Source organism: Dermochelys coriacea, chromosome 1 (assembly GCF_009764565.3).
Source record: "Dermochelys coriacea isolate rDerCor1 chromosome 1, rDerCor1.pri.v4, whole genome shotgun sequence".
Lineage (NCBI taxonomy): Eukaryota > Metazoa > Chordata > Testudines > Dermochelyidae > Dermochelys > Dermochelys coriacea.
Genome location: NC_050068.2, coordinates 65,309,635 through 65,381,723, shown reverse-complemented (window position 1 = coordinate 65,381,723; position 72,089 = coordinate 65,309,635). Strand labels below are relative to the sequence as shown.

General features: G+C 40.8%; 1 long non-coding RNA gene across 1 annotated transcript; it reads right to left on the bottom strand.

Moving 5' to 3' along the window:
* Window positions 1-23,442: 23,442 nt before the first annotated feature.
* Window positions 23,443-42,632, bottom strand: LOC122457602. Its single transcript, XR_006277232.1, has 3 exons — window positions 42,622-42,632; window positions 35,789-35,798; window positions 23,443-23,627 (listed from the first exon to the last, which is right to left on the bottom strand). It is a non-coding gene; the product is annotated as an uncharacterized LOC122457602 (long non-coding RNA).
* Window positions 42,633-72,089: the final 29,457 nt, after the last annotated feature.

Sequence of the window (72,089 nt, the reverse complement as noted above, 5' to 3'; positions counted from 1 at the left end):
GATAAGTTCATGGAGTGACACTATTTTCACACCAGCTGAGAATCTGGCCCCAACACTACAGAAAATTTTAGAAAAGGACATTATTTAAATTAGTAATGCAGCACAGACAATTATTCACTCCCCAAAATTATTATAATTCAAGATCAGACTGATCACAAACCCTTGAGTCTGAATTCCTTGAACTTTGAGAAAGATCGGATCAAGACCTGAACTTTGTGTTTAGTCCTATATATGAGACCTGAACTAAAACCATAGATTCCCTTCCTTGATCACCAAGAGCTGGAATTTTGCTTAGCACTTATATGGGCTATGTGAGAGGTATTCTAACTCCCTCTTCCACTGAATACTGATATAAGAGCTAGGCTGAATCCAACACCAGATTAAAAGAATATAGCCTACAGTTTCTATTTCACCTGTGTTTGTGGTATGCAGATGAGCCACTGGAACGTCTTGCCAAGCCCAAGTAACTGTAGATCTATTGACTACTTTCAGATTCTCCAAAGTAGAGGAAGAGGTTAGGGAGAAGGGCAACAAAGGTTTACTCTATGCAATTTGCCTCCCTTGTGCAAGCTGAAAAGGAGGCAATAATGCCTTCCTATTGATCCACTATGTTTGAATTCCCACCTCCTGCGATGAAGTCCCAAACACCTACAGATTCTGGAAAGCCAATAGGTGGTTTGGGGGGAAAACAAGATATTGAAACAACAATTAAAATGTAAAAGACACAGTAGCACACTGTCTGCTCCAAATCCAACTGGTCCTAGGGTGAGAAATAACTTTATGAAATGTGCTGTAAGAGGGCTATTATGTTTTTCATTTTGAGTATTGAATCACTCAGAGGGCAATGAAGCCCAGTTAGTAATAATGCTTGCTAAAATCTCTGAGTACAAAGCAGACTTTTGAAAGGACTTTGTATGGTAGGTCATGTGCCGAGTGAGAGAAAGGGCTGCAGAATTATCCAGGGTATGTTCTGAATCATCAGGCAGAAAGTGTCCAGAGTTTAGCAAGCTGTTGTGTCTAAGTGGGAAGAGGGGAGCGATGCAGGCCATTCATCTACTGTGTTTGGCTTCTGAAGTGCTGACTTCAAAGGAACATAGTGGAAGCTCAAGAGAGTGAAGGAACTGAGGGACTGTATCTATCTTGCTACCTTTTGGTGTTTTTACAAAGTATGGCCGGGAATTTCAAATGCATAGAGAATGGAACCTGGACTGAAAATGTCACAACTGAAAAACAAGTCTTTGTTACATAATCTGCAGAGAGTTTAATGACAATCACTCAACTTTTTCCAACAAATTAAAAATTTCATACTGAGGAAAATATTAAATCATTATCTTGGATGCTGCAAAGATCATCCTATATAATTCAAGAGCACCTTCAATTAATTAATTAAAATAAGGATTCAATAGATCTGCCACATTCATCTATCTGTCAGTGCTGGTAGTAAATTGTTGCATCATTCAGCCACAGTGTGTGTGTATTGTATGCTTGACCCACATTACCACAATTGCTAGCTACTTTCCCCCAAAATGTTGCAGCCCTACAATTTATACAAAGTTGTAGAATAATATAAACATAGAGAATTGTGGGATTGACATGCCTGATATATTATTCAGCATTTATATAATCTGAGGCCAATATCTTCAAACTTAGGTCCCTACAGTAAGGCTCCTAAATCCATATTTAGTCATCTACATTTATAAGGGTTGCATAATAGGGCACTTCTGCAATAATTCTTCGGTATTCCTACAAGGATTCTCCAAAAGCAGCATTATCTGCTGTCACACTGTCTTATACTCGTGTGCCAAAAACAATGATTTTGGGGGGTTTTATGAGATTATACATATCTACACCATTGCCTGTCAGTTAAAGTGGCATTTAACTTCTCCAGTTTATTTTGTGGTTTATTAGAAAGGTGCTGGTCAAACCTCCATAGTTCAGATTACAGTTATTTATCCATCATTAGCATTATTGATTATGTAAGGTAAAGATATCATGCTGTGAAGTTTTGTGGCAGAAAAATAAATCATTCATAAAATGATTGGAAAAATATGAAAATATATCCATTTCACCCACACTGCTAGTTTCATCAGCAGAACTGACAGTGTACAAGTCCTCAGTGTTTTGTGTATAGCTTTTACAAAAACAATATTTATATTATATATAGATCTATATGGTTTTTGTAAAAGCTATAGACAAAACAATATATAAAAACAAATACTGATTGAGATGACTGAGTCATGTGAGACAAGGAAATGTGTGATATGTTGGCCAAAGAGCACAGGAATAGTAGTCACGGGTCAAAGACCATGTGGAAGACCTAGAAAAGGTGGTTTGAGATGCAGAAGGAGGACATGAAGAAGACAGATGTCAGCTTTGAATATTTGACTCGAGTGCTTGGAGATGAACAAGAACCACCGACCTTAAATGATGGGACAAGGTGAAGATGATGCATACGATAGGACTTCTCCCAGACAATGAATATAGTGTGTGTTCATTAAAGAGACACAGAGAGAGTGCCACTGTCTGGAGAAGTCAAATAATTTATACATACACAACTTCTGCTATCAACAAGGGAAAAATTCCAGTGATTGGTATTGTTCTGTCATTTAGAGTTACATAAATATTGTTGGCCTTTTTTTCCCCTTAAATCTGTCTAATCAAGTTTTTTTCCCAGCTATACTTCAGTAACTATGACACTGGATAAGCTCATCATGATTATGATTCAAAAGCTGTAAAGGTGAGAAACTGTATTTCTATTTGTTTTAGGATTATGTCTATGCAAATTGACTAAAAAAGCTAAACTTTAATTGGAAACGTTAATTCTTTAATGAAATAGTAGATGAGTTATTTCCTTTTGTGTCCATTAACAGTGTAAGTATCGAATTCAGTTGAGCTGATATTAAAACTTTTAAACTTTGGGAGAATAAAATATGCAGCCCCGGTCCTGGGTCCTATTGTCCCTTTAGTTGCGAACCATGGTGACTCACAAAAAAAGTGTAGAAAGTAAGTGCTTTCTTAGGTTGTAATCTGCACTAAGGGCTCAATCCTGAAATGGACTATGGATTTAAGTGCATGCTTAACTTTAAACACACAAGTAGTGCCATTGCCTTCAGAGTGTAGAGCATCTTCCAAACCCAAACTCCAATACTGGCAAACTGTTACTTTCACCCAAGGAAACGTGGGGTACAGGCAATTGTTTATTACTTCTTTCTGTATAGGAGCGCACACTGAAAAGGAAGCATTATAAACAAAAATTGTGTGGCCTGGAGCGAGGATGATTTTTGGTTACACCTCAGCACCCTTGGCTCATGTCTTGCTTAGGCTGACAGATAAGCGTAAAGCAGTGTTGTAGCCGTGTCGGTCCCAGGATATTAGAGAGACATGGTGGGTGAGGTAATATTTTTTATCGGACAACTCACCCACCTTGTCTCTCAGATAAGTGTCATGTAAAGCAGCTTGCTAAGTGCAATAAACCTCCCCGCCGCTGTGAAGCATGCACAGGTGAATATAGGGAATGACTGTACTAATCAACATGACATTGAAAAAGTCGATGTTGCAGAGAAGCGAGCAGGGCTAAAAAAGAGAGAAGGGTAAGTGGCCATCCAACAGGATACAACATTTTTTAGCTTAACCCTTGTCACTGTGTTGTGCCTTTAGCCCTGTTCTTTTGTGCGATCTTCACAAGTCTCTTCTGTGTGTTCTGTGGTACTTCTTATGGTTGGCATTAAGGTCCACTGATAACTCTTTCTCTACATAACTTTAAATTTAAATGGGAATTTATGTGAAGATTTTTAGAAGTGCTCACTGTTGGCTTAGCTCTGTTCCCATTGACTTTAGGAAGAACAGAATTAGACAGGGCTGAAATATCTTAGAAATCCCCCTTAGTTTTCCAACAAGGGGGAAAAATCTTAGAAGGGCACAATTTAAACTTTAAACAGACTTAGCAAGAGTATAAAGGGAACTTTAAAGAAAGTATAAATACACACTCACACACATATAGGCACACACAAAAACAAAGCTTTCCTCTATCTGATCTTTCCTTATAACTCCCACTTAACACAGAGCTGTGCCTGTTTGAATAAGAACTTCCTCAAGCACACTCACAGGCTTCATTTGTATAGTGTCACCTCTATCAGCATGGACACCTGGGCTTCCTAGGTGTATCCCATAAAAGAGGCAATAAGCAGCCATCCTGGCCCTTAGAGAATCAATTCCGGTCATACAAGTGATAGTCTCTCAAGGCAAACCCCTTACTCTAAAATCTATTTTTTTTAAAAGCTCCCCAAATCTCATTTTAAATTATTAAGCCATAGGTTTCAGAGTAGCAACCATGTTAGTCTGTATCAGGAACAAAAAAAAAATGAGGATGACTTATGGCACCTTAGAGACTAACAAATGTATTTGGGCATAAGTTTTCATGGGCTAAAACCCACTTCATTGGATGCATGCAGTGGAAAATACAGTAGGAAGATATATATACACAGAGAATATGAAAAAATGTGTGTTGCCATACCAACTGTAATGAGACCAATTAATTAAGGTGGGCCAGGCAGGAGAAAAAAAATGTTTTGTAGTGATAATCAGGATAGGCCATTTCAAACAGTTGACAAGAAGGTGTGAGTAACAGTAGGGGGGAATATCTATTCAAGGGACACCATCATAGGACCTAATCACATCAGCCACACCATAAGAGGCTCGTTCACCTGCACATCTACCAATATGCCATCATGTGCCAACAATGCCCCTCTGCCATGTACATTGACCAAACTGGACAATCTCTATGCAAAAGAATAAATGGACACAAATTGGACATCAAGAATTATAACATTCAAAAACCAGACAGAGAACATTTCAACCTCCCTGGTCACTCAATTTCAGACCTAAAAGTGGCAATTCTCCAACAAAAAAACTTCAAAAACAGACTCCAACGAGAAAGTGCAGAATTTGAATTAATTTGCAAACTGGACATCATTAAATTAGGCTTGAATAAAGACTGGGAGTGGATGGGTCATTACACAAAGTAAAAACTATTTCCCCATGCTAATTTTCCCCCCTACTATTACTCACGCCTTCTTATCAACTGTTTGAAATGGGCCATCCTGATTATCACTACAAATGTTTTTTTCTCCTACTGATAATAGCCCACCTTAATTAATTGGTCTCGTTACAGTTGGTATGGCAACACCCATTTTTTCATATATATATATATATATATATATATATATATATATATATATATATATATATATCTTTCTACAGTATTTCCCACTGCATGCATCCAATGAAGTGGGTTTTAGCCCACGAAAGCCTATGCCCAAATAAATGTGTTAGTCTCTAAGGTGCCACAAGTACGCCTCATTTTTTTTATTAAGCCATAGTGACTCTCACACCTGCTCCTATGCTTTATATTTCCCTACCAGTCCTATCAACTGTCCTCTATTTAAATAATTTTAAATTATTTGTATTGTATGAGTGAGTATGGAGAAGGTGAGATGAATCGATGATTACTACCACCCAGTACCATTTGCAACACTGACATCCCTGTCTTTATGTGAGTGTTTTGTGCCCACCCTGACCATTTTCCCTCCTTCTTGCTGCAACTCTTTTAGACAATAGACTGCATGCTGCTTTAATTCATACTAGAGGTTTCAATAGGCCCCAGATTATAATAGAATCTTATAGTGCAGAGCTTTGCTGCAGCTCAGATCTGACCCCCAACTGCTGATAGCCATGCACCCGTGATTTAATAGAGAGACACAATGTTCCAACTTTCCAAGTTGATGTATGATGCATCTGAAGAAGTGGGGTTTTTATCCATGAAAGCTTATGGCCAAATAAATCTGTTAGCCTTTAAGGTGCCACTGGACTCCTTGTTGGTTTTGTGGATACAGACTAACATGGCTATCCCCTGATACTTGACAACTCACCAAGTGTCACCTTTCCAAGGCCTTTCATTTCATGTTTTGTTCAATTCAACAGAAAGCAATGGATTGAAGATGTGCTGCAAAGTAGACGTTGTGGCTGAGTATATGTTCCACCAAATTACACTAAAAAAGGGAGAGAGTGTTTTTCCAGGCACTTGTGCATGGTTTCTTTTACTATGATGCAAAGTTTATAGAATCCTGGAGGCTGTGACTTGGGAATGGTGGATTGGCCCCAGCTTGCAATACCAGCCTTACTTTTCCTTAGGCAGCTCATTATTATTATTCAAGGTCACCTCATTATTATTATTTTATGTCTGTGTTATAGTAGCACCTAACAAGACAAGACAAGGACAAGGACAAGATTAGGGCCCTATTGTGCTACACACAATACAAACTTAGTGTGAGACAGTCCCTTCCCTGAAGAGCTTAAGTTCTAAATAAACAAGATAGATAAAGGGTGGGAGAGGAAAAAGAAATGTGAAGTGAGTTTCTAAGGTCACACAGCAAGTTAGTGGCCCAGCTAGCACTAAAACCCAAGTCTCTCGAGTCCTAATCTAGAACATTGGGCATTAAACTACAAAAAAGAGTCTGTGTAAACAATCCTTTGAAAATGTACAAAGCTAAGAACAGGAATATGTCAAAGTAACAGATAACAGCAACAGAGGGTGGGGAGAGAGGACAAAAATCAAAAGACCCAAGGAAAACAAGTATTCTAAAGATTCCTTGTCAGTGGGCAGAAGCAACCGCTATTATCTGCTTGCCAACTCAACTTTCCTTGGCAATAGTTTTTTCTTGTCCAGATTTATGTCAATATTAATACCCATTAATTGGATAAGCCTTCTATTTCCAGGCTGTTAGAGCCAGATTGCACTGAAATATCATGTACCAGCCAACACAAGAATTCTAGCAAAGCAGTGAATTGATTAATTGGCTTCTGTTGCCTTATACTCATGTGATTTTCCCACCTACTTCTCCAACTGCTCCTTCAGAATATGTGTTAGCAGTTCCTTTTCTCTCCTACTTGCCTGTGTTTGTGGCTCACAGCTCTATTCTATGTTACCTTCTCCTTTTCTCTGTACAGCTTATCACTGGGTGGCCAGATTCACTCATTTGGTTTCAACTACCATTTTTGTGATGATGACTCATATATCTACTTCTCCAACCTTGATGACTTCTCTTCCATCCACTGCTTTCTGACATATTATCTTGAATGTACTACCATCAGCCAAAGCTCAATATGCAAAAAACCAAGCTCCTTCTCTTTCCTCCCAAGCCTTCTCTTTTTCCTTCAGCTCTACTGATGTTAACAAGCTACCACTCTTCCTGTCGCTAAGGCTCACAATGTTAGCCTGATTATTGTCCACTTTACTCTACTCTTCTCCTTGCACAATTAGGGAATCATGAAAACTTATTGGCTCTTTCTCCACAACATATTGAAATCTACCCCTCCTTCTATGTGCTTACAGGTAAAATGCTGATCTATAGCTTGGTTATCTCCCTCCTTGACTACTGCAACTTTCTTTCTCGTCCTATCAAAAAGACCAAGAGAAATTAATAAAAAATTATGTGGATTCATTAGAGCTTTAAAAGAAACCTATCCCTATAGCATTTAATAGAATAATAATTCTCTGATAGTCATATTATGAAATGGTCAAAAATGTCGGGAGGATATACATTTTTATGAAACTCTATAGGTTTTCAGACTGTCTAAAGAATCCTATTGGTTAAATCCCTGTTCAGTTCTATGTGTCATTTCCCTAAGAGTGGCTGCTTCATTCTCATCTTACTCCCCTCCAGTCCATTCACAACTGTGGTTAAAAACATCTTACTTGCTCACAATTCATACCTTTTTCCTCCTTCAAATACTATCACTATTTCTTTTTGCCTTCTGTTCCAAGGTCAAGCAGTAGATTTATACCAAGTATGGACTGAGCCAAACAGATTCAGTGCTGGTCAACAGGACAGTAGGAAAATAACCCTAAAGTGTTCAAGAGTCTATTATAATTTGATCAGCATATTTGTTTTAAAAGGTATTCTATGTTGTAATAATCCTGGGCAAACAGATTTTCAGATTTCTAGTCTGAAATTAGACCTGTAATTTTCAGATTTCCAAGTCTGCAATTACACCTGCATGTGTATTCCCGTGTTTTCAGGCATTCCCTTATTCTCTGTTGACTCAAATGGGACCCCTAACAAGCATACAAGTTTTCAGGATTCAGAGCGACATATTACAGATTAATGCAAACATATGTAGATATAGTTGGCCAAATTAATCTCTGGTGAAATTCTAAGAACTTTAATGGAGTTACACCACCATCATCCCTGCCATCAGTCCTGTTATCTGGGTACCAATTCGCTAGGCCCTCTCTCTAGATCTTCACATTCAGGCTATGTCTAAATCTTGCTTATTCTTCCTGCATATCATCTCTAAAATATGGCCTTTCCTGTGCATTCACTCATCTAAAACTCTCATTGAGTCCCCCATCTCACATCTCAACTACTGCTACATCCTATTTCTGACCTTGGGGGAAAAAAGCAAACTTGCCCCACTTATATCCATTCAAAATACTGCAGCAAAGATAATTTTTCTAACTCATCAATTTGACCATGTCTCGCCAATGTTTGCATCCCTCCACTGGCTTCCTCTTCTCCATTACACCAACTACAAATGTTTTGTTTTCACTTTTCAGGTCTTTCATGACTCATTCCCGCTTACCTATCATCTCGCATTATATTAAGAAGCTGGCTGCTGTCTCCACTCTGCCAATGACATCAAGATTCATTGCCCACTTATTAAATTTTCAAAAAAAACCTTTCATATTTCTCCAATGCTACCCTTCATGCATGGGAGGAAATTTCTGTGTAAAACCCCAAAATTATCTTAGGTACTTGTTCTATGTTTGTACAACGTCTTACACAATGGGGCCCTGGTCCATGACAGGAGCTCCTAGGTGGTACTGCAGTACAAATACTAAAGAATAATAATACACCAAAAAAAAGGAATTTAGTGCATTGTCCCATGGTATTCATTATATAAAATAAAAATATGATTTTCCAGATGTAATCAACAGTTATGTCATATCTATATTTATTGAGAAGAAGCTCTAGTATCTATCATGTAGCTCTAATTGGAAAATGGAATTTCTGTTCTTTGGGAAATTCTGACATTTCAAAATTTGTTTTAGTTCCAAATTGGAATAAAAAGTGGTTCATTTCCATGTTAATAAATATAATATAATATAATACAATATAATATAATATAATACTATTAATAAAATGAAATGATAGTCAAAACATATTTTACGTTATCAGAATGAATCATTATGACATTATCAAAATGAAATGAGAATGTTGAAACAATTCATTCTGACATATTTCTGTCAAAAATCTAGTCAAGTTGACATATGTCAATGATTTGGATTGTGACAAACTGCATTTTCCAGTGGAGAACTGTTATGTCAAAAAAAATTGACCAGCTCTGCTATGCAGAAAAAATAATCCAAACATTAATAAGATAAATTTGGATAAATCCATCAGCCTAGAACTCTTGTCCTTGACATACTTGAGCACAGTACCTTAATACAAAGGCCTCTCAAGAATGAATATCCAAAATGCATCTTTTAGCTAGAAGTTTACATAGCAATTGGTGTGAAATGACATTCTTTCATAAATTCTGCAGTGATGTTATAGGAAAGATCATGGGGTCATAGCCTAGAGTTGTCCATCAGTTTCTAAATGAGTTCTCATAATTAGAGGTTTGACATTGCTGAAATTACTGTCTTGAGTTAGCAATTGGTAACACTGTAGAACTGTGCTGTGGAGCAAACTAATTTCATTCTTTTATGTGATCATTGTGCACACTCTGCCATCTATTTCATAAAAGTCACTGTGAGATAGATATGTCTGCTATGTCTTGTGGGGAAAAAAATTAGATATTCTTTTGAGTGCCATCAAAGAACTATACAATAAAAAGAGATTGGTGAATTTCCCAGTCATTCATGCTTATTACAAAGTTGCTACCTCAGACTCTTTTCAGAGTTCTTAGGAGTGTTTAGGAGCTTAGCAGAGGCACACTCATCTGATTCTTTCTTATTAAGTTGTGCAGCAAAGTGTGATGAAAAAAAAAAGCTAAGAGACCAGGACTAGATACTGAAGAAAGAAGAAGAAGAAAGAGAGAGAGGCTACATTAGTCAGAACTAGTAGTTTACTTTCACAGTATATTACATGCATTCAGAGCCTAAAATATTTCTCAAGAGATTATCACCTCTGTAAACAGTGCAATTCAGGCTGCTAGGATTCATATTAAGTTACATTCTATGAAGTCATACGCCAAAAATAAATCATGCCCAGTTAGTCCAGTGCTTTGTAGATACAGTAATTTGGAAATGCTTCGGATAACAGCCACTGGCCAAAGGAATCAGAAAAAAAAGTTTTGATCAGCGCGGCTTGCAGTACTTGACCCAAACACTGGGCTGGAGGCTGACATTTGACCAAATGAAATTTTGACTGGTGACCTTGAGTCTGTTTTTCGCCTTGCCCCTGTATAGTAATTTCCATTAGTGCAAAGTGGGTGTAATTTGATTTGGTAGCATTTTACACCCATTTAGCACTCACTCTACACAGGTATAAATGACTATATGAGTTAGAGTTATGAATCAGGTTTCATGCTACTGAGAAAGATGCTTTTCTTGATTATGTAGAGTTGAATAACTACAAAAGAAACCGTGTTCCAGACAAATTAAAATCCATGACAATAATTATATATTGGCTTACTATGAACTATGCAGAAATGAAAGAGGGTTCCATTCTGCATATGCCATTTTATTCCAGAAAAGCATACTGTAGCAGAATTTTAACAATCGTTAGCCCATCACTAAGAAAACAGAATCCTGAACTTTTTGGTATGATTTTGACTGTCACATGCAAGGAGTCCTGTTCAGAGTACAGCATGTCTGAAAAGCAAAAGGAGGGGGATGTGTCATAAAAACAATCTCCATGGAACCGACTTTTTTTTTTTTTGCTAATTCACGTTAATTAACACCACTGCTCACTGAGAATGCAAATTACTATAATTTTGCTCATACAAAAATATGCTGCTTTGTACATGGACTGTAAACCTCTGACTGTTTTGCTTTCTGTTATACATCCACTCCTACTTGCAACAAACAAACCTTCATTCTGTCAGAGTTCTATTTAATATAATACCTCCCTTTGCCTTTTGCTCTTGGAGTTAGGCACTTGAAAGGAATGTGGAATTACATCACTTGCTCTGTTGTACACTATGCAAGAATACCTGTCTTGCCAAGAAAAAAAAAGTAGTCGAGGGCAATTTTGAGAATGATGGGAGCTTGGCCAATTAGAATAAATTGCAAACACTTTAAGCTTCACAAACTGTTTTTAGCCATTTTAAAGAGATCTTCATATGAAATTGTATTTTAAATGAACCACACTGCATTTGTCATTTCAGAATTTTATATTGTTCCAGCAAAGCATAGTTCCAACCCTGTTAATGAAGCAGATTTCGTTACATTATATTACAGTCCCCTCATTCACTTCCCCACTCTCTTGGAGAGTACTGAAAAAACTGACTGGGAGCTTGCAGGATTATAAAGCAACTGTGATAGCTGGATTCAAGGTATGGCTTCACATCCTCCATTTTGTAAGGTGATGTTCTGGACTAAGAGGGGTGCAGTCAATATCAGGCTTAAAAAGAAAAAAAAACTGAGTGTGGGACTAGAAATGAGAGATCATAGATTTAATTAAAGAAGATAAAAAACTATGAAGAATTATGTAGGTGCCAGAATAGGTGAAGGGATATATATATAACACACAATTTTTGGCACTGGTCTGGGACATAGGAGACCTGGGTTAATTCATTTCTGCTACAAGCATATGGTGTGACCTTGAACAAATCAATCACCCTGTGCTTTCATTCCCCATCTGTAAAAATGGGAATCAAAATATCCTCTTGCAGGTGTGCTGGGAAGATACATTTATTAATGTGTGCCGAGTGCTTAGATATAGGGGTTATGATGACTATATATACTTATATGGACTGTAAGTTACCTGAGAATAACGCATACTGTGGCTCATCTGGATTGGAATCCAGGATATTTCTTGTTCCCAGCCTATTGCTCCAACTATTAAAACCCAGGCACTTCATGTCTGGAGAGAAAAAGAATCAGGTAGAAAATGTTCCAAAAGAAGATGAAAATTGCCTGAAGAAGTATAGAGCCAATCGCATTGACTAGGAAGGAAAGAGTATTTTATGTCTCAGGGCTAGGAAGAGGTGACTGGGAGTTTGTAGTCAGAAAGAGAAGCACAGCACGCTGCTTACATGGACAGCCAGCTCGAATTAACACTTCTCAGACTTTCGGAAATATCTAGTGCACACTGGACTGGCTAAAAGATTTCATACAGACATTAGTACCCATACTTTTAAAAGAATATTTCTCCTTACAGAAAAGGGATGAAAATGTGTAAAGAAGGTCAAATTTAATATGTGGAGATGAAATAGAAGGCTGGAGTGACTGAGAAGGAGATGAGAAAGAACAATTAATGAGAGATTTTTACTTAGATATCAAGGTGATAGGAACTCTAGGAAAAAAATTGAAATAGAAATTAAGAGTCCAAGGGTGTCGGAAAATAACTGAAAGATAATTTGACTGCTATAGAGCTCTCAACCAGAACCATAGTCCAGAACCATTTTCAAGCATATTCCTAGCTGCTTTTCTCTTTCACATAGTCTTGGAGATAAGGCAGGCCTTAGAATGGGACCTCTTAACCTAGGAACCATTTCTAGGCTCCACTGACTCTCATGAAGAGAAGCTTCCCAAAGTGGAAGGATGACGTGGGTCTACCTGCTGAAAGAAGTTGTAAGGATGTATGAAAGCTTCAGATGTCACTGAGAGAAGACATCTGAGGTTACACAGAAGGCATATACATAGAATTCTGATTTTCCAGTGCTTTGCACCTTGTGAATTATATAGAGGTGTGCAAAGAGTGTGTAAAAGCTACCAAACTGGAATGGTAGCTCATTGGAAAATCAGGCACATATATTGGTTAATCCTGATTATACTTCCCATGACTGCTGCTTGCCTGTCCAGGGCTGTGCCCCCAAGTTTCAAAAAGATGCTCCCTGAACAGTATGCAGTTCACTTTGTCCTAGGTTAGTCTGGGGCAGTGGAGACTTAACAATAAGCAATCATTGTTTTGTATGATAAAGTAAGGAAGCACTGCAGCAAATGCAACTGGCAGGGTAAAACAATGTGTTTCTCCAACAATAGAAAAAGATTACTGTGGGGAATTCATCTGCTCTCAGAAAAGTAAAGGGTAAGGAAAGAAAGAAAAGGGAAGAGGCATTTTCCTTGAAGGAAAGAAAAGAAAAATCTTTCCCTCCCAATCAATGAGAGGTTGATAAGAAAGACCAGAGCTCTTCCTTTCTTAGGCGCATGAAAGAAGATGTCCCCGGGGAGAAATGAGACCTCCTCACCCAATACAAACTGAGGGTATGTCTATACTACGAAATTAGGTTGATATTATAGAAGTAAATTTTTAGAAATCGATTTTATACAGTTGATTGCATATGTCCACACTAAGCACATTAAGTCGGCGGCGTGTGTCCTCAGTACTGTGGCTAGCATCGACTTACAGAGTGGTGCACTTTGGGTAGCTATCCCACAGTTCCTGCAGTCTCCGCCACAAATTGGAATTCTGGGTTAAGCTCCCAATGCCTGATGGGACAAAAGCATTGTCACGGATGGTTTGGGTACATGTCGTCAGTCACCCCTCCCTCTGTGAAAGCAATGGCAGACAATCGTTTTGTGCCTTTTTTCTGTGCAGACACCATACTGCTTTCAGCAGATGGTACAGTAGGACTGCTAACCATCATCATCCACTGTTTCCGCTGAAACTCTGCTCTGCTGCTATTGTCTTAATAGTGAATTTCTCTGTGTTGTCTGTCATGGGCTCCTGGGTACGTGTATTCTTCCTCGGGAAATCTGAACAGTGCTAACCGTTGTCCTCCACCGCTTTCGCTGCAACTCTGCTCTCATGAATCCACCTGACATGTCCTCTCGTCGTTCTCTATAAATATCTATTCTCGTGGCATCCGTCGTCAGCCACCACTTCTGCTGCAACTCTGTTCTCCTGCAGACGCCATACCATGGCAAGGATGGAGCCCGCTCAGATCACCGGGGCAGTTAGGAGCATTGTAAACACTTCTTGCATTATCCAGCAGTATGTTCAGTCCCAGAACCCTGCAAAAGCAGGCGAGGAGGCAATGGCAGCGCAGTGATGAGAGTGATGAGGACATGGACACAGACTTCTCTCAAAGTACGGACCCCAGAAATTTGGACATCTTAGTGTCAATGGGGAAGGCTCATGCCATGGAACAACAATTCTGGGCCTGGGAAACAAACATAGACTGGTGGGACTGCATAGTATTGCAGGTCTGGGATGATTTCCAGTAGCTGCAAAACTTTCACATGCATAAAGGCACTTTCATGGTACTTTGTGACTTGCTTTCCCCTGCCCTGAAGCACAAGAATACTAAGACGAGAGAAGCCCTCACAGTTCACAAGCGAGTGATGATAGCCCTCTGGAAGCTTGCAACTCCAGACAGCTACTGGTCAGTTGGGAATCAATTTGGAGTGGGCAAATCTACTGTGGGGCCTGCTGTGATCCAAGTAGCCAATATAATCACTGAACCGCTGCTATCAAGGGTAGTGACTCTGGGAAATGTGCAGGTCATAGTGGATGGCTTTGCTGCAATGGGATTCCTTAACTCTTGTGGGGCGATAGACGGAACTCATATCTCTATCTTGGGAATGGACCACCTTGGCAGCCAGTACACAAAACTGCAAGGGGTACTTTTCAATGGTGCTGCAAGCACTGGTGGATCACAAGAGATGTTTCACCAACATCAATGTGCGATGGTCGGGAAAGGTACATGACGCTCGCATCTTCAGGAACTCTGGTCTGTTTGAACAGCTGTGGGAAGGGACTTACTTCCCAGACCAGAAAATAACTGTTGGGGATGTTGAAATGCCTATAGTTATCCTTGGGGACCCAGACAACCCCTTAATGCCATGACTCATGAAGCCATACACAGGCACCCTGGACGGTAGCTGTTCAACTATAGGCTGAGCAAGTGCAGAATGGTGGTAGAATGTGAATTTTGATGTTTAAAAGCACGCTGGTGCAGTTTACTGACTTGGTTAGACCTCAGCAAAACCAATATTCCCATTGTTATTGCTGCTTGCTGTGTGTTCCACAATATCTGTGAGTGTAAGCGGGAGACGTTTCTGGTGAGGTGGGAGGTTGAGGCAAATCACTTGGCTGCTGATTACGCGCAGCCAGACACCAGAGTGATTAGAAGAGCACAGCAGGGTGCGCTGTGCATCAGAGAAGCTTTGAAAAGCAGTTTCATAACTGGCCAGGCTACGGTGTGACCGTTCTGTTTGTTGCTCCTTAATGAAAACCCGCCCCCCTTTCTTGACTGTAATTGCCTGTAAGCCAAACACCCTTCCCCCTTCGATCACCACTTGCAAAGGCAATAAAGTCATTGTTGTTTCAAAATCATGCATTCTTTATTAATTCATCACACAAATTGGGGGATAACTGCCAAAGTAGTCCGGGAGGGGTGGGGGAAGAGGGAAGCATCAGGTGGGGTGGTGGATGAGGGGAGGAGGGGAGGAGGGAAGGACAAGGCCACACTGCACTTCAAAATTTATTGAATGTCAGTCTTCTGTTGCTTGGGCAGTCCTCTGGGGAGGAGTGGTTGGGTGCCTGGACCCCCTCCCCCACATTCTTGGGCACTGGGAGAGGAGGCTATGGAACTTGGGGAGGAGGGCAGGCAGTTACACAGGGGCTGCAGCGGCTATCTGTGCTCCTGCTGCCTTTCCTGCAGCTCCACTGTATGCCAGAGCATATCAGTTTGATCCCCCAGTAGCCTCAGCATTGCATCCTGCCTCCTCTCATCACGCTGCCGCCACCTCTCCTCTTGCTCCTGCAACCTCTCATCTTGCTCGTCCCTCCTGTCCTTGTGTTCATTTTCGGCTTTCCTGGACTCTGCCATTGTTTGCCTCCACACATTCTGCTGAGCTCTTTCAGTACGGGAGGACTGCATGAGCTCAGAGAACATTTCATCACGAGTGAGGTTTTTTTACCTTCTTATCTACACTAGCCTCTGGGACGGAGATGATACAGGGAGCATTGAAACATTTGCAGCTGTGGGAGGAAAAAAAGGGAGAGTAGTATTTAAAAAGACATTTTAGAGAACAAAGGGTAGCCAAGCTGTTAACATTACATAGCACATGTGCTTTTGGTACAAAGTCGCATTTTGCCTCTTATATTGAGGGCCTGTTGGTTTGGTGTGAGAGATCACACATGCAGGGCCGGGCAACAGAATTCGGTTTGCAGGCAGCTATGGTAAGCCACAGTCTTTCAGCTTCTTCAACCTTCATAACATGTGGGAATGGTTTCAAACAGCAGCGCCCTCCTTTCTCATACCAAGCACCCATTGGGTTGGCCATTTAAAAGGAGGGGCTGCGGTTTTTGAGTTAATGTGCAACACAAACCCAACTAACCCCCACCCCACCCAATTCTCTGGGATGATCACTTCACCCCTCCACCCTCTGTGTGGCTAAAAGTGGGGATGATTTCTTTTCAGCCACAGGCAAACAGCCCAGCACGAATGGCCACCTCTGAATATCCCCTTAATAATGTCCTTGGAGGACATTAAACTCCATCCCTAGACACGTTAACAGACTTTTCCAGTAGCTGTATTGGCAGTGAATGCATCCCAAGTCTTCAGGGAAAATTAATCATTTAACACGTTTGCTTTTAAACCATGTATTATATTTACAAAGGTACACTCACCAGAGGTGTCTTCTCTGGCTTCATGGTCCGGGAGCCTGCCTTGGGAGGATTTGGATGGTATTGGCTCCAGAGTGATAAACAGTTCCTGGCTGTCGGGGAGAATGGTTTCTCTGCTTGCCTGTTGTGTGCGATCCTCCTCCTCCTCATCATCATCATTTTCCTTGTCCCCAAAATCCTCATACATGAGACTGTTGCTTGAGACTCCCCCTTGCAGATGTCCACGGGCAGGGGTGTTGTAGTGGTAGGGGCACCCCCTAGAATTGCCTGCAGCTCATCATAGAAGCAGCATGTCTGGGGCTCTGACCCGGAGCGGCCGTTTGCCTCTTTGTTCTTTTGGTAGGCTTGCCTGAGCTCCTTAATTTTCATGTGGCACTGCTGTGGGTCCCTGTTATAGTCTCTGTCCATCATGCCCTTGGAGATTTTTTCAAATATTTTGGCATTTCATCTTTTGGAACAGAGTTTTGATAGCACGGATTCATCTCCCCATACAGCGATCAGATCCAGTACCTCCCATTTGGTCCATGCTGAAGCTCTTTTGCAATTCTGGGACTGCATGGTCACCTGTGCTGATGAGAGCTCTGTATGGTCACCTCTGCTGATAAGCTCGCCACACTAGCCAAACAGGAAAGTTCAAAAGTTCCTGGTGCTTTTCTTGTCTACCTGACTAGTGCATCTGAGTTGAAAGTGCTGTCCAGAGTGGTCACAATGGAGCACTCTGGGATAGCTCCCGGAGGCCAATATCATCGAATTGCATCCACACGACCCCAAATTCGACCCGGTGATGTCGATTTCAGCTCTAATCCCGTCATCGGGGAGAAGTACAGAAATTGATTTTAAGAGCCCTTTAAGTCGACAAAAATGGTTTCGTCATGTGGACAGGTGCAGGGTTAAATCGATCTAACGCTGCTAAATTCGACCTAAACTCATAGTGTAGACCAGGGCTAAGAGAGGGGAGAGCAACCACATTCTATAGAATGAGGAAAATGTGAATATTGAGATTCTATGGCAGATGCAGGGGGAGCTAGAGGCACAGTGAAGCAACGGCATAACAAGATGTATTTTAAAGGAGAAACAGGGTTTTTTGCTTAGAAGTCACTGCAAACGTGTGCGTAAGGACTGGTTGCCTAATGAGTCTTGGAAAGAGTGATGAGTCCATTAAGGGAAATATGAGTGTGGGAAATTGGGGAAGAGGCGTGTTTGATGTTGTTAGATTGGACAGAGGAACAAAGTGATTCAATATGGAGCCTGGGTGAAGGCATGAAGAGGAATTAGAAATAGTGGTTCAAAACATGCCTGTGCTGGCAAAATGGGTGGTATTTTTGCCAAGTAATTTTATATCAAATTGGCCTTTTCTTATTAGAAGATGGTTCCATTCTGTTTGAAACATTCAGATACCTTGAGAAATATTCCACCTAACTGGGCTTATTTCCAAGGTCATCATAAAAAAATGCAAAATATTTCACTCCCCTTTAGCCCTTCTCTTAAAATGTCTTGTCACTCTTTTCTCTGGTAATCAAACATTTATTCCCCTTAGTTTTTAAAAAAAAATCCTATTTTTTGGTAAAAAAGCAGCAGTGATCTATGTACCCTAATCGGAAAAAAAAGTTACTTACTGCTCCTTGACTGCATATCCCCAGTTAACAAGAATTTAGCCCTAAGCTGCCTCTCTTCCAACCAGAGAGAAAACTTTTTATTCATTTTGTTTGTATAAAATACAAGAAAAAATTCATAAAGGTGTGCCAAGTTATGCAAGCTGCAGGCTTTTAGGATATTATGGTGCCATCTTCTTTCAACTCTGATGAGTAATTATATAATCTTTCCATAATTCTTCAGTCTGTATTTTTCACTTCTCATTCAGACCCTCTCTGTTGCAGATGTTCAATTATTTTAAAACTTTTTAAGTATGTTTTTCCCCCAGTCTTGCACCTACAATGATATGTGCAAAGATGCAGTGTCATTGCATAAAATGGTGATTTATATAAAGAGTATGGCGAGAAAATCCTTCATCAGCTTAAAGCAGGGAAAGCAAAAAGATTTGAAAGTTATAAGAAGGAAAAGGAAACTGGGAGAAACATAGTGGAGAAAAAGGAAAGGAAGAAGAGATGGAGACATGGGACCTGATCCAAAACCTCTTGACGTAAATGGAAAGCCAAGCCATTCATTGACATAAAAAAGCTTTTGATCAGGTCTGTAGGGAAGAAAATGGAGAGGGTAATAGTAATTAGGGAGCACTGACAACAGATCACTCAAGCAAGATGAGGAACAGGGACATTAGAGAGGAATGGGGACTGCGAAGAGAATATGGGAGAGAATGAACTGAGGGAGAGCGAGGGGAGATAAGAGAATAGAACAAAGAAGAGCAAGAGATGATGAAAAAACATGGGTGCATGAAGCAAATGAGGTGATCAGAGAGACCAGATTAAACAAAAAGTAAGAGACAGCAGTATTTGGGGAGAGGTTGGGGAAAGTACGATAGACTCTGAGACTGAGAGAGAGAGAAACATGGAAAAGAGACACATATTAAAAATGGGGGGTTCTAAAAATAGAAAAGGAAAGAGAGGTGAGAGAATTAATAAAGTAGTGAGAATAAATATTAAAATGAGACAAAGACAGGAAATAGAGGAGAGAAAGAGAGAGAGAAATACAGAAAAGCATCCACAAGGAAAGATTCAAACTTTCAAACACTTCATTGGATGAAGTGAGCTGTAGCTCATGAAAGCTTATGCTCAAATAAATGTGTTAGTCTCTAAGGTGCCACAAGTACTCCTTTTCTTTTTGCGAATATAGACTAACACGGCTGCTACTCTGAAACCTGTCATTTTAGATTAGTGAACAGTATTTTGCGTACTCCTATTCCTACATATTAATGTCAGCTGTGGTGACCACAGTTCTTAAGACTGGGGGACCATTTCCAGTCTAAACTCCTGCATTCAGTTCCTCAACCATTAATTATTTATGAGTAGAAAGAAAGAGGAGAAGAAGAAAAAAAATCTGCTCATTTTAAAAAATCTTCTGTTCCCTTATTGAACAGTTTTATTGGTGAAATGGCCAGTGGCTGAAAGATGAACTTTGGCATTGAATGAATAGCTGTCATTGAAGACGAATAGCTAACACTGAAGACACATATCTTTGAGAGTTCCAATAAACATTGGCTTAAATTTGAGCCATTTGTGGTCATTGGAAAATCACATTATGTGCATGTAAAGTATATTTTGTATAGTACTTGGCACTGAGCTGAGCCTTAGTAGACCCCTGCTTCCACAAGGAGTTAAACTGAAGTCATTGGGGCTCTACCTGAGCCCACTGTGTGGATCTCACTACAGGACTGGGGCTTAAATTAGATTATTAAGCATGTAAGGCAGGCTGTGCTGTGCATGATTGCATGGCTCACTTAGCTTCATAAAGAAAAGAATACAAGAAGGCCTTTTGGTTTTGTCCCTGTGAAACTTGTAAGGTGTGAAGGAGATCAGAGAGGCTACTTTGTAATGCATGTTCTGAAGCACCATTGGGGGAGTGCAGTGTCTAAGGGGCATACAACAGGGGCTCTCTTGCTTTCTACTATATGTAGTCCAGAACATTTAGGAGGAATTTACATTTATTTTTGCAGGGTTTTTTTTTTTGCAAGTCAGCAGAGGTTTGAATTCCAGGAAAGTGAAGTTCTTTGTTATATTTCTTCTTTTTCTTTTAACTCTTTGAAACAAACAATCAAAACCTAGGATATTTTGGGGGAAATATCTATGGCAAGGGATTACTCAAAAGTCTGGAAGTGTCAAAATAAGGAAATTTATGGAACCCAAACACATATCCATTAATAGAGCTTTTATTATCATGGACTGTTGCTCAGATAAGACAATATCCTGTACAATGTTTCTATAACTTTTGATACACCTTGCAATACTTTGTATTACCTTGCCTACATCATACAAATAAAGCCCAGATGAAAGTTCATTTATTTGAAAAGTGTACTAAAACTTAAACAGCATACTATCCTTAAACAGCATACTAAATTTTAAAAATAGAGTAATGCTGAAAATTTCCTAGTAAAAATAGTGCCAAGTATCAGGGAGTAGCTGTGTTAGTCTGTATCCACAAAAACAACAAGGCGTGCAGTGGCACCTTAAAGACTAACAGATTTATTTGGGCATAAACTTGTGTGGGTAAAAAAACCACTTCTTCAGATGCATGCAGTGAAAATTACAGATGCAGGCATTGTTATACTGACACGTGAAGAGAAGGGAGTTACCTCACAAGTGGAGAACCAGTGTTGACAGGGCCAATGCAATCAAGGTGGAAGTAGTTCACTCCCAATAACTGATGAGGAGGTGTCAATTCAAGGAGAGGAAAAGTTGCTTCTGTAATGAGCCAGCCACTCCCAGTCCCTATTCAAGCCCAAATTATGGTGTTAAATTTGCAAATGAATTTCAATTCTGCAGTTTCTCTTTGAAGTCTGTTTCTGTATTTTTTTTGTTAAAGTATGGCTACTTTTAAATCTGTTATAGAATGTCCAGGAAGATTGAAGTGTTCTCCTACTGGCTTTTGTATGTTATCATTCCTGATGTCCAATTTGTGTCCATTTCTTCTTTTACATAGAGACTGTCCAGTTTGGCCAATGTACATGGCAGTGGGGCATTGCTGGCACATGATGGCATATATCACATTAGTAGATGTGCAGGTGAATGAGTCCCTGATGGTGTGGCTGATATGGCTGGGTCCTCTGATGGTATCGCTAGAGTAGATATGGGGACAGGTTTGTTACAGGGTTTGGTTCCTGGGTTTCTGTGGAGTGGTGTCTGGTTGCTGGTGAGAATTTGCTTCAGGTTGGGGAGCTGTATGTAAGCAAGGACTGGCCTTCCTCTGAAGGTCTGTGAGAGTGAGGGATCATTTTCCAGGATAGGTTGTAGATTATTGATGATGTGCTGGAGAGTTTTTAGCTGGGGGCTGTATGTGATGGCCAGTGGTGTTCTGTTATTTTCCCTGTCGGGCCTGTCCTGTAGTAGGTGACTTCTGGGTACCTGTCTTGCTCTGTCAATCTATTTCCTCACTTCCCCAGGTGGCTACTGTAGTTTTAAGAATGCTTGATAAAGATCTTATAGGTGTTTGTCTCTGTCTGAGGGACTGGAGCAAATTCGGTTGTATCTTAGGGCTTGACTGTAGACAATGGATCATGTGATGTGCCCTGGATAGAAGCTGGAGGCATGTAAGTAAGTGTGTGGTCAGTAGGTTTCCAATATAGAGTGGTGTTTATGAGACCATCACTTATTTGCACTGTAGTGTCCAGGAAGTGGATCTCTTGTGTGGACTGGTCCAGGCTGAGGTTGATAGTAGGGTGGAAATTGTTGAAATCCAGGTGGAATTGTTCAAGGGCCTCCTTCCCATGGGTTCATATGATGGAGATGTCATCAATGTAGCACAAGTAGAGGAGGGGTGCTAGGGGACGAGAGCTGAGGAAGCATTGTTCTAAGTGAGCCATAAAAATGTTGGCATACTGTGGGGCCATGCGAGTACCCATAGCAGTGCCACTGACTTGAAGGTATAAATTGTCCCCAAATCTGAAATGGGGACAAAGTCACAAAGCTCAGCCACCAGGTGTGCCGGGCCTTATCAGGGATATTGTTCTTGACAGGTTGTAGTCCATCCTCATGCGGAATATTAGTGTAAAGAGCTTCTACATCCGTGGTGGCCAGGATTGTGTTTTCAGGAAGATCACCAATGCTTTGTAGTTTCCTCAGGAAGTCAGTGGTGTCTCGAAGATAGCTAGGAGTGCTGGTAGTGTAGGGTCTGAGGAGAGAGTCCAAACAGCCAGACAATCCTCCTGTAAGAGTGTGAATGCTTGAGATGATGGGGTGTCCAGGTTTTCCAGGTTTATGGATCAAGGGTAGCAGATAGAATACCCCTGGTTGGGGCTCTGGGGGTATGTCTGAGTAGATTTGTTCCTGTGCTGTAGCAGGGAGTTTCTTGAGCAGATAGTGTAGTTTCTTTTGGTACTCCTTAGTGGGATTGGAAGATAGTGGCCTGTAGTAGGTGGTGTTGGACAGTTGCCTGGCAGCCTCCTGTTCATAATCTGACCTGTTCATTATGACTATAGCACCTCCTTTGTAAGCCCCTTTGATTATAATGTCAGAGTTGTTTCTGAGGCTATGGATGGCATTGTGTTCTGTACGGCTGAGGTTATGGGGCAAGTGATGCTGTTTGTTCACAATTTCAGCCTGTGCACTTCTGCAGAAGCACTCTATGTAGAAGTCCAGTCTGTCATTTCGACCGTCAGGAGGAGTTAACACAGAATTCTTCTTCTTGCAGTGTTGGTAGGAGGGTTCCTGTGGGTCAGTGCACTGTTCAGTGGTGTGTTGAAAATATTCCTTGAGTCAGAGATGGTGAAAGTAGGCTTCCAGATCCCTGCAGAACTGTATCATGTTCATGTGGGTGGTGGGGCAGAAAGAGCATCCCTGAGATAGGACAGACTCTTCCACCAGGCTAAATGTGTGGTTGGATAGATTAACAGTAGTGTTGGCTGAATTAAGGGTGCCACTGTTGTAGCCCCCTGTGGCATGTAGGAGTTTAGAGAGTTTACTGTCCTTTTTCCTCTGTAGAGAAGTGAAGTGTGTGTTGTAAATGGCTTGTCTCATTTTTGTAAAATCCAGCTACGTGGAAGTTTGTGTGGAAGGTTGGTTTTGTATGAGAGTCTCCAGTTTTGAGACTCATTATTTATCTTCTCTTGTCTGCTGTACAGGATGCTGATCAAGTGATTCCTCAGTTTCTTTGAGAGTGTGTGGCACAGTCTCTCACCATAGTCAGTGTAGTATGTCAATTGCAATGGATTTTTTACTTTCAGTCCATTTGGTATGATGTCCATCCATTTGCACTTGGAGAGGAAGATGACATCTGTCTGTATCTGTGCAAGTTTTTTGATGAGGTTGATGGATTTCCACTCCATAGGGCTAAATTCAGTGCCTTGCATGGTGTCAAGTATCAGGGGGTTGTTGTGTTAGTCTGTATCCACAAAAACAACAAGGAGTCCAATGGCACCTTAAAGACTAACAGATTTATTAGTGCTGGGAGTGGCTGGCTCATTACAGAAGCAACTTTTCCTCTTCTGGAATTGATTCCTCCTCATCAATTATTGGGAATGAACTACATCCACCCTGATTGTATTGGCCCTGTCAACACTGGTTCTCCACTTGTGAGGTAACTCCCTTCTCTTCATGTGTCAGTATAACAATGCCTGCATCTGTAAATTTCACTGCATGCATCTGAAGAAGTGAGTTTTTTACCCCCGCAAGCTTATGCCCAAATAAATCTGTTAGTCTTTAAGGTGCCACCGAACTCCTTGTTGTTTTTCTAACAAACATACGTTATCTAAGGTTGAAGCTAAGTTAATATAGTAATTAATTGTCTTAGTCCCTGAATTGTCCCTAAGAAATTTGTGCTGCATGGATCTCTAAGTAATTATTTCACATCATCATCAGCATGATCAGTACTGTTCATATCAGAGTTTCTAATTCCAGGCTCTAGATCTAGATTTCTTGAAATTAGATCACAAATCCCTCATTTTGCGCTCAAGAAAGTTACAAAACTAAACATTCATGTTCTTGGCAGGAATTATTTTTGTTTGTCATTAAGAGAGCTGAGTGACAATAGCATACTAACATCTGAATTAGACAAATAAAATAAGATACAACATCTGTACCAGGACAGAGGGGTCAGTACCAGTTTTGGAGCACCGCTCAACTGAAACCTACTGTGGTGACTCAAACCTTACTAGGTGGATTTACCTCTCATGATTTTGAAACACCAGAGTAAATGTAATGAAAGCCAAATTCAAAGCTTTATATATATATATATATATATATATATATACATATATATATATTGCAGAGGTAGCATTGGTCAGTAAAGGTATAAGTGACTAGACAAAGTGAAATAGAGCACCTGTACCATAATGTACATATGACTAATAGTCATTGTGCCAAGATACACACCTTTTATTATTATATCCTCTTCCTCACTTTTTGCCTCCCTTTCCACTATTGGCTTATCTCATTCACCTACTGTGGTCTGGTGTAACATACATTGTAATTTCTTGAGGGTAGGGAGAGTGTATTTAATAAGTTTTGATACAATGCCTAGGATAATAAGAGATCTCTGACTGGAGCTTTTAAGCACCACCAAAATAGAAAAAAAATATTATTATTAATAAAGCCCCACTGTGATCTGGAAATTTTTTAGGTTCTGGATGGTCCCTTAGGACTGGAGCTGTGCAACGCAAAGAATCAGCTCCCCAACATTCCACCCTCACCCAGGTGATGAAAGGATTAAAGAGGCCTGAGAAGCCATTTAACCAACCAGGCTAACCCTGCAGGAGTGTTGGGCATAATGGGTGTTCAGGAGGAGCTGGGTCTTCATTAAGGAAGGTGCAAAGGGCTACCAGAAGAGAGGCTAGGATGGAGATCCAGGTGAGAGGCAGTTGGGAGCTTCCTCTGTTAAGAGAAGGGCCGAGAGAAGCCTGGAAGGCTCAGCACCAAAGGAGCCTGACCAAGAAAAAGTCTGGGAGGGCATGCTCTGAAATAAGAGTAACAGAGAACTTTGTAGGCATGAGACTGATGTCTGAGCTGGAAGCCTGCCTGGAAATGGGGGCTGATCAGAGACTGAAGTCTTCCTGAAACCCTGAGTGGACGGAGCATGTGGCACTCTCTGTGCGGTTGGAGTGAAACCCAGGCACTAAGGGTTGATTTGGGATGGTTTAAATCTGGGTCTAGGTTGCAAAGAAGGCTACCAGCTGAACTCAGGTGAGCTGAAGATTCTGTTGGATTTAAATGAAGAACTTTGAGTATTTCTACACAGCAAAGAAAAATCCAAGTCTGGAAGTTTACACAACTATGAAACAGCCCAGTTCTTGTTAGGAAGGCAATATGCTAAATTGGTTGAAAACAATATTTTCAAATTGGAGGAAAATTTTCTTTAATATTAGTTTAAGCATAGCAAGCAGAATTTAACATATGTGATCGATAAAATGGTACCCATATTCAATGTATTTTCTTCCAGGACAGTGCTTTGGACGGATCATGACATTCATGCAATAACAAGCTTTTATTATCTAACATTATGCAAAGCAGGTTTAATGTGCATATATTTCCAATGTGATTCACCCCACAGCTTATTTCCTTGATTCTGTTTTGAAGGTGCTGAATGTTTTTGGATTTGAATATGTGAAGTAACATAAATAAATACTGTGCTGTTGTGAGTTATTCCTTTGCCTGTATTAGCAAGAAAAGTAAGGCAATTTGACATAATCTGCCTGGAGAGCTTTCAGTGATCAAGGGGAAAAAAGCATTTATAAAGAAGCTAAATGAGATTTTTTTTAAAATGAACAAAACTAGTTTTTCATAATTGTGTAAGAATTAACATTTCACAGCATGATCCTGCTACACAGATTCCAAGAACTCATATGGATTATTAAAACACAAATGAACTTTTAAGAAGCTATAATCTATACTACTAAAATTTTTAAATAAAAACTGAAAATTGAATTCAAAAGACATCACTTCATGAACATCAAAGCCAAGGACACAGCTATGTTAAAAGATTTGTGAAGGTTTATTACATCTGAAATAGACTACAGCACCATATCATACTTAAAATCTGTAAACTAAGGGTCAGATCATTGCACAGCATACATGGCTATGCTAGGAAATACTGGGAAGTAAGGGTGGTAGGAGAGCTAAGATGAGGAGAGCCACAAGCGGCACGAGACAGTCACACATGTTCACCAGGCAACTCTATGCTAAGGACCAATGCCTAAGCATTCCACTGGTTTATGGGGATTTTCGATTGGACACAAGCTGACCCACCCAACAATACCAAAACCTGCCCATTCTGTGACAACTGGACAAATCCCCAAAACAGAGCTCCTGGATGAAGGTGAAAAATTCCACACAGCAGTGTGGCCGATTTTTTGCCACCTGGGAAAAATCTTTTTCAGACCCCTAAATATGAGATCCATTGACTCTCCAGCATCTCCAGAAAGCCAACAAATAGATGGAGAGTGGTAATGGTGAGGCTAAAATAGGGAGCCTAGAGTGGCTACCTCACCTATTCACAAAATTGGATCTGCATCTACCACACTCTCTACCACCACCCCACAGGAGCCAATGGCAGCAGCAGAGGGTGGGAGAGGTCCCAGAGTCCAGGTCCATATACAGCATACGAGATCCACAAACACATACCCTGCAGCGCAAGGAAGGGGAAGCGTGAAGAGTAAATAAGCAGCCTCCAGAAAAGGAAAGAGTTACATGGAACACTGTCTCAGCTGCTGCTAGTTGAGATCTCTCTTTCCTGCCACAAAATATGTCTCCACTGTTCCAACACAATCAAATCTGCACCCTTACTAGTGAGGTGAATATTAGAAAAAGGGTGAAGTATTGATACTACCTGTGCCTCTCTAACTGCAGATAGTTTCTTATTCAGGTGTTGTGAAAGGTAAAGAAATTTGATTTTGAATTAGAAGCAGAAAGTCCTTGTGTAGAACAATAGTGAAGTCAAGTGATTGGTAGTGTAAGCTTTGAGCATGAAATGAGAAATGATTATTAGAGCCAAATGGAGAAGGAGTCATGTTAAGTTAGCAACAGTGATAAGTAATTCCCTGATCCTCCAAAAATCCAGAAAGGGCTGGATACTCTTAAAGAAATGTTGTAATGCTATGTATGCCAGATGTGGACACTTATGTGAGCTCAGCTATTACAGGGTATGCCAAAATGAAATCTGCTTAGTGAAGGGAGGAGGGAGTAGCCCCTAATCTATTAGGGAGGAAGATAAAAAGACAAACAAATGATGATTACTCTTCTTGGTACTTTCATATTCCTCTTTTTACATGCAAATTAACAATACAAGGTATCTCGTGTGTGTGTGTGTGTGTGTGTGTGTGTATGTGTGTATTCCATTAACTTTAGTGAATTCCTCCATAAGATTGATAGTTTTTATCTGTTTGCTGCTGTTTAAAATAAAGTACTATTGCTTGCTTGTTAGGTTTTCCTAAGCATCACCACTTCTACATTTTGCTGGTTTCTACTTTTAAAATTCTTGCAGTACAGAATATGATGTGCCATTCATCAGCTATGATACATGCTATTAAGAGATGACATTAAATTTGGTTTGTGTTGACAAGTTATTTTTTAAATGAATAATATTTCATTTTTCCAGGAAGAGTTTATTTCTAACTCATTGTGCAAAGATTTTATAAAAGAGAACATTTTTACTGTATTTCACAGTTTAATTTAGTCATGCTTTGTCATAGTTTGTTATTTTTAATTCCTTTTTTCATTCTTATTTTCTAATGCTGCAAAGCACATGTACAATTTTGTACTATAGCTAAAACATCATTGGTCAGATCCTCAGCTGGTGAAAAACAGGAAATTATATTATGTTAATCCCTGTAGCTAATTACCAGTGATGCTTAGGAAATAGATTTACTTCAATGTCTCCATGATTGCCTATTGTACGCCCGAGGACACAATGCTGTCAAAAGAAGGCCTGGAACTGTATAAAGATGTCTTGGGTCCTGACCCTTTTTATCTCAGATCTGCTTGAGGCTTTATGCAGGAGAAATCTGAGTCGTAAGACTGAGATCTCCAGTCCCATCTGGATCACCCTGAATACGAACATTGTACTACAACCGATTGACTAATTCTTAAACTCTTTGCAACTACAAAGCTCACCATCTCTCCTATGAAAAAAGATCTCAAAACTGTACTGATGTCTGCATATATTTTGATCTTTTAACTAATAATTCCTTCTTTTTTAATCTTACTTTAGTTAATAAGAGTTGGGTGTAAGTATATATTTGAGTAAGATCTGAAATATTCATTAAATTGGGAGATAATGTGTCCGATCCTTTGGGATTGGTAGAATTTTCTTATATGATTAAGATTTTCAGTAATCCTCATCATATTTGACTTGGATGTCTGAGTGGAGGCCTAAGTCTGGGTTGCTTCAAGGGAACTGTGTTGTTGGCTTCTGGGTAATCAGTAAGGTATTAGATTTACCCAGCCAACATGAAACAGCTTCTCTAAGTCAGGGGCTCCCAAACTTGGTTCACGGCTTGTTCAGGGTAAGCCCCTGGTGGGCCACAAGACACATTGTTTACCTGAGCGTCCGCAGGTACGGCTGCTCGCAGCTCCCAGTGGCCACGGTTCGCTATTCCCGGCCAATGGGAGCCACAGAAAGCGGCACAGGCCAGGCCACCACTTCCCACAGCTCCCATTGGCCGGGAATGGCAAACTGCTGCCACTGGGAGCTGCGAGGAGCCGTACCTGTGGAAGCTCAGGTAAATAAAGCATCTCACAGCCTGCTAAGGGCTTGCCCTGAACCAAGTTTGGGAACCCCTGATCTAAGTATTGGAATATCCACCATGGGGATTATTTGCCCCATTCTTTGCAGTTTGCCCTAATTAAGTAACCTCAGTGTGGCTTCCCTGGGACTCTGGTCACCTAGTTTTCTACATGGAATGACTAAACAATATGATATAAGAAAAGAATATGCCTTGAGATAACTATAGTGAGTGCAGGAGCAGGTGCTATGCAGAGAAAGAGCTAAATTCCACTACCCACCTTTTCTTATAAGCCACATGCCATGTGCTGCTTCCAATCTCTTCAGAAGTATCAGAGTCAGTTTTTTAGATTTCTTTGACTCCAAGGTACTTTTTATCATTTTACTAGCAACTTACAAAGAACATCTGCTCTAGCAGGAGAACATTCATAGCACTTTTGAGGCAAAAAGAGCTTTCAGCACAATGTTATGCAGGTATAAAAAATAGGCCCTGGAATAAGAATCTGGCTGCTACCAAGGATGGATGGATAGTTTTTTTGTTGTTGTTGTTTTATATATATATATATATATATATATAATATAATATAATAAATATAATATTATAATAATATAAAATTTATTTTATTTTATTAAAATAAATGGTGAGCAAAATGGATTTAGAGTAAGGAAAAGAAAATTGAATATCCCGCATGGTATTTGCGTATTGAAGGTGGTATTGTATAAAGAGATATGGATACAGAGGCAGAATTTCAAAGGCATGAATGACAGTGAGATTCCTAACTCCCATTTCCTTTCAATGGCAGTTAGGCACCTAAAAGTGTTTGTTTTGAAAATCTCTCATTCTCTATAGATGGAATTCCTGATGCCATACTGTGATTTTAAGGTTTTATGAATACATTTTGGACATGTCCACATTATTCATGAATATCATACCACATTAGTGCCCATAAACCTTTCTCACATCACAGTTTGTATATGATACAAACTTTGCAGTGATTTTCTGAAATTTTAAATGTATTAATGTGTAAAAATGAAGTTTGAAGTCTAAAATGGGCTTAAGGGAACACAAAACATCTTAGAAATGTTAATCCTAAACATAAAGAATTTAAAGAATAATAAATTATTATTCCCTGAGCATAATCACAGTAGTTCTGAGACCTGAAAGATTTTTCCTCCCCAAAATTGTACTATGTTTGTATTTGGAAATGAGCCATATAATGGAACTCTGACTGCAACTTTAACTATGGAGAGTGCACTGGTCCCTCAATTGTACTGATACATAGTAATTTTCACTTGTATAACCCTTCACATTTGAGAATCTCAAAGTCCTTTGCAGACATGAATTAAGTCTCACATTACTTCTTGAGCTAAATAAGTATGATTACATCTATTTTACAGGTGTCAAAACTGAGACACAGACATATTAGGTGAAGAACTAGGAATAGAAACTCATATTTTGCCTCCCAGGCCTTGATTTTATCACCCAATACATTATACTCCTTCCTTTGTTTGGTATTTGCTATATAACTCTCAGAAATGAAGGATTAAGAACACATTGAAAATACAAAATATATAAGACAGATTGGCCCATTCCACTGAAAATCCTAGGGGTAGGAGCTCAGAGGGAGCTTAATTCTATGAGGATCTCTTCATTTAGATTCCCACATACTGTTCTCTTGGAAAGTGGGTTTACCCACCCACCTCCCTGATAAGTACGCTCCAAAACAGACAGATTGCAAGGAATGCTCTAGAGGCCAGGGTCAACCATTCATTGGTTTATCCACTTGCAGCAGCTCTGATACTTGGTGTCCCATCCCCATCTTGGCTGTAAGGCTCCATTGGATTCATCTTGACTATAGTTGACCTGAGAGATTTCTCTGAAAGTGGGATGCTCACCATAGAGGTGATTATGAATAAATGAGAATACAAACCCAACGTCAGTGAGAGAAGGATGCTTACTCCCCTTGTGTGGACTCCACACCTGTGGATTGGCTTCAGAGGAGGTGGTGTGGGGATCATGCTATGGATATAACTGATCCTCCTTTCTGGGAGGGTGGAGTTCCATGTGTAGCAGGACTATGTCTAGTGATATATACTTTTAATACATCCATAGATTCTAAGGCTATAAGGGACCATTTCAATCATCTAGTCTGTCCTCCTGTGTAACACAGGCCATAGAACTTCTCCAAAATAATGTTAAACATTATTGTAGTAGGAAGAGAGTCTGAGACATAAGCCCTTGTATCAGAGACCTCGTATAAGGCAGGACCTGCTCACAGAATTTGTTCAATAAGAGGACTAATATTGCAGAAATACACATTCCTAAGAAGTGCTAACTATGGAGTACTTACACAAACACATTCCGATATTAAGTGGTACTAGAACACCCAATATTAAGGACAGTATAAAAAGATTCCCCAAGGATAACAAGAACATACTGACCCCTCCTAAAAGATAAGTTCAGGATAACAATACATAATAGAGATGTTTTATTAAACCAACATGTACATGGTGTGATAACTAGCTACGTCAGGAGGCAGTAACTAACTAGGTCAGAGGCAGTACGTAACTTGTTTGTATTAGGGTATAAAGATGTATTTCAGAAGGAGAATCTTTGTCCAGCAAAGGGGGAAATGGAAAATCCTGCCATTCATGAGCTGTGTCCATTGTCTTAATATTCTCTTAAAGTCTGCCAGGTGCCATTACTGTGCTTTGTTGACAATAAACCTGTTGACAATAAAACTTTGTACCTTAATGGATCTTGTGGTCATTGGGTGGTTCGCTCGAGGTTTGCTGTACTGGCTGTCTGCACAGAGCTGGGGCAGCACACAGGGAGATCACAACATGTAGCTAAACATCTAACCACAACTATTATACTTTTAGATAATAGCTCTTTCTCTAAACTCTGATTTTAAATACCATCTGTTTTCCTTTACACCCTGCTCCCTGCTGTTATCTCCTCAGGAAAAAAAAAAGGAACAAAAAAAATTACTTAAACTCTGGTCCTGAAATCTAGCCTTTGTAAAACAATACAGTTTGATGGATGAGCCACTGTATACCCTATTGTTTTTGAATTAGTACTGTGAACTTTATTTTTAAAGGATTTTAACCAAATATACATATATATTTCTGTATGACATGATTATTTATCAGGTGAGCCAGCTTGTTTGGACAAAAGCATCACATTTTTCTTCTGCAAAAAACACTGGTGAGGTATTAGACTACCTGCAACGCTGAAGCAGAGAAAGCCATTCCCTTGAGGTTGTTTATTTGGCTTCCAGAATATGTCACTCTAAAGAACAGCAAATACATCTTCCAGATTCAATTATGAAGAAGCGACACCATCATTTCCTCTTAATAAAACTTTATCTTGTATTGTGATGATCAGGAAAGCAAGTCCTAATGAACAAAATGTCAAGCATATGGGGGTAGGGAAGATAGCTGGAATGACTAGTCAGGTCATGATTTGAAGCAATCCAGACCAGGAAAATTAAATAGCAAGTGATTACTATTTGCTAAGACTAGGCTCATCTGTGCACACATTAAATTTATGGTTTTAATTTACTTTTTAAGTTAAAATATAACTTCCCAGGTTTTAATACATCACTTGTCTTTAATAAATCTATCATGATTGTGTGCTGGTCTTAGACAATTTTCACAAGGAATCTAAGGAAAAACCATCTAAATCACCCTGTTGAACATTTGCAATATACAAAAAGTATATTGGGCAAAATATTTCAGTGTTTTGTCATAGCATTTGCTTTGAATGGAGGTGTGCAAAAATTGCTGTATCTTGTATGCACATTATATTATATTAACATGTTTGACTAGCTAAAGCCATATGCTATTTAAAATAGCTAATCTTCAGTATACCCATAATTGGTACTTACCATATATGACTCAAATGGTTGAAGCTCATAGTGTGACCAAGGAATCAGATATCATAGTCTGAAATTAAGGCAACAGTTAAAAACTTTAGTATCCTAGGATCTATCAGAAGATATGGATGGGAGCAAATAAAAATAAAATGGGGCACAATTCCCATGGACAGTGCAAAGGGGAATGGAGCCAGAATTGTAATCCTTCCCCCTTGAAAATTTCCTTGTGAAGCAACTCCAACCTACAAAACTCCATGAGACAATTTTTTTGATGGTAGGCATGAGAAGTGGGTAGAGAAGGGGGACTAGGAACCAGCCACTCTCCAAATCGTGCTCCCCACAAGTTCAGGTGGATGCCAAGGTAGCTATCTAGTCAAGGAGTCAAAGGTTATCATTGTCTCTAGCAACTTGATCCCCACTACCCGTTACCCATGAACTTGAGCCTACTGAGGCTTGATTTATTGCTTTCCTTATTGCTTCCCTTATTTGCACAGTTATACTTACACACAGGACTCATTCATGCTGGCAGGCTGCAGGCACAGATGTTGGTTCCAATTTCTGTGACTGAGGCTGGCCAGACCACAACTGCCCAGAGATCGAACATGGGCTGACGAGAGTCCTTGGAGTCCTTTTGGATCCGCAGGAGGGCTCTACTGCTTCTGGTCCAGTCCCGAGTTTAGCATGCTGTTACATTTCCTTGTTGGTAACCCCACCTGGCTGCCCATATTGAGATTTATAACTTCACCACGATAATACCATGGTTCCATAAAAGGTGATATTTGCTTCTTTGCTTTGCCATTGGCTGTCACTCACACTATCTCACTCGTTCCTTATATCAATTGCTTACATGTTCATAAGCATGAATACAATTGGTAATATAGAGCACAGTAGCTTTAAACAAGTATCTAACGTACATTCTGCTGCTGCTTGTGGTTTTGTAACAGCATAACAGGAAGCTATTTAGACTGCATTCAAAAGAGCAAATGGGAGGGTCGGGGGCGCATCTGGCTACACTACCTATCTCCACCTCATTCGAAGAGTTGGGAATTTATAGATGTAGTGGGGTCTGCTGATATCTACTGCCTTTTTTGTGGCCTCCTGAATTACATCTAATTGAATGGAACATTGATCAGATACTCTGTGAAGTTCACATATCACAGTTTCCTTAGGCTTTGCTGTTGGCTTTACTGTGTAAGATACAAGAGATGTGCATTAATTATTTGTAAAAACAAAACTACTTTGTGTTCATTTAAAATGATCATCTAGGTCAGTGTTTCCCAAACTTGGAACATCGCTTCTACAGGGAAAGCCCCTGGCGGGCCAGGCTGGTTTGTTTACCTGCTGCATCCGCAGGTTCGGCCGAACGCGGCTCCCACTGACCGCGGTTTGCCGCTGTAGGCCAATGGGGGCTGCGGGAAGTGGCGGCTGGTACGTCCCTCAGCCCGCACTGCTTCCCACAGTCCCCATTGGCCTGCAACAGCAAACCACGACCAGTGGGAGCCTCAATCAGCCGAACCTGCGGATGTGGCAGGTAAGCAAACCTGCCAGGCCTGCCAGGGGCTTTCCCTGAACAAGCGGCGTCCCAAGTTTGAGAAACAATGATATAGGTTAAGAAACAAAATAACTTTTAAACCTGAGTACCACTTTTAAAATTCCCCTTCCATGACATGCTCCAGAAGCCTTAAATGTTATGATTTTTTCAAGTATAGACATATCAAAGACAAGGAAGGCAAAAGTAATTCCAGGAATTTGTGCAAAGAACAGTGTACTACTGTTACTTTTTTTTTGTTTTACTTTATTGTGTACTTTGAAGGAGATTATAAATGCAGCAAAGAATTTACTGAAGTTTGTATTCTATTTATTCACTTGCTATGCTTAGAATGCGCAATTCTTTATTATTTTTCCATTGTATTTTTTTCCCTTTCTTTGTTCTGATCTAAAGAATAAACACATCATTACCATTAAAATCCAAGCTCAGAAATGGGTAAGTCAGAAACTGAAAAATCCTTGATGTTCATTATTCTCTACAATATGTAGAGTTGCTAAGGAAGATGTATCTAAAGTACCTTGATTCAATTTGTGTATAGGAAGCCTGAGCTAGAGATATTATCGTGATGCCTCAGGGAAGGTCATGTTAGAAGTACACAGCCTGATTTAGAGCTGAAGGCCATCACACATATGGACTTATCAGAGTTTCAGAGTAGAATGATGGAGTGCATTTCAGACTGCAAGCACTGCAGTAAAGACAGTTCTTTTTTCAATTAAAAAAAACTGAATAAAAGGTTGTAAATTTACTGTGCCACCCTCTCTCTCTCACTTTCTCCTTCCAAAAAAACCCAACTAAACAAACAACTACAACAGGGTCATTGGCAAATAGCAAAGGGAAACATAAATTAAATCTCTAACAACATCCTTAGTGTTTGGGGTCTGATCCTGAACCCACAAACTTCAGTGAGTGCAGGATTGGGCCCTCTGTGTTTACCTTTATTTATACATTAACTACGCATCTCAGGTAATTAAACACACAGTTTTCTTAATTAATTGTAACAAAGCATCTGGAACAGCATAAAAAAAAGAGCAAGAGCTATGGTGTGTTTTATTGTCCTTTAAATGGTTTCTTCCAGGAGCTTATATTTTTCACATGGGCAAAAAACACAACACAAGCCTTTTTCTCTTGCTTTCTCTGTGTAATAAATACTGGGAAGAATTCACTATACAGGGAAAAGAAAATGAATACTGTACAAGTAAATTCATGCATATTCAAACCAAAACATGAAGTGTGTGTACCTTTTTTTTTCTTTGTACAGAAACTAAATTTTAAATAGTTGACTAGATCTTGCACCAAGGAATATTGTGATATAAAAAGTCTAATAAAACAAAATGTAGTTGCATAACTTAGTAGATATTGTAAATTCAAACAAGTTTTCTCTCACTTTCTCAGCATGTTATGCAATTTGGTATTAAAGGTCCTTGTGATCTTTTCTTATTAGATGCTGATAAATGTTTCATATAACTTAGATTATCCAAATCTGCATACGCCAGATTTTCTCACAAAGTGCTATTGTCAGCTAATATTTTTCTCTTTTTTAATTTAAATGACTGTATTTCTCAGTTCATCATATTTAAGTTTGAATTTTGGTAAAAGAACTTCCTGGGTTGAGCTGATCAAAATTTATGCAACAGGTTTCCATCAAAAAATGTGATTGTATGAAATCAAAATGTTCCTCAGGAATGTGTCAATTCTGATGATATTTCATTATTTAAAAATCCAAATGAAACATTTTGATACGATTTTGTTGTAATTTTTTTTATTTTAAAATGACTTTTTCATTGCAAAGTTTGTTATATTATATTGTATTTTTTTAATATTGTACATTCTAATATTAAAAAAGGTTAAATTTAAAACAAAATATTTTGATTTTAATGAATGAAACATTTGAATTGACCTATAACAATTTTTTCTGAAAATTTTAGTATGCAGGAAATTTCAAGTTTCATCATTTTGTTCTGATCCAGAATGAAAACAAATTTTGAAACAAAAATTCTGGTTCCCGCGCATCTCTATCCAGGCCCTTCATAGGAATTTTTGTTTGTTCTTTGAGAACAGAGACCAAATTAATGTCTCTCTCTCTCTCTCTGAGAATGCATTTTTTCAAATCCCTTACTTTCCAGTATGCAATCTTAACACTTCATTACCAGTTTTTGTAAGAAAACCAGTATAACATTGTTTAAAATTGCTGAATTATCTGCATTTCATTTGACATTCTTAGGGTTAATTAAGAGGTAATTGAGGTATAGGGTAATACTAACAGGCATTCCTCCACAACCATCTTGCACATTGTCCCCACGAAGGAAAAGGGAGCAATATGGAAATATGGAACGGAAGATTTATTATTTATTTGTATTTATTTATTGATTTCATATAGCTAGTATAACACCTACAGTAACAGCTATAAATACTGTTCCCGAAATGCCTGCAAAATTCTCCACACGTTGAGATTTGTTATAGTGTAACTTTAAAATAATAGGCATGAACTTGTGAAGTTTTGTGCATGATTTTTTGCAGATAGATGAGCCTTCATGTGAATGTGTAGCCCAGTGATTACCTGTCATAGAATGTTGGCACGTCTGTGAACTGTGTCCAACCACCACAATGTGTGACAGAGAAAGACAATGTTTTATTAAATTCAAAAACTTCATAATTGATTCCTACTATTTCTCTAAAATTGTTGGCACAACTGAGGACTTTTAAATGTAGAAGTAGTTTCACCACTGTAGGGAAAAATAAAATGTGACTATTAATAGTTCTTTATTGCTGCAGCCCTTTAATGTAGCTCCTCACATCTGACAAGGAGAACTATTGTGTTTGATAGGAAACTAAGAAAGTATCTACATTAATTAGTTAATAATGATGCAAATAGATTATGATTGATTATATGTCTCTCTGTAACCTTATTCATGTGCATGCCTATGCACACAGAAGAACAGTGAAAGCTGTAAGCGATCCCTTTTCTTGAATTAAAGATTATAACTAAACTAGAGTTTTTGAGACTCACACTCTCTCCATCAGGCCTCCTTCACCATCCCTGTGTGTTTACTACTGATGTGGATCAGGGCAGTACTGACTTGATGCATACTATATGCAATTGAAATAATTGCAGTAAAACTTGACTGTGTATGCACATGCACAGTAAGCAATCTCCACGTGTTCATAACAATCAGCTTGTCAGTGTGTGCACTTGTGTACATGAGTTTCTTTTCGTAAATCCAAACCTTGTCTTGTCTCGCACTAAAAGGGGACAGTTTTCTGAGGCAAAGTGTCATTTTTATTCCCTGAGTCATCCACACTAGAGTAAACATTAGAAAAAGAGGATTTGTAACCTTTAAAAAATATCTAAGCATGTAGGATTTTTCTATGAATTCTAAACTGTTTATGAAAAAGCTGATGAACAGGCACAAATTCCAGCTCCCATACTCTGGAAGGGTCCAAGATAGACTGTCAAAGGCTCCTGCGAGAGCATAGTTCTTACTCAAATGGAAAGATCATTACTGAGCAATATACTCCCTCCATGTTTTTAAAATTCTGCTCAGCCTCATCTTCTGGGCAATGGAGTTTAAGGCCAGGACTAAGGTTCATAAGTGACTCTTCCATTTGCCAGTGTGCTGTCTCAGTATTATTTGTCTGTAATATAATGAAAGATCAAATAGACCAGGCTCTCATTAAGTCACACAAAATATATTAATGTTCATTTCAATGAAAGAAGTAAATGTCCCTCCTTTCCTATTTCTCCTTAAAACATGTGGAGAATACATTTTTACGATAGGATGCCCTATAATTTTTAAACTCAATGCAGTTCATATGAAAGATGTCAGATTGTCACCACATTCGTTATCCATGCATCTTTTAGAGATTATCCCTCTCCCTGCCCATAAATATCCATCCCCTCTCTCTCAAGCCACAATCCCTCCTACAGGCAAATTTCTAAGAACAGAGTTGGGTCCTGCATTGAGTCCTAAAGACCAAAGACTCAGGATGCATCAGAGCAATAAAAGGGGCAAGCTGGACACATCCCATGGAGGAAGTCCAGCCACCATCTTTTTCATTTCCTGAAAACTTGATTGCCCGAGCATATCTTGGGAAAAGGGGTAGTGCAGCAGATAGCCAGGGCACACACCATACAGCACTTTATGCACTGAAATGAATGGGCCCGATTCTCAGTTACACTGCAAGGCTGCTCAAAACTGCTCTAGCTCATTTACACTCACTTTAAGTCCCCTTTATCCACTACAACAGCTGGGGTAAATACTGGAATCCCCTGCTCTAACCTCTTGCATTCCCGAAGGAGGCTTTTGCTTCTATTCCTACTGATCTCTTGACACCACCCCACCACCCTGGGCTGGGAAGATGGTCCCATTTTGCTGTGTTGGGGTGGGGCTACTTTGCAGGGATAAGGCCATGGAGGAACTCATGTTTCACGGTGTGTGTGGCACTAAATTGAACTGCTCAGGGTGCTGGAAAACCTCACCATTCTTATTCAGCACTCTGTTGAGCCCTGTCAGACTTCTTAGAGTAAAAACTATGTAACAAAAAACTCCTAAACTTTGCAGCCATCCTTATAAGAATGGCTCCTGCATCAGACCTCATCAAGAACCATTGACTAAAGTATGTCTGGAGTTTCTAGATTAAGGGTAACATTTTTTAGCATGCCTACTTGATTTAAAGCCCAATTCTTATTGAAAGTAAATCGGATTTAGACTCCAAGTCCTTAAGCTCTTTTGAAAATTTTATCTTAATCCATTGTTTTAGATATGGCTATACTGAAAACATTATACATTCTTTCTAAATGTCCAGAATACCATATTTTTCAAAGTCTCATGTTTCTAGGATAGACTTAAAATGCCTTCTGGAAACATATCCTCTGGCAAGGGATTGCATATGAAAGGTCGTGCTTTGAGGAAAATGATGGGAGGAGTGTTAACGACAGGTTTAATGGAACCAAATTATATAACCTTGGCTTTGGCGTTACTAGGTTGGCTCAATTACTAGTATTCATTTAATGTATTTGTTTATATTTCTTAATACAAAATATGTTTCAAAACCTTTGAAGGCACTTAGTACAGGGGTGAGGATGGTATAAGAACCCATGTATAAAAGAATAGAAAAGAATAGACAGACACGTAGTGATTCCATGTTATCATTTATTCCTGTTGCCCTCATCCTCTTCCCCTCTCCTCCACTTTTGTTGCACCTTTTCTTAATTAGATTTTAAGCTGTTCTGGGGCAAGGAACTATCTCTTAGTTTATGTTATATAGCACCAGAGTTAGAGGAGAGCACAAATATATGGCATAAAGCCACCATTGCACCCATTTGCATCCTGCAGGGAAGCCATCTTGGCTGGATCTGAAGATTTGGGGCTACAAAGTTTGGATCAAAATCCAGGGGCCAGATCTGGGCATTAATGTCTCCTCTGAAGCCATTCCTGTGTTTAAAAGAAAAGACAACTCCCTGCCTGAGAAAATCATGAAGTCCCTGAACATTTGGTCAGCGCTTCCTTTGCCATTCAGGGGCCATGGGAAGAGTATTTGAGGTTGACAGTCCTCCCTAAATCTACAAATCCTTTTGCCAGCATTTCTGTCACTCTAACAGTTTTCTTCTTTAAAAAAGCTAGAGCCAGTTCTAAGTTTTTGTATCCCAATAAAATTCCCAGAACCACATACAAAATTCTCATTCTGCCCCCGCAAGAGGGCATCTTCCATTGTCCATCTTCTTTTAGGTCAAATAATGGGCTAACTACAGGATGTACTAACATCCTGTTCTCCAAACTCATGCTAGCTGAATAAAGCAGAAATCTGCTACTACACTCTGAAGTACCTTCTACATATCAGTTCAGGAAATTAAAGATAAAACACTTGATTACACAGCCATGCACATTGGTAAGATATTGGATAAGGCACAGTCATCAAACAGAATGCCATATGGCAACCCATATGGCTCCATAGCAAAGTACTAACTGACTTAAGAATTGCTCTATTTAAAAAAAATGAAAAGAAGAAACATTCTTGCTAATAAAGACCATGGAGCAACTTAGATGCAAAATGAGAAGCAAGTATGGAATTGGTAAGGGATTTACTGAATATTCTAGGGCTGTTATGTATGTTTTACTTTGAAAAATATCATTTCAAGTTTCCATCTAGCTTTGATCCCTCCTTACAGAACAAAATGATACCTTGTGGCCATATCAAATGCTACTTAAATCAGATAGAAAAAATAAAGCAAATCCAACAAATCTGATCAAGGGACATTGCCATAAACTGGGAAGAAATATGCTGGGAGGCAATCTTCTCTAATATAGTGGTGGCACAGACATTTCCACCATTCTGAGACATTTTACTGCTTCTACTGGCATTCCTCATTATATGTTCAGGAAACATCTCTCAAAATGGTAATAACTTCCAAGTAATGAATGTGTGCCCACTGTATCTCCTCCAGCTTCATCAGAATGAAACTTTTCAGAGTAGCAGCCGTGTTAGTCTGTATTCGCAAAAAGAAAAGCAGTACTTGTGGCACCTTAGAGACTAACAAATTTATTAGACCATAAGCTTTCGTGAGCTACAGCTCACTTCATCAGATGCATCCGATGAAGTGAGCTGTAGCTCACGAAAGCTTATGCTCTAATAAATTTGTTAGTCTCTAAGGTGCCACAAGTACTGCTTTTCTTTTTTCAGAATGAAACTGATAGTGATAGCTTTAGTGTTCTACAGGAATGTATAGCATAGATTATGTTAGGACCCAAGCTGTACCTCCTCCACTCAATTGACAATAAGGATAAATTTTTCAAAAACACTTAAGTGATTTAGAAGCCTAAGTCTCATTTTCTAAAATAACTTAGTCACTTAGGGGAGCCTAAATTTCATTGAATTCAATAGCTCCTAAATTCCTAAATCCGTTTTAAAAATGAGACTTAAGGCTTGACTACACCTCAAGCAGTGAGGTGTACAGGGGTCTGCATTGCAGCATTCACTAAAGTGTTGCACTGTAACTGCCCAGTGTAGACCCTTATAGCACAAACTAGATGGTACCTCGTTTGCATTAACAAAGGTAGGAGGATCAACATTGGGCAGTTAGAGCACAACACATTAGTGTGTGCTGCAACTCACATTTACATAGTCTGCACTCTGGGGGCCATGCAGAAGACCTTAGTGTCTTAAGTCAGTCAGGTGCTGCAACCCCGAGTGGAGCAATACCTAAATATTTGATTTCATAATATCCTTTCCCCACGTTATATAACTGATCCAGCAAAAAAATTGAAATCTACAGCTTCACCTTTCTCCAAAGTTTATATAAAAATCAAGTTTTGTATAGAGGAAAAATGATAAAGATACAAGCATCTCATTGTTAATGTACCTTTTTAATTGACAATCTACAGAAAAATGATCTAATAATAAAAGCATCTTACATTCCAATAAAATATATGGAGGATCAGCAATATGGTGTAACCTGATGGTCATCAAATAAATGAATACTTTATTTATAAACATGAGAGTTATACTTAGAAAACAAGCAGTTCTTGTCAAGAAATGCTTACTTTTCTGATAACTGTAGATACTATCCCCAAAACAGCAAGGTGCTTTGAAAATTACATTTTCAGTTCATGAAGGTTTAATGAGTATATATTTGGTAACAATAATAGACTATTATTTTCTTTTCTATTAAAAAATACTTAAACCAAAAACCTGAATTAATTTAAGGTGCCTTTTTTTTCCATTCAGCCTGTTGCTCAGTCCACTCAGTATGTATATTAAACTCTTGTAATTCAGATAGTTGCCACTGAAAAAAAAATCAATTTTGTTCATCTGGAACTGTGTGTTTTCTTCACTGAATGATAAGATAATCAACCAATTTGCTATAGAATGGCAAGTCAAGGAGTGGAAAGGGTCAAGAACAACAACCATTTCAAATACTGTTCTCATTCTTGTTATTTTGAGAATGTACTGTCAACAGTGAACAGCAGAAAAGAAGGTCTTTTATCGAAAAGGAGGCGAGTACATTATAATGTGAAACATTGGTTTTCATTGTAGGTTCCCTCCACTTTACACTTTAGATTTTTTTTAATCTTACTTTACCTTCAGGGTGTAATACAAAACTTTTATGGGGAAAGAAAGTTATTAAAAATGTTCAGGAGTGTATGGCAAGTGCTGTATAGAAAAGGGGGGTGGAGCCAGAAGAGTATTTTATGCACTGTAATAACAACTAGCATAGCAAGGAAAACTACCAGAATATTAAATTGAACATTAAAGATGCAATATGATTATCTACAACTGAGTGGTAATAGTGGTGATGAATTCATAAGAAATGCATAATTTATTTACATGTAAACTATGCAAAAGCTAAACTGTGTCTATTTGCTTCAAAATAAATGTATGAATGGAAATGATGAATAATATGAGAAAAGAATAAATTTAGGGGACCTATCCTATCCCCTGAAGTTAATGAGAGTTTTAACATAGCCTGCAATTGGAGCAGAATCGGGCCCTAAGGGTCTGATCCAAAGTCCATTGATTCAGTTATCAAAATCTGAAGGATCAGTAAGACACCCAGCTCCTACTGGATGGCACCTAACTTCCCATTCGTGCATTTGAAAAACTCACTTTAAAACCATAATTCAATAACATTTATCCACATCGTACATGATCATTTCATTCTGAAAACAGAACACACCACAAATTCTAGTCATTTCCTTTTCATTTACCTGCATAATTACCCAAGTTTTAGCTACCAAACAAGCCCAAAAACATCAGTGTCAGTTGAAAAACAAGAGTGCTATATCCTCATAAGAGAAGCCTAAGAGTCAAATTCTGCTCTCATTTACACTGTTGACAATGCAGAATATCCCTCTTGAAATATGTGCAGTTACTCTGAATTTACACCAGCAGTGTAAATGAGAACAGGATACACAAACACACATACAGGCAAGCTGTTACATTTTGTAAGTTATAGCTTAGGGATCAGGTCTATGTGCAGAATTTATGTGGGATTTTACATTCAGCAAAAGTCATACCAAGCCCTGAAACCATAACAACCTCTACATCATCACATGCAGTGCACATTACCTGCAAGTCACAAGATATTACATTGAAGACACTCATAGACATGACAGTGTCGGTACTTTAGTCCTTAAAAAAACCACAATGTATTTTCCATGGACTTTTCCTTTTTGATAACAATTTTTACAGCCAATTCCCTTTTTCAGTTTCACTATTTAAAAAAATTCATGCATGTACATCAAAAGAAAATAAGGTATCAGCTGAGATAGAGCGGGAGGCTGGGAGGGAATAGATTTATCATATAGGTAGGTGAAGAGTATTGGGTTCTGAGAATAAGTGCAATGTTCTTTTCATGTAGCTGTCCGTACCACACATCCTTGCTTTTCGTATTTATCATAAGGAAGCTTGGAAGGATTAGATTTTTTATTGGTCAATGTTGGTAAACATCAATTTCACACACCCAAACTGATGAAAAATATTTCCTTTGATCATAATCAAAATATACCGAGAGACAAAGTAAGAAAAATGCTGCTTGAGAACTTAATAGAGTTTGATTTCAAGACATTTACTTTGTAAATTTTGACTTGTGATATAGATAATTTGTGATTTAACAGTTATAAAGCTTTAAATTTTTAAATCTCATGTCTATTGTTATAAAATAATTGTCTGATCCTCACATTATCTGCTCTCCATAATTTCCCATGCCTGTGAAAATTTAAATCAATAAAATTGAAAAAAAATGCTTAAAAATAAACATCAATATTATCCACTGAAATAATAAAATAATATAAATTGAATATGCCAAGCATAATCATAAAACAGTTATTGTAATGCAGAACTTCCCCAAATATTTATTTGAGTATTTAGGCAGAAGCAGAGCCCTGTACATTCCATGATTCTGGAATTCAAACCACAGACTGTACAATTCATTCTCACAGAATTGAAATCCATAGTGTGTGTGTGTGTGTGTGTGTGTGTGTGTGTGTGTGTGTGTGTGTGTGTAGCCCATGTGGTTTCAGAGAAAAAGTGAAGAGAGTGTACATGAATTCAATGTGCCCTCTTGAGATTGCAGTGAGGCTGGAACAATGGTTCTGAGAGGTGTTGTTGGAGGCTTATTCCTTCACCCACTTACTTCCCTGGTCCTTTTTGCATGAACAGAGAGCAACAATACCCGAAGTCCAAAGGCGCAAACAATTTAATGTTTATTGGGGTGAACTTCCAGCAAGCATGATTCCAGTTTCCTTCCTTAGTGTCCCCCTTCCCAGCTCTGACACCACAGAGCCTTACCTGTGTCCCTGTTCCCATTCCTGCCCTTAGCAAAACATGATTCCAATTTCCCCACCCCCATTCCCTGTTCCCATTTCCCCCTTACTTCCTGATTGACTGCAGACTATATAGTAAAATTTGAGTTCTGCTTAGCTATACCTTAACCAATCATTTTACTGAAATGTAACTAACCAATCCTAACATATTGTAACATGATTATTTAACCAATTATATCCCACCACCTTAATTAGTTTACACCCAGCAAAATTAATTATACAGCAGACAGGAACAATCACAGAACCAGACAGAGATTATACAGACAAACAATAGGGAAATGGGGACTACAATGATAAAACAATACAGAAGTGACGATTTCACATCCCAGCTATTGATAAGTGAGTTTTTGCCAGACAGGATGCTATCAAACTAAGTTTCCTTTTACATTTTCTAGGCACCTCCCTTTCTCTGGAGGCGATAGGCACTATCAGGACAGGATTGTATTCCTGCAGCCCAATTGCACCTTATTTCAGTGTGTCTAGTTTGGAATGTGAGGAGGTGACCGGTCGCTTCCCAGCTTATGGCTGCCTCTGCTGCTTAGCCAAAGGCCTTAGCTTAAGAACAGGGCCTCAGACTGTCACAGTAAGAGAAGGACCTTACACAGGCAGACAGTGATTTTGATTCTTTCTTTTATACCTCTATAACTAACCAAGTGATAAGAATTCACCTAAATTAGAGTATAGGGCTTAGCAGACAGGCCTGAATATCTATATCCTAACAGGTGTAATCTGCCCCATTAATTTTACTTGGTCTCATGAGCTCCACAATTTAAAGGATATAGAAGTAAACCATTTTCCAAGTTTCAAAACCCAGGCTTTTTGTCATGGAATTGGCCATTTTGTTTCAGTCAGGCATCAAACATTTTATGTTTTACCTCCCTGCCCTGCTAGGACCTTCCTACAGCTCTGTCTGGATCCTTAGTGTTCTATGCAAGGAGAGAAGGTAATTGAATTACAGTTCATGTTGTCTTCACTTCTCCATAGAACCATGCAGAAAGGGGTCAGGGAATCAGAGGAAGAGTCTAGCTTGCACCCAGGAAGTAGGAGAAGCCAGAAATGTAAATTGATCAGATTGGCTCGACAATAATGAATTTTTGGAGATCTTGGGTGCCAGGGAGATGATTTGCTGATGCTGGTGACATGCTACACTTCCCTGAAACTCATGTTTGTTTGTTTGTTTGTTTTTATGTATGTGTCTATGTGGGGAGGGTACACATACCCCTGGTCATTAAGCAATGTATGCATTACTGATGCAGAAATTTGCACGGACTTAATAAATCTCTTCCAAGAAAGTTACTTATAGTAAGTATTATTTGTTATGATGGTTAGAGCAGATCACTGTGAATAAATTATCCAGAATATTTATCCCCTTCTTCTGTTTTTGAATCTTTTGAAACCAATTTTGATATCTGAAATGTAGTTTTTATTTCTATATATCTGTAAAATTGTGTGGAGAAATAATTTTCAGCTATTCATTCACTGATCAACTATATTGCCTCTGTTTCCTATCTGGGTGACTGGAAACTTTTAAATCAGAAAGCAGCAAATAAATGATTGGGTAAGTAATGAACAGTGGCTCATAAACACTCTTGTCCATGCACAAATACCCCTGTTTGTATGCAATAAAGGGTATTTTCATATGAAGAAAGGTGAGAATTGGAGAAAGATACTACTGAATTAAATGCATTCCACACACAAAAATATTTTTAAGACATTGAAAGTAATGTTTTATAAAGCTGTATGAAGTCCACTATACACAGAATCATATAATCATAAATCATTGAATCACAGAAGATTAGGGTTGGAAGAAACCTCAGGAGGTCATTTAGTCCATCCCCCTGCTCAAAGCAGGACCAACCCCAACTAAATCATCCCAGCCAGGGCAATGTCAAGCTGGGCCTTGAAAACCTCTAAGGATGGAGATTCCATCACCTCCCTGGGTAACCCATTCCAGTGCTTTACCACCCACCCAGTGAAATAATTTTTCCTAACAGCCTATCTAGACTTCCCCACTACAACTTGAGACCATTGCTCCTTGTTCTGTCATCTGCCACCACTGAGAACAGCCTAGCTCCATCCTCCTGAGAACCCCCCTTCAGGTAGCTGAAGGCTGCTATCAAATCCCCCCTCACTCTTCTCTTCTGCAGACTAAATAAGCCCAGCTCATAAGTCATGTGCCCCAGTCCCCTAATAATTTTCATTGCCCTCTGTTGCATTCTTTCCAATCTATCCACATCCTTTCTGTAGTGGGGGGGGGGTGCAAAACTGGACGAAATACTCCAGATGTGTCCTCACCAGTGCTGAATAGAGGGGAATAATCACTTCTCTTGATCTGCTGGCAATACTCCGACTAATACAACCCAATATGCTGTTAGCCTTCTTGGCAACAAAGGTACACTGTTGACTCATATCCAACTTCTCCTCCCTGGTAATCCCCAGGTCCTTTTCTGCAGAAATTCTGCTTAGCTAGTTGGTACCCATCCTGTAGCAGTGCACGGGTTTCTTCCATCCTAAGTGCAGGACTCTGCACTTGTCCTTGTTGAACCTCATCAGATTTATTTAGGCCCAATCCTCCAATTTGTCAAGGTCACTCTGGACCCTATGACTACTTTCCAGCATATCTACCTCTCCCAGCTTAGTGTCATCTGCAAACTTGCTGAGAGTGCAATACATTCCATCCTCCAGATCATTAATGAAGATGTTGAACAATACCTGCCCCAGGACTGACCCCTGGGGCACTCTGCTTGATACCGGCTGCCAACTAGACACTGAGATGTTGATCACTAACGATCTAGCCAGCTTTCTATCCACCTTATAGTCCATTCATACAAGTCATTGATTTAAACTATATGGCCTCCAGGAACTTCTGATTTATCCTACGCAAACACTGATTTAATGCCAATTCCCATATACTATGTTTCTCATTTTCTTCACCTTGTTTTTCTTTTGCACCTGACAAACAGGTGGTAAGAAGTCAATAACTTAATCAAACACTGGAAGAAACCAGGCCAAAAAATCCTGTACTGATATATTTTGAGCTTCAACCCTGTACCGAGCGTATACCCTACCCAAGGTACTCTGTGTTGCCTATTCTTTTCATGGGATATGCCTTTCAACTTGTGTCAAGACATTTTTGCTATTCTTTGTAAGTGGCAAACTTATCCAACACCAGAAACCTTTAAGTCTGTTTTTTAATTAGATTAATTTTAAACACAATGAAAAACAGTTGAAAGTATACTTTTTTTGTCAAACGTCTCATTGATTTTTCCATTGTGTATGAATACAGTGAAGAGAAAGCCTTGATATAGCAGGCTTTTATATTTTTTAACACATTTTTTGTCATACAAACAGCATGAGATAGTTTAATCAGACTCTCAAAGTGAGAAAGTGTAGCTGCTTTTTCATGTTGGTAACCTGTGGAGAACATTAAAGGGAAGAATGGTGATGTTAGTGCAGTGGGTGTTCCTTTTGTAGGACTCTGGCTGCTGTGAAAGCTTAAGCTAGGAAAGCTACCCTAAAAGCTTGGTTGCTTCATGACAGACCATCAAAATGTATTAAGGTTCTTAAGATAACAAGAAACCCTGTGTGATAGGTAAAATGTCCTTGTATTTTTAATTCACTGTGTCATTTTGAATGTTGTGATAAGATATGCCCAATATCATTGTGATGTTCCTTGATTTTAAAAACTGACTTTTTAATTGCAATATTGAAGTTATATAATACAGGCTATCTGGTTTTATTCAGCTGGGTTTCTAAACTGCCAGCAGAGTCAAGACAAATACATTTTGTACTCTGAATTATACTTATCTCAATGTAGTGTAAACCACTGTCATTGGACTAGTCTCATAGTGCAAACCCAAGTCCCATCTGATGTTTTAACTTTCTCTTTTCAAATGTCATCCCCTCTTCTTCTTTACCTTTCCAAACATACTCACATTCAGATACATTTCAAAATAAATTAAGGTTATTTGTGCCCATTATGTGAGCTGTGTAATATTGAGAAAGCCTGTCTTCATGAGCAAAGTTCACTTGTTTTAAAAGCACATTTCTAAATTTGCCAGGATGCTGAACCTGCCCCTAGTGCAAGCTTAATTAAAGCCAATAGAGGAGAAAAATTAAGCAGTGAAAAGTGTTTAGCTGATACTCACAAAACTTAATGGTAAAATATGAAATAATCAGTGTGGGTGACTGTAAGGTTGGTTTCATGAACATTTTATTACTCAGGTTTCAGAGTAGCAGCCGTGTTAGTCTGTATTCGCAAAAAGAAAAGGAGTACTTGTGGCACCTTAGAGACTAACAAATTTATTAGAGCATAAGCTTTCGTGAGCTACAGCTCACTTCATCGGATGCATTTGGTGGAAAAAACAGAGGAGAGATTTATATACACACACACAGAGAACATGAAACAATGGGTTTATCATACACACTGTAAGGAGAGTGATCACTTAAGATAAGCCATCACCAACAGCGGGGGGGGAAAGGAGGAAAACCTTTCATGGTGACAAGCAGGTAGGCTAATTCCAGCAGTTAACAAGAATATCAGAGGAACAGTGGGGGGTGGGGTGGGAGGGAGAAATACCATGGGGAAATAGTTTTACTTTGTGTAATGACTCATCCATTCCCAGTCTCTATTCAAGCCTAAGTTAATTGTATCCAGTTTGCAAATTAATTCCAATTCAGCAGTCTCTCGTTGGAATCTGTTTTTGAAGCTTTTTTGTTGAAGTATAGCCACTCTTAGGTCTGTGATCGAGTGACCAGAGAGATTGAAGTGTTCTCCAACTGGTTTTTGAATGTTATAATTCTTGACGTCTGATTTGTGTCCATTCATTCTTTTACGTAGAGACTGTCCAGTTTGGCCAATGTACATGGCAGAGGGGCATTGCTGGCACATGATGGCATATATCACATTGGTAGATGCGCAGGTGAACGAGCCTCTGATAGTGTGGCTGATGTGATTAGGCCCTATGATGGTATCCCCTAAATAGATATGTGGACAGAGTTGGACAGATACTGTTCCTGACGGCTTGTAGTCCATCTTTGTGTGGACTGTTGGTGTAGAGGGCTTCTACATCCATAGTGGCTAGGATGGTGTTTTTAGGAAGATCACCAATGGACTGTAGTTTCCTCAGGAAATCGGTGGTGTCTCGAAGATAGCTGGGAGTGCTGGTAACGAAGGGCCTGAGGAGGGAGTCTACATAGCCAGACAATCCTGCTGTCAGGGTGCCAATGCCTGAGATGATGGGGCGTCCAGGATTTCCAGGTTTATGGATCTTGGGTAGCAGATAGAATACCCCAGGTCGGGGCTCCAGTATCCCCGATACTGTCACGGCTAACCTGGTGGCTGAACTTTGTGACTTTGTCCTGACCCATAACTATTTCACATTTGGTGACAATGTATACCTTCAAATCAGCGGCACTGCGATGGGTACCCGCATGGCCCCACAGTATGCCAACATTTTTACGGCTGACTTAGAAGAACGCTTCCTCAGCTCTCGTCCCCTAATGCCCCTACTCTACTTGCGCTACATTGATGACATCTTCATCATCTGGACCCATGGAAAAGAAGCTCTTGAGGAATTCCACCATGATTTCAACAATTTCCATCCCACCATCAACCTCAGCCTGGACCAGTCCACACAAGAGATCCACTTCCTGGACACTAAGGTGCTAATAAGCGATGGTCACATAAACACCACCCTGTATCGGAAACCTACTGACCGCTATTCCTACCTACATGCCTCTAGCTTTCATCCAGATCATACCACTCGATCTATTGTCTACAGCCAAGCGCTACGATATAACCGCATTTGCTCCAACCCCTCAGACAGAGACAAACACCTACAAGATCTCTATCATGCATTCCTACAACTACAATACCCACCTGCTGAAGTGAAGAAACAGATTGACAGAGCCAGAAAAGTACCCAGAAGTCACCTATTACAGGCAGGCCCAACAAAGAAAATAACAGAACACCACTAGCCATCATCTTCAGCCCCCAACCAAAGCTTCTCCAACGCATCATCAAGGATCTACAACCTGTCCTGAAGCATGACCCATCACTCTCACAGATCTTGGGAGACAGACCAGTCCTTGCTTACAGACAGCCCCCCAATCTGAAGCAAATACTCACCAGCAACCACACACCACACAACAGAACCACTAACCCAGGAACCTATCCTTGCAACAAAGCCCGTTGCCAACTCTGTCCACATATCTATTCAGGGGATACCATCATAGGGCCTAATCACATCAGCCACAGTATCAGAGGCTCGTTCACCTGTGCATCTACCAATGTGATATATGCCATCATGTGCCAGCAATGCCCCTCTGCCATGTACATTGGCCAAACTGGACAGTCATAGAATCATAGAATCATAGAATATCAGGGTTGGAAGGGACCCCAGAAGGTCATCTAGTCCAACCCCCTGCTCAAAGCAGGACCAAGTCCCAGTTAAATCATCCCAGCCAGGGCTTTGTCAAGCCTGACCTTAAAAACCTCTAAGGAAGGAGATTCTACCACCTCCCTAGGTAACGCATTCCAGTGTTTCACCACCCTCTTAGTGAAAAAGTTTTTCCTAATATCCAATCTAAACCTCCCCCATTGCAACTTGAGACCATTACTCCTCGTTCTGTCATCTGCTACCATTGAGAACAGTCTAGAGCCATCCTCTTTGAAACCCCCTTTCAGGTAGTTGAAAGCAGCTATCAAATCCCCCCTCATTCTTCTCTTCTGCAGACTAAACAATCCCAGCTCCCTCAGCCTCTCCTCATAAGTCATGTGCTCTAGACCCCTAATCATTTTCGTTGCCCTTCGTTGTACTCTTTCCAATTTATCCACATCCTTCCTGTAGTGTGGGGCCCAAAACTGGACACAGTACTCCAGATGAGGCCTCACCAGTGTCGAATAGAGGGGAACGATCACGTCCCTCGATCTGCTCGCTATGCCCCTACTTATACATCCCAAAATGCCATTGGCCTTCTTGGCAACAAGGGCACACTGCTGACTCATATCCAGCTTCTCGTCCACTGTCACCCCTAGGTCCTTTTCCGCAGAACTGCTGCCGAGCCATTCGGTCCCTAGTCTGTAGCGGTGCGTTGGATTCTTCCATCCTAAGTGCAGGACCCTGCACTTATCCTTATTGAACCTCATTAGATTTCTTTTGGCCCAATCCTCCAATTTGTCTAGGTCCTTCTATATCCTATCCCTCCCCTCCAGCGTATCTACCACTCCTCCCAGTTTAGTATCATCCGCAAATTTGCTGAGAGTGCAATCCACACCATCCTCCAGATCATTTATGAAGATATTGAACAAAACGGGCCCCAGGACCGACCCCTGGGGCACTCCACTTGACACCGGCTGCCAACTAGACATGGAGCCATTGATCACTACCCGTTGAGCCCGACAATCTAGCCAGCTTTCTACCCACCTTATAGTGCATTCATCCAGCCCATACTTCCTTAACTTGCTGACAAGAATGCTGTGGGAGACCGTGTCAAAAGCTTTGCTAAAGTCAAGAAACAATACATCCACTGCTTTCCCTTCATCCACAGAACCAGTAATCTCATCATAAAAGGCGATTAGATTAGTCAGGCATGACCTTCCCTTGGTGAATCCATGCTGACTGTTCCTGATCACTTTCCTCTCCTCTAAGTGCTTCAGGATTGATTCTTTGAGGACCTGCTCCATGATTTTTCCAGGGACTGAGGTGAGGCTGACCGGCCTGTAGTTCCCAGGATCCTCCTTCTTCCCTTTTTTAAAGATGGGCACTACATTAGCCTTTTTCCAGTCATCCGGGACTTCCCCCGTTCGCCACGAGTTTTCAAAGATAATGGCCAAGGGCTCTGCAATCACAGCCGCCAATTCCTTCAGCACTCTCGGATGCAATTCGTCCGGCCCCATGGACTTGTGCACGTCCAGCTTTTCTAAATAGTCCCTAACCACCTCTATCTCTACAGAGGGCTGGCCATCTCTTCCCCATTTTGTGTTGCCCAGCACAGCAGTCTGGGAGCTGACCTTGTTAGTGAAAACAGAGGCAAAAAAAGCATTGAGTACATTAGCTTTTTCCACATCCTCTGTCACTAGCTTGCCTCCCTCATTCAGTAAGGGGCCCACACTTTCCTTGGCTTTCTTCTTGTTGCCAACATACCTGAAGAAACCCTTCTTGTTACTCTTGACATCTCTTGCTAGCTGCAGCTCCAGGTGCGATTTGGCCCTCCTGATATCTTTCCTACATGCCCGAGCAATATTTTATACTCTTCCCTGGTCATATGTCCAACCTTCCACTTCTTGTAAGCTTCTTTTTTATGTTTAAGATCCGCTAAGATTTCACCATTAAGCCAAGCTGGTCGCCTGCCATATTTACTATTCTTTCGACTCATCGGGATGGTTTGTCCCTGTAACCTCAACAGGGATTCCTTGAAATACAGCCAGCTCTCCTGGACTCCCTTCCCTTTCATGTTAGTCCCCCAGGGGATCCTGGCCATCTGTTCCCTGAGGGAGTCAAAGTCTGCTTTCCTGAAGTCCAGGGTCTGTATCCTGCTGCTTACCTTTCTTCCCTGCGTCAGGATCCTGAACTCAACCAACTCATGGTCACTGCCTCCCAGATTCCCATCCACTTTTGCTTCCCCCACTAATTCTACCCGGTTTGTGAGCAGCAGGTCAAGAAAAGCGCTCCCCCTAGTTGGCTCCCCTAGCACTTGCACCAGGAAATTGTCCCCTACGCTTTCCAAAAACTTCCTGGATTGTCTATGCACCGCTGTATTGCTCTCCCAGCAGATATCAGGAAAATTAAAGTCACCCATGAGAATCAGGGCATGCGATCTAGTAGCTTCCGTGAGTTGCCGGAAGAAAGCCTCATCCACCTCATCCCCCTGGTCCGGTGGTCTATAGCAGACTCCCACCATGACATCACTCTTGTTGCACACACTTCTAAACTTAATCCAGAGACACTCAGGTTTTTCCACAGTTTCGTACCGGAGCTCTGAGCAGTCATACTGCTCCCTTACATACAGTGCTACTCCCCCACCTTTTCTGCCCTGCCTGTCCTTCCTGAACAGTTTATAACCATCCATGACTGTACTCCAGTCATGTGAGTTATCCCACCAAGTCTCTGTTATTCCAATCACGTCATAATTCCTTGACATCACCAGGACCTCCAGTTCTCCCTGCTTGTTTCCAAGGCTTTGTGCATTTGTATATAAGCACTTGAGATAACCTGTTGATCGCCCCTCATTCCCAGTATGAGGCAGGAGCCCTCCCCTCTCAGACATTCCTGCCTGTGCTTCCTCCCGGTATCCCGCTTTCCCACTTACCTCAGGGCTTTGGTCTCCTTCCCCCGGTGAACCTAGTTTAAAGCCCTCCTCACTAGGTTAGCCAGCCTGCTGGCAAAGATGTTCTTCCCTCTCTTCGTAAGAATGAGTATGTAAGTCTCTACGTAAAAGAATGAATGGACACAAATCAGACGTCAAGAATTATAACATTCAAAAACCAGTTGGAGAACACTTCAATCTCTCTGGTCACTCGATCACTGACCTAAGAGTGGCTATCCTTCAACAAAAAAGCTTCAAAAACAGACTCCAACGAGAGACTGCTGAATTGGAATTAATTTGCAAACTGGATACAATTAACTTAGGCTTGAATAGAGACTGGGAATGGATGAGTCATTACACAAAGTAAAACTATTTCCCCATGGTATTTCTCCCTCCCACCCCACCCCCCACTGTTCCTCTGATATTCTTGTTAACTGCTGGAATTAGCCTACCTTGCTTGTCACCATGAAAGGTTTTCCTCCTTTCCCCCCCCCCTGCTGCTGGTGATGTCTTATCTTAAGTGATCACTCTCCTTACAGTGTGTATGATAAACCCATTGTTTCATGTTCTCTGTGTGTGTGTATATAAATCTCTCCTCTGTTTTTTCCACCAAATGCATCCGATGAAGTGAGCTGTAGCTCACCAAAGCTTATGCTCTAATAAATTTGTTAGTCTCTAAGGTGCCACAAGTACTCCTTTTCTTTTTATTACTCAGTCTACCATACCGGACAACCGCTCCCCACAGCACACCTCTTTATTCTCTTCTCTAACATTCAAGTGAAAAAGAAGAAAAACTACACTTTGGAATTATGGTTTGGATTTTTTTTCCCCCCTCAGTGCTTGTGCCCCCACCCTCTTTCACATACACTCTGCTTTTCCCATGCTTTAAAAAATAATGTTTCATGGCTGATGCATTGATACTTACAGTAAAGTACAACCCTAACAGTGAACCTTATCAGGTAAACTGAGAACTTTGATGGCTTTGTTCAATCAAATTCATCACTAGGAAAGAGGCTACTCTCCTCCCCCAGTCATAAGCTTCTAAAACAAGCTATATAGCCTTCAGAAGCTTCTGATTTTTATCCACATCTTTTAGATTCTGTGACTTACTCAGGTAAACAATCTCCTTACCATCAATACTGCTTGTGGGAGAAGGTAAGCAGGAATTAGCCTTTTCAGGTAAAATAATTGACAATACTTTCAGGAGGAAATGCTAATTGGGGTTCCTAATGGCATTTTCATGCCCAGTGCCTGTAAAATCACTTAATTCCCCCTTTGTTCTTCTTTCCTTATGTTTTCTCTTCGTTGTTAGTACTGATATAAAAGATTTCTAAGATTAGATAAATTCCAGGCTCAAACTAGGGAAAAATATAAGTAAAGCCTGAGTTAATGCCAATTACCCTCAGCTATATTTCTTATTTTCTCTGCCTTTACCCTTTTTTCCCCACTGTTTTTTTTCTTTTGCAGCTGAAAAACAGGCAGGGAAAAGTGGTGGGGAAAGCCAATATCTCAGTGAGGCACTAGATAAAACCAGGGCAAAAAGCCTGTAAATTTTGAGCCCCAACTCTGTACTAGGAATATACCCAAACAAAAAACCTCCTTTCCAATGCATTGATAGGATTCTCACACTCGCACATCAAAGTACCCACATAAACCAGCAGTGCCAGAGGCACACTTTCCCATATGGAATGGAACTTCATCAGGCAGGATGGAAAGAGATCAATTTCATAGCAGATACTTAAAAGAAATATGAACTGTTCTCAGATGTTTTTAATGTTCAGATTTTAGTTTATATGTTCAGATTTCTGGGATTCCTACTGGTTCAAAATGTTTTATAAAATTATGCATTTATCCGTATTCACAACTCTGGTGATTTTTTTTTAAGGTAAAATTGTCACCAGTCAGTGATTGGTTTTTACAGGCATAAAAACTGATGGTGCAGAAAAGGTGGAGTCCAGCAGGAATAGAAGCAGCTGCTGACTTCTTGGATTAAGGGACTTTTCTGCAGACATGTCAGGGGCACCCTTCATTTACGGCAATTAAATGTTCCAGTTTAACCCTAATAAAACTCATGATTCAGAACAATAAGCACATTTAAAATTCAAATACATACAATTGCAATTAGGTTGCTAATAATTCTGGAACCTCTTTCATAATTTCATGCTGCAGCTCAAATGGCAACAGCCTATAAACATAATTACAGAGTCTTCTGACTGAAAGCTTTAAGCAAAACTATTTGAAGGGAAACCACGGGGTACCTCTTGTCATTGTGCAACATGCATATGTCAAGCTCTTCCATAGACAAGTTGTAGTGAAATTTTGGGGCTTAATCCTGCAAAACCTTACTCACATTAGTAGTCCTTATACACACCAGTAACCCCATTGACTTTAATGGGACTACATCTGTGTGTCTGAGGCTGTGATCACATGATTGAGGTTTGGCAGATCAGGCTTTCTGATCTTACCTTCCTTAGGCAAAGGGAGAGAAGAAAGGCAATTCTGTGATTAATAGGAGTAAAGTGAGAAAAATAGTACACTCTTTCCTCATTTATTCTGCCTCCTTGCTATGAAAGGAGAAGCAAGTGTTTGAAAGTTTAGACTTTAAGAGAGCAACTGACCTCTCCCACAGGAGTCACTCTAGGAAACACTGAAACCAGCATCTGGCTTACCATATCATCCAGGGAATCAGGAAGGTAAATGAGAAGCTTTATGGTCTTTGTAAATTAGCTGGAATATAAATAATTACTGTGTTTAGGTACTGTGAAGCACTATGGAACTAAAGAGCACAAGTACGTGAAAGGAGTTATAATTGATGTCCCTATATAAAGAACTTGGCTCTGATTTCCTAAAGAATTTTGAAAGGTCATGTGAAAGAGAAAATGATCTATTAAATCCTTATAGGTTGGGTCCCTGTAATCCAAAAATCACACAGTTTGGCTATTTGCCTAAGGTATATCAATAAAACATGATGTGAATACAGCAGCATTTGCAAATATTGTAGTTAATTATTCTTTTATTAGAAAATGAGGAGCCATATCACTAAATGTTGCTGTCTATGTTCCACATACCTTCCCTGCTTAAAAAGCAAGGAAGTGACTAACTGACATGGAGCACTAAAAACACCATAGGGATGTCTCTGTATTGCTATATTCCCAAACCCCAATCTCATACTAATGCCCAATAAAGTCAAATCGCATAGGTCTGTGTTGCAAAGGCTTAAAAATCAGGGCAAGAATAGGGAATGATAAGGCAAAGAATACATTTCTTGCCCAAGTGAACACGTCATACATATCCACAATTAATAATCTAAAAGATGTTATTGGTATCACATTTCAGACATTTTTTTCTTGTACACGGGGCAGAAATAATTAAGAAAGTGATGTCCCAGGGGGGAAAAAAAAGTCATGTGTATTTTTCTTTCCTTTTTTTTCCTGTAGTTGTCCTAGTTTACTACTATCTATCTATTTTTTAATTATTATCCTTGTTATTATAATTATGATTAATATAATTGTTGATATTTTTATTCTGGCAAGAAGAAAATTAAAGCAAATGAGAAATTCTATTATTCCATTTTTTCTTTCTTGTCCCTGGAATTACACAGAAAGCTCTCATCATATTAATCGCTACAATTATCTAATACAAAACCACACATTAAAACAGAATTATCTGCACCAATATACTGCAGAAGAATCCTTGACAATAGGAGCATCTGGAAAATATTCTTGGTCTCAGTTTCTCAGTAAATTCACAGCAAAAGTGAATTTCACAACCGTCAACCAAATGAATGCAAATTTCACTGAGCTTTGACAATGGAGCTGTATGATTAGTAAATATTAGGGTGAAAGTTAGGAAATTTTCTAACTGGTTTTATTAGGGTAGTGGGTTGGAGGGGATATTTGTGACTTTTCTTCTATTGAAGACAAGTGGGTGTTTTGACATTGACTTGGCTGAAATCAAGGTCAGGAGGACACTAATGTGTCTTATTTTTTGGTGAGTAATAACATCCCAGGTCACTGCCATGGCATATAGGTGTCACTAACATAGAATTTGGTCCCATGATGATATGGAGTATACGTGGTCTTGCTTATTACCCATTATGTAGCTCTGAAGCACTTATGGTGTAGTACAGTGGACAGTGCAAGTGACTGCCATCTGAAATATGTATTGATATAACTTCAGTAACTCTATTCATTTTTCTCTGGTTTCCCTCCTCTCCCATTCCTCATATACACACACACACACACACACACGCACACACACACACTTCCCTCTTCTCTATATTTGTTATTCTTATTTATAGTACACTAGCACCTAAGGCCCCCAGTTGTGACTGGGTCCCCATCATACTAGATGCTGTACGTAAAAACAGTGAGACATGATCCCCACCTGGCAAGAATTTATAGATTACAGGACAAAGTGTGGAAGTCAGGGAATAGTATCTCCATTTTACAGATGGGAAAGTGAGTCACGGGATAGGAGTGGCTCGTCACAGAATCAGTATCATCAGGAAAGTCCAACTTGCTTTTCTGGTGCATTGTATGAAGAAGAACCTACATAATGGGTCCATTTCATACTCAGGGGAGGGTTCAATGAGTGACTGACTTCCAATGCTTCAAAGCTTATAGATGTTGCTTCAAAAGGAAAATGGGTTGGTTTGCAGCAAGAATTCAGTCTTTTTCACGTGGCTTAGCAGCTACTTCCAGTGGGGCAGCAACTTCCAGTTTACTAACAGGATAGTGGTTTTAAAATGGCAAGCGCTGTGTTCTCCAGTGCATAGGATGTTGAGTAGGGAGTAAATGAGAATTTATTATTTTCAACTGTGCCTGATGTAAAAAGTTACAGCCAGTTTTCACCACACAGAAATATAGCTTTAAAACCACTCACCTCTGAAAAATACATAGTTATGTACAGAGATGAGGGCCACCATAACAGTGCACAAAGCAACTATGTATATACATTTCATACTATCTAAAACTAAAAAAAGGACAGAGCTCTAGAAAAAAGTCTTTATCTACTATGAGTTCTGAGCAGTCTAACTTTAGCAATGTGGAAAGCACGGGGGATTCTTAATGCACTTTACCCATGTATGTCTGAATAGTCCATTTGAAAATTCATTTGCAATTGAATGGAATTAGGAGCCATCATTGTAATATGGTGCTACATGACCCATAATTTTGAAATCGTGGTCTGGTAGCTACTGGTGTTCTTTAATAGATTTTAATGACTAAGATAAGTTGCTGAATGCTTTTCTGACAACTAAATATGGCATAGTATTATATGAGTTATTAAAAATATTCAGATAGAAAAAATATTTCACTGATATTTGGATAATCAGATAATTAGTGACTATTTTCCAGGAAAGGGTCTTGAACAGCCCAAAGGTTGTTCCTCAATACCTTTTTCTGCTTCTTTCCCCCTTATTCCCAAATTGTGTTTCCTCATAAAATTTCTGAGGTAAATTGTTCCAGGTAAAAGACATGGCTGGTAAGACAAAGGCAGCTAGGAGACTAAGGGAGTTAGCCAGCTGGTGTAAATCCCTGGTGATTGTCTATGTCTTATTGTTATTAACTTTGGGGGGCAAAAGAGGAGCACTTTCTGTGCTGGGTACTTACCATTTAGTTTGGTAGCCTTACTCATGTGTTGATGTATTGATTATTGATGAATCTTTAGACCACAGTTGTCAGGAAAGGTTCAGTCTCCTGAGGACTCCACCTCAGGAATATTGTTATCAACATCAAGAATGAGAGACTATAGGATTACACAAGAAACAATTGCAATTTATCACAAATCCCTTTATTAACAAATCCATTAAGCAAATAAACCATCCTGCAAACACTGAAATACAACAGCAGAGAGAGAGAGAGCAAAATGATTAGCCCTATGACTGGTATCACTCATCTCTCATATCTCCTACTGAGTAGCCCTGGAGTGTGAGTCATTATCTTCCTCATCATTATCTTCATTGTTGTCATCATCACCAGTGGCTGTCATCCTAACATCTCCCTGTGTGTTTCCCCCCCAGCACACAGACCAGGCAACAATTTTGATCCTGAGTTAGTCTTATATCTATAAGACTCATAAATATGTGTAAGAGTTCCAATCCTCTTTTCTGTTTACATAAGTCCATATACCACTAATTTAGGGGTGCCCCATTTTCATAGACTACCTTACTGTTCTTCTTTTACTCGCTAGTGTTTACGTCAAATAATTACTATAGCAACTTGTGTTCAAATAAATTACCCAAGATGCTACTACCGGTCATCTTGTGATATTAACTGATACATTGTGACATATTTTCCTAAACATTGTCACTTTACTGGTACTGGTATATCTCTCGGTCAACTAGACATGCCATCCTGTTTCAGACCTAAAGCCTGTAGGCCTTGTTTATTTTACTTATATACCTGGTGATGGAATCTCTTGTTACTTCTGCAAATGTGTGTTCAGCTAACGTTGACTTGGGTTCTGGGTATATTTATTTTTATGGCTTCTCACATGGTGTTATATATAGGCCTGTTTGTTAGCCTGAGGTAGAATTTTGGGTTTGACTTTTTGATATCTTTATATTTTTACTAATATGCGTGAACAATGAAAAAAGACATCGTGTGGTGTTTCTGCCCACCCAGATAGGTTTGTTAGCAAAATGAGGGAAGATAAGGGATAGAATTAAAAGTGTTAGGGTTAGTCTACACTGGCAACGCTAAAGAAAGGCCATAGAAGTGCTTTAACGTGGCTTGTGTGGTTGCGGCACAGTGCTGGGAGAGAGCTCTCCCAGTGCTCTTTTTAAAAACAAAAAAGAACTCCACCTCAATTATTCTCGAGTGTGTGCACAATGAGGACACAATCATCCTCAAACAGGAGTTCTCAATAGCTGTTTTATTACTTTGGTGCTGGCCTGGAATCACTGTAGATTCAATCATCCTGCCCCGTCTCACCCAGTCTCAACTGGATGTGTACCCCTCTGCCAAAGTCCTGGAATAAGAACAAGAGCATGGCTGAAAAGAAAATGTCAAGAGAAACTTATGTACCTACTACACACTCAGTCTAGCAAACTTTTACCACTTAAATCTAAAGATCAAATCTAATCTATTATCCATGCATTGATTATATAATTACATAATTAGCTACAGGACTCTGGGCTGGCTGTGGTTTTGTGGTGTTGTGAAATTTAGGCTTGGTTGTTGACTGTCTGGGCTTGCTTGCTCAGCAATGAGGTAAGTTAGTGCCTGCTTTCTAGCAGTACTCTTAGACGGGCTCTACAATGGCTCTTTGATGTGAGAGCAGGGCAGTATGTCATTGGAGTGATTGGAGCTGGCTGAGTGAGAGGGGTTTAGTCAACCATTCTAGCAGTGTGTGGTGATCAGGCTTAATACAACATGCAGGCTCCCAGGGTCTGGTTAAAATAAAATAATATGGGAGACTAAGAGAGTAAGTCAGCTGAGTTCACCAATGAAGGAAGGAAGAGAGCTTGGATTGTGTGTTTTTTTTTCTTTTTAAACTTGAAGGCACTCTACAAGGAAGAACCTGCCATGGGAGGAAAATGGCATGTTGCCAGCATCACTAGTATCTCATCCTCTGCCTCACCTCTCCCCCATCCAAAAAAAAAAAAAGAGGGATTCTAACCCTGCAAGCTTCCACCCAAGCCCTGGTCTTGACATGCTGGGAATGCTGCCTGCATGTGTCTGTCAAAGAAAGCCAGGCAGTGGGAACAACCCATTGTAAGAGGTATCTATTGGTGGAGTCCCATATTAAGCAAATGAGAAAGCTGTAGGAGAAGGTGGTTCATCTGCATACCATCCGGGAATGTGAGGACGGTGGCTCATTGACAGGACGCACATGGAAACATCTCTGATGGAGGATGCTAGTTGACCACAGATGACTACAGCAGCACCATAAGAGGAAGGAGAACTGGCTGCTCTCCAGGGAAGAGACTGCCTACTATCCACCTCAGGCAGTGGACTCTGCCCCACGCCTCGCTCAGGCTCCCTGTTCATCAAGGTAAGTAACCAGTATGCTGTACTAGCAACAAGAGGTCAGGAGATGACTCCAATGGCCAAGGAAAAGGACCCACCTTCTCCTAAAGCTGGGAGGCTCACAGCCACCGCACCCAAGAAGAGGTGTAGCATGCTGGTGGTCAGGGATTCCCTTCTATTGGGGATGGAGGCATCCATTTGCCATTCTGATATGATGTCCCAGGAAGTGTGCTGCCTGCCTGGAGCCCAACTCTAATATATTACAGGAAGATTGACAAGGCTCATGCATCCCTCTGACTGTTATTCTGGGCTGCTCATCCATGTAAGCACTAATGATACCGCCAGGTATGGCCCTGAGAAGATCAGCAGTGATTATAGGCTCTGGGAGCAAGGATGAAGGAGGCAGGGGCACAGGTTATGTTCTTGTCCATCCTCCCAGCTGAGGGTTAAGGGCTCAGGCAGGGATACATGCATCCTGGAGATGAATGTATGGCTGCACAGATGGTGTGATGGGTGGGCTTTGGATTAATTGGCTATTGAATGCTGTTCTGTGAAGCATGTCTGCTGTGAAGAATTGGGTTCCATGTGATCACAAAGGGGAAAAGCATCTTCACATACTGACTTGCCAGCCAAGTGCAGAGGGCTTTAAACAAGGATGAAAGGGAGCAGGTGACAAAAGCCCATAAGCAAGCATAAAAAGACAACTTTAACAAATGCGGAGATGTTGTTGTGGGGCAGGGTGGGGGGACATATTTCAGGCACAATTGCAAACTATCCTGATATGAAGGAAAGATAAGAAGACTAGTAAGAGGCCAATATGACTGCATTAGGACCTCTTTCATGACCTTAACATAAGAACGGCCATACTGGGTCAGACCAAAGGTCCATCCAGCCCAGTATCCTGTCTACCGACAGTGGCCAATGCCAGATGCCCCAGAGGGAGTGAACCTAACAGGTAATATTTAAGTGATCTCTCTCCTGCCATCCATCTCCACCCTCTGACAAACAGAGGCTAGGGACACCATTCCTTACCCATTCTGACTAATATCCATTAATGGACTTAATCACTATGAATTTATCCCGTTCTCTTTTAAACCTGTTATAGTCCTAGCCTTCACAAGGCAAGGAGTTCCAGAGGTTGACTGTGCACTGAGTGAAGAAGAACTTCCTTTTATTTGTTTTAAACCTGCTGCCCATTAATTTCATTTGGTGGCCCCTAGTTCTTATATTATGGGAACAAGTGAATAACTTTTCCTTATTCACTTTCTCCAGACCACTCATGATTTTATATACCTCTATCATATCTCCCCTCAGTCTACTCTGTTCCAAGCTGAAAATTCCTAGCCTCTTTAATCTCTCCTCATATGTGTCTTGGAAAAATCACCATGCATTGTGTTTGGTTCAGAACAGCCTGAAAGCCCGCCTTTATTCAAGCATGTGCATACAGGGAGAGTCAGCCGAAGCTGCTCTGCCATGAACAGAAAATACAAGAGCTTATATAGCTGAAAACCACAATCTGTTAAGCACACTTCCTTCAACAGTATTTTTCCGTATTAGGCATATAGTCCAAGCTTCAACGGTAGCTTTGCCTTATTTGGAATATAGCAAAACAAGTTTTATCTGTTATTGACAGGTGCTTCCTTTGTGGTTAACGGTCTTTTCTAACTTCTCATGGTTGTGGTTAAATTTTTAAGCTGAGCTGTTGCTATTTGCTTCTTAATGGAATTTTCCTCACCCTCTTCTTATGCTTTATACACACAGTTAGCTTGACAAACGTTTTAGGCCTATTAGTTGAGGCCTACTAGATTTTTTTCTTCCACATATGGGACCCATTCCAAACCATAAATAAATAAATCATGCCAAACCAACCTAATTTCCTTTTTTGACAGGGTTACTGGCCTAGTGTATAGGAGGAAAGGAGTAGACAAGATATATCTTGATTTTTAGAAGGGCTTTTGACGCATTCCCAGAAAACATTCTCATAAGCAAATTAAGAAAATGTGATCTAGGTGAAATTATAATAAGATGATTGAAAGACTATATTCAAAGAGCAATATTCAATTGTTCACTGATATGCTGACTCTCAGGGGTCAATCCTGGGTCCAGAACTATTCAATATTTTAATTAATTTTACTATTCAATATTTTAATTAATATTTTGGATAATGAAGTGGTGAGTATGCTTATAAAATTTGCAGATGGCACCAAGCTTGGAGGGGTTTGCAAACACTTTAGATGACAGGATTAGTATTCAAAATTACTTTGACAAATTGGAGAATTGGTCTGAACTGCACATGATGAAATTTAATAAAGATAATTGTAAAGTAGTACACTTAGGAAGGAAAAAAACACAAATACATATCTACAAAATTGGGAATAACTGGGTAGGTGATAATACTACTTAAAAGGATCTAGGAGTACTAGTGTATCACAAATTGAATATGAGTCAATAATATGATGCATTTGTAAAAAAAGGCTAATATTCTTTAAGACAGGAGTGTCATATATAAGACATGAGGTAATTTTCCTGCTCTGCTTGGCCCTGGTAAGGCCTCAGCTGCAATAGTGTTTCCTATTCCGGATGCTACACTTGAAAAAAGATGTGGGCAAATTGGAGAGAGTCCAGTGAAAAGCAAAAAAAAAAAAAAAATCATAAAAAGTTTAGAAAATGTGACCTATGAGGAAAGGGTAAAAAAAACAGGGCATGTTTAGTCTTGAGAAATGAAGACCGAGGAGAGAGTGTGAGTGTGTGTGTGGGGTGGGCAGGTTGGTTAGAAAGCGTACAGTGATCTGGCCACAATATATGCAAACTTGCCCTACTGATATCTATTCAGAATATTACTGTGAAGATAATTTTCAAAGTCCATTGACTTCACCATGCCACCTCTCTCTTTGCATCCTTTCACTGGCTCCCACTTCTCCATTGTATCTAAATAAGCTGCTTGTCTTCATCTTAGGACCCTTCATGACATATCCCCCCACATTACATGTCATCTTTCATTCATTATCAAAATGTTGACTCCTGTCTCCAGTCATCTTCTATTGCCACTTGCTATATTTTCAAACAAGTACCTTAGTGATTTCTCCCATGCTGCCCCTCATGCCTGGAGAAGCTCCCTTAAATGTCCACAAAACTAATTCATTATTGTCCTTCAGAACTCTCCTTAGAATTCTCCTTTGCTGTGAGGCCTATAAAAAGCTTCACAGCTTCTAGGCTGCTGGTGTGCTGAGACTACGGCCTATTATAATTACTAATGTGGTCTCAGTGTTTTCTTGCACTTCCCTGTTGGTCTACCTGTATCCATCTATTGTCTAATGTCTTATTTTTAGATTGGGGACAAGAATTGACTGTTCTGTGTTCCTAAATAACCTAGCACAATAGGGTTCACAACTCCTAAATGCTACCATAATAAACAATAATCAATTATGTTCTGTGACGGGGCAAGGCCAGATGGCTATGGAAGAGTAGTCTTATTGGGATCCGGGAAGTGGGCGGGTGAGCCCGTCCTCTGCTAAAGGATCCCCACCAGCCTAAAAGGGGGATCCACAGGACCTAGATACCCAAAAAATTCCGGGGGACAACTAATGAAATAACAGGGACAAGAGTGTGGTCAAAGGGTCAAACGAAGGGAGCCGGATGGGGACACCGAGCACAGAACCCCGGACAGTGCCCACTGCTCCTGAAAGGTGTCAAGGGAGTCAGAGGACACCGCCCAGAGGAACTCTGCCCGGATGCGTGAACGGACCGAGGATCGGAAATGGGCCCCACAGTCACAGGAGACTCCATCGGCCAACCTCCTCACTCTGGTTTTATAGATGGCCATTTTAGCTAGGGCCAGGAGGAGGTTGACCGGGAGATCCCGTGACTTTGTAGGGCCACGGATGGGGGGCGCATAAATAAGAAGGTGAGGGGAGAAGTGCAACCAAAAACATAATAAAATATTGGTGAGGAGCCGGAATAGGGGCTGCAGCCTGGCACACTCCAAATATATATGTGCCAGGGTATCCCTCACGCCGCAAAAGGGGCAGGTGTCTGGGATTGAGGTGAACCGCGCCAAGTACACGCCCGTGCTCACGGCTCCATGGAGGAGCCGCCAGCTGACATCCCCGGTGGGCCTTGGAGCTAAGGTGGAATATACGCTGGCCCACCGGGGCTCCTCGCCCTCCAGAGGTGGCAGGAGGTCCCGCCATTTTGTATCGGGGCGGGACACGAGGGTGAGGGCGTGAAGGGTGTGGAGCACGAGTGTGTATAGATGTTTTCTTGGCGCGGTTTGAAAGCAGACTGGCTGCATCTCGTACAGCCGGCTTCCAGTGAATGGGTGAAGGGGTTGGTTGGGTCCACGGGGCAGGGGTCTAATTAAAAGGTCTGGCGGGCCTGGGGTAGGGGTGAGTGGGGCGTGCCCTCGTGCAGGACCCGGTCGAGATGAACCCGAGCAGCGGGCGGCAAAGTGGCCTTCACCTTCTGAAGTATGCACCGGGGAGTACAAGGTCTGGAAAGCCCCCTGCGCTAAGTGAGTGTCAGGAGATCCAACCAGTCTCCCCAGTCATAGTCCAGGAGGTCTCCGACTCTTGTGTCTTCTGCCAGGACCAACCTCTGGTGCACCAAGTGGGACTCCGCTACCTGCACACGAAGCTGGGGGTTGTGTAGCAGGGTCTCTGCAAGGAGATCTGCCCCCTCAGTGGCCGCCACGGACCTGGTCATTGAAAAGAATTTCCAGGTCCAGAGGAGGTCCTGGTAGAAGACCGGCAGCCCAGAGAGGTCTCGCGGAAGACCTCTCGGATGGAGATAAAGGAGCTGCCGATCATATCGGAGCCCTCGGAAGCAGCGCAGGAAGGCGTGCGCCAGTATGCTCCATGCCGGACTACCTGCACCATAAAGGAGCCTCTGCAGGGCCTGGAGCCGGAAGACATAGGTCCCAGTGCAGTCCTGACCAGAAGAACTCCAGAATCGATGTCTGGAGGTTGGCCAGGAAACCTGGGATGGGACCAGTCCCCCCGGACGTGCCCTATCGCCCGGCAGATGTAACACTGGGCCTCCCCCGTGGAATAATGCACCTGGTAATGGGCCCCCTGTTAGGGGACTAGGAAGGACCCCTCCAGCGCCTCTCTGTCACGCGCCGCCGGCGGCAGTTGAAGCTGCACTTGATAGAGTCGTGGGAGAGAGAGAGAGATTATCTCCAGCTAAACAAATCCCTGGTACCAGGATAAGTGAAATGACCTGGAGCTGCTGCCAATTAAGGCACCTGGGGTCAATTAAGAACTTTCCAGAAGGCAGGGAGAAGGCTAGATTTATTGGGACACCTGAAGCCAATCAGGGGCTGGCTGAAACTAGTTAAAAGCCTCCCAGTTAGTCAGTTGGGTGTGCATGTCAGGAGCTGTGGGAGGAAGTTGCCCTGTTGGAGAGGCTGAGTAGTACACACCATATCAGGCACAAGGAAGGAGGTGAGGTAAGGGTGAAGTGGAGCTTGAGGAAGTGAGGGCTGCTGTGGGGGAAGGAGCCCAGGGAATTGTACATGTCATGTTTCTAAAAGGTCAGTTACCATAGCTGATACTATTAGGGTCCCTGTGCTGGAGCCCAGAGTAGAGGGTGGGCCCAGGCTTCCCCGCCAATTTTGCCCCTGATTAATCACTGAGACTGGGAGACAACAGAAACTGTGCAAGGAAAGATAACTTCTCCTCACCTCCCTCGCTGGCTTATGATGAAAATGGCTCAGATGACTGTGACCCTTGTCTCTAGAGAAAGAAGGGTTACGTGGAGGATCACAGTGAGCCTCTGACGCTAGCGAAATCCTCCAGGAAACGTGGGAGCCATGGAGGCAAGGACAGAGCTTTGTCACAGTTCCTTATCATTTTCAAATGAATTCACAGAAAGCCTCAATTGACAACAAAGAATTATGGGATGGGGAAACAGGATCTGTTAAAGAAAACAAACCTGACCCATCATCCATCCTTTTAACTGAACCTTTATCATATAATATGAAATCGTCAATCGACATACCTGATCAGCATAGTCAATGGTTGATCCTCAACAGAGGACTGTCTTTCAGCCCACTTCCTATTTTCAGACAATATTTCAGTTCAGGGAGTCGATATATTTGCATGAGACGTGCAATGTTTGGATTCAGATAAACTTAAAATGGACAATGTAAGGCTTTGGAAAAGAAGTTTGTTTGAGGCAGAAGCAATAGTGACGTAGAGTCACTGTTGTTCACACAACTCTTTCTCAATCCTCCCTTTCAACAAAGCATAAATAAAATGAACAGCAGAGGTGCACCAGAAGAAGAGCTGGGAAAGGGGTTCACTGCAATTGGAATCCTCAAGAGTATTTCCAGCTGATTGTGTTGCCTGTCCAATATCTCCATGAATGTGCATATGCCCAGCACATTCATAGAGTAGTACTGAATTATCATTAGAGCAACAGATTGTATAATATTTTGAGGAAAAATTAAGAACTAACCATTTAAAAATGTTAGAGACTTTATTAATTATTATTATAAGAATATCAGCTTTAATTGGGGGGAGTGAGTCCTAAAAAGGAAAAGTTATACCCAGACTGAATATATATTTTTATAGACATGAAAATATTCAGAGGACACTTCCCCCATAGCCCATTCCAAGCAGAAAGGGAAAGAAGATAGTAAAATGAAGCCTCAAATCCATTTGAGGGAACCCAAGTTATTGATCTAAGTGAATGATCTTTCATCATCCCATCATAAACAACCACCACATATTCTTGTGAAATGAAGAATGGCAGAGCTGTGTGGAGGAAGTAATTATATTCTAAGATCTAATCTTTCTAGTGGTATCAGTCCTCTGCACAAAATTCATTCAGTTTGAATAATATTATATGTGTATCTATTGTAATATGAACAAAATTCTCATGGACAGATGACAAGCTGAACTAAAGCCCATTGGACAAGTTTAAGTGTCAAGTAGCCAAGCTTAGCCTGTTTCTTCCCAGAGCAGAATTCACCATGCCGCCTTCACAATACGCTCTATCTGGAATTCCCAGAAGTTCTTATTGTTTACACATCAAAGAACTGATGGCTGGCATGAATGACCTCAAATATTAGTTCAGTGCATCAGGAGGGTTTTTTTCTTACTCAGCTCAGTATTTGCCTCTGTCAGTATGTTGTGTGACAAAGCTCTGTCCTTGCCTCCGTGGGTCCCGCGTTTCCTGGTGGATTTCACTAGCCTCAGAGGCTCACTGTGACCTTCCACATAACCCTTCTTTCTCTAGAGACAAGGGTCACAGTCTTCTGAGCCATTCTGGAAAGTTCTTAATTGACCCCAGGAGTCTTAATTGACCTGGAGCTGCATCCATTTCACTTAACCTGGTACCAGGAATTTGTTTAGCCTGGAGCTAATATATCTTTCTCACACTACTTTTTCTACAGCCATCTGGCCTTGCCCAGTCACATATTCTCCTCCTTGGCTCAACACCATAGAGTTGGGCAACTTGGGACGCCAGGCAGTGTATGCTTGTAACAGACCGTCAGCGTTGCCATGGTGGCATTCAGCCCTGTGCCGTATGCGGAACTGGAATGGTTGGAGGATAAGAACCACCTGGTGACCCTTGCATTCTTTTCCTTATTCCGCTACATCCACTGGAGGGGTGCATGGTCCGTCACAAGAGTAAATCTCCGGCCTAAGTAAATCGCAATGTCTCCATAGCCCATTTGACAGCAAGGCATTCTCTCTCGACTACTGCGTATTTCTGTTCTCTTGGGAGAAACTTTCTGCTTAGGTAGAGGATTGGATGTTCCTCTTCTCCCACCATTTGCGACAGAACTGCTCCCAACCCCACCTCGGAAGCGTCTGTTTGTAAAATAAATTCCCTGTTAAAGTCCGGGGCTATGAGTACAGGGTCATTACAGAGGTTCGTCTGAAGGTCTGTAAAGGCCCCCTCTGCTGCATCAGTCCACCAGGTCCATTAGGGGACTTGCCTTAGTGGCGAAGTGGGGAATAAACAGTCGGTAGTAGCCTACCACGCCTAAGAACGCACTGAGCTGCTTCTTTTGGGTCGGCCGGGGCCAATTTTGAATTGCCTCTAGCTTATTCGTTTGGGGCTTCACTATGCCCCTTCCCACAACATAACCCAGGTACCTAGCCTCTGCTAGCCCTATGGCACATTTAGCGGGATTAGCAGTGAGGCCAGCCCACCTTAAGGTGCACAGTACTGCCTCAACTTTCTCCAAGTGGGTTCCCCAGTCTGGCGTATGGATGATGACATCTAGGTATGCAGCTGCATAACTAGTATGGGGTCGCAGCAGCTTATCCATGAGGCACTGGAATGTGGCTGGGGCCCCATGTAGCCCAAAAGGGAGGACAGTGTACTGGAATAGCCCATCCGGGGTGGAGAATGCTGTCTTTTCTTTAACTTCTTTGGTCAGAGGAATCTGCCAGTACCCTTTTGTCAGATCCAATGTAGTCAAGAATCAGGCACTACCCAGTTGGTCAACCAGTTTGTCGATGCGTGGTATGGGATATGCATCAAACTGACGTAAGATTCTTCAATAACCCCTAATTCTAACATTTTCTTTACTTTGGCCTTGATTTCTTCTCTTTTGGCTGCTGGGATTTGGTAGGGTCTCAATGTTACCTTGACTCCGGGGATCGTGTGGATATGGTGATAGATCTCAGTCATCCGCCCTGGTTTTGTAGAGAACGCATCTCGGTTGCGATTAATCATGTTGGCTGCCTTGATCTTTTGGATCGGCGTCAAGTCGGATGATATCCTAACTTGCTCGTGTAAATTATCCTGCTGAGGAAGGGTCTCCTGCATGACTAAGCATGCCTCCCAATTGTGCCAAGGTCTTAGAAGATTGATGTGGTAAATTTGCTCTGATTTCCAGCGGCCTGGCTGCCGCACCTTATAGTTCACCTCTCCCACGGCTTCGATTATTTCGTAGGGTCCCTGCCACTGGGCCAACAGTTTACTTTCTGCTGTGGGCACCAGTACCATCAGTAACTGGTTGGAACCGTCGAAGTGTCACTTGGTGGTTATAATGGGTTTGTTGGGTCTCCTGTGCTCTCTCCAAGTGTTCCCGTAACTCGGCCTATCTGATCTCTCATCTGTAGTACATGCTGAAATAGGTTCCTTCTGGGATTTGGCTCCTCTTCCCAGGCTTCTCTGGCTATATCCAATATGCCCAAAGGGTGGCACCCATATAGTAGTTCGAATGGAGAGAAACCCGTGGAGGCTTGCGGAACCTCCCAGATGGTGAACATGAGGTAAGGCAATAGGGTATCCCAATCTTTCCCATCCCAGCTCACCACTTTTCTGATCATGGCCTTGAGGGTCATATTGAACCTTTCCACAAGGCCATCTGTTTGCGTGTGGTATACAGAGGTCCGTAGGGCTTGTACGTGGAGCAACGAACAGAGATCTTTTATCAACTTGGACATGAAAGGTATCCCTTGATCAGTCAATGTCTCCTTGGGTAGCCCAACCCAGGCAAAGCTGTACTAGCTCCTTAGTTATTGTCTTAGAAGCTGTGTTGCACAGGGGAACAGCTTCCGGGTACCGGGTTGCACAGTCCAGTACAAGAAGCACATGTTGGTGGCCCCGAGCTGTCTTCTCTAGGGGCCCTACCAGATCCATGCCTATCCGTTCGAAAGGAACCTCTATTATTGGAAGAGGTATCAAAGGAGCACACAAGTGCAGGCGAGGGCTATGTAACTGACACTCCGGACAAGAGGTGCAGTATCGCCGGACATCTTCTTCATGTACTCCTGGCCAGAAAAACCTCCACAGGATCTGTGCCTGGGTTTTCTCTACCCCTAGGTGTCCTCCAAACAAGTGACTGTGGGTGAGACTCAATATGGCTTTTTGATGTTTTCGTGGCACCAGAAGTTGTTGTATCTCTTGCTCCTGCATTTGCACCACATGGTACAGAAGATCTTTCTTCACTATAAAGTAAGGTCCGGGACCCCAGA